The following is a 72,089-nucleotide window of genomic DNA, read 5'->3' on the forward strand; positions in this document are numbered from 1 at the left end:
AGGAGAAGGCGCCTGAGTTACATTATTTATCACCACAGTAATATGATCACATCTTTTCCCCCCAGCCAGGAACAGGACAGGAGCTATTTGCATTGGACAGCTCCATGGTGACGTAGTGAGTGAATAAACACACTAACCCATTCCACAGTGGACTGCAGTCAACTCGGTGAATTCACACTGTGAGCTGTCAGAAGGTGAGACACGCACGCACGCACGCACGCACGCACGCACGCACGCACGCACGCACGCACGCACGCACGCACGCACGCACGCACGCACGCACGCACGCACACACACACACACACACACACACACACACACACACACACACACACACACACACACACACACACACACACAAACAATGGTATTTCTGAGTAATTCAGAACGTTAGGCCATCAAATTGACTATCAATGAGTAGAGGACCCTGAGCTACATTATCACCATTATTAATGTTATTTGACTTCTTTCCTGAGATTTGATCTCAGTATTGTGGCTTTTAATGGCATCTTGTGAATTGTGAGATTAAAATAGTAATTAAAATAGTTTTCAGTGACTTCCTTCCCGTCCAGTGTTCAAGGAATTACACAGCGGTCAACTTTTCAATGCAAACACATTCTTTTAGTTTTCTGTAATACATCCAGGAGCACGATTGTCTTTCTCTTTTGGGTAAGTTTTTTTTTCCCTTTACATTTTCAGGTATTGCTAAACTTAAGCAAGTTTCAAACCGTTTCAAAGTTTTGATTTTGTTAAATGAGAAAAAAAAACTGACACTTTAATATTTTAAGATGCTGTTTAATTTTTGTGATTTATAAGCTCAACTTGTAAAAACATAAAAAAATGTGTCAATGTATGTATAAGTTTAAACTATAAGGAAGTCTCAGTGTGAACCCAATTTTAAAAGACCTTCCGCTATTATTTTGGTTTAGTTGAATGAATTGGTGGATTGACAGGACGTCAGTAGTTGTGTCGGTGTTTGGAACAAGCCTTTGAAGAGATTCAGTACATTTACTCCGAAACAGGTTTTCCTCCTCTTCATCAGTTGAGGGTGGAGCTGTAAGGACTCAGCCTGGTTGATGCAGTCCATCAGCTCTTGGTTATTTGAATACATTCACATCCGTTTCCTCCTTTTGTGTCAGCGTAGCTGAAACTAAGACAAAAGTCTCTCTGCATTGTTTCTTCACATTTAAACAGCATTTTTCAAACGTAGCTCAGATTGTACGAAGACACTGCAAGAAAATTAAGAAAACCCACCAAAAGCTTAATCGCTGCAGACGATGCTAAATATTCCAAACCTCACCAGAACGCTGTACTAGTCTGATGTGAAATAAATCTAAGCTCAACAAGTATTTCCATGTGAAAGACTACAGAGAATGATGGTTGGAGATTGGTCACTTAAGCTTGAGTTTGTTCTCCAATACAGCGACTGGATGAGTCAGCCAGAAGCGTTGTGGTGCTCAACACTGGACTGCACGACCAGAGGAAGATGAACTGGGGCTTTCTGGAGAACGTCCTCAGTGGGGTCAACCAGTACTCCACCGCCGTCGGCCGTGTGTGGCTGTCCGTTGTCTTCCTCTTCAGGATCCTGGTGTACGTGGCGGCGGCCGAGCAGGTGTGGAAGGACGAGCAGAAGGACTTTGTGTGCAACACGCAGCAGCCCGGCTGCGACAATGCCTGCTTCGATCACTTCTTCCCCATCTCGCAGATCCGTCTGTGGGCTCTGCAGCTGATTGCAGTGTCCACACCCTCGCTGCTGGTGGCGCTCCACGTTGCCTACAGGGGGCACCGTGAGGCTAAACACAAGCGCAAGTTGTACCAGGACAAAGGGAGCATCGACGGGGGACTGTTCCTCACCTACACTGTCAGCCTGCTCTTCAAGACGGCCTTTGAGGTGGGCTCCCTGCTCGCCTTCTACTTCTTGTTCAACGGCTTCGACGTTCCCATAATGCTGCGGTGCAGCCAGGATCCCTGCCCCAACACGGTGGACTGTTTCATCTCTAAAGCCACCGAGAAGAAGGTCTTCCTCTACATCATGGGCTGTACCTCCATCCTGTGCACCACCCTCAACCTGGTGGAGCTGCTCTACATTGTGTGGAAGCAGCTATGGAAGTGCTTCAGCAGGAGATACGTGGCCGTGGAGACCAGACGAGTCAGCCACGGCCGGCCTTCTGTTTCTGTTTCTGTTGTCAACGGCTTTCCATCAGCAGATCCCAGAGCAGACTCGGTAAACAGAGCAGACTCTGTAAACAGAGCAGACTCTGTAAACAGAGCAGACATGATAAACAGAGCAGACATGGTAAACAGAGCAGACATGGTAAACAGAGCAGACATGGTAAACAGAGCGGACCCGGTAAACAGAGCAGACTCTATAAACCTGCTGGTCAAGGCCTGAAGGGCTGGAAACACTGCTGCTTTTCTCACCAGTTCACCTGCTGACCAAGAGACATCAGATCCATTTTAAAAAAAACCTGGGGGGGTGGGATTTCCCTTTAAGAACCTCTGGGGCTGGGTCGGGGGTTATGGGCGGAGGGGGGGGGGGGGGGGGGGGCACTTTTGCCCTGTCTCCACCACACCAAAAGTGCAGGAATGGAGTGGTATGGTCCGGTACGATTTGGGTTTCCACTGCAAGAATTTGGGATATTCCGTAAATAAGCATTCCAAAGCTTGAGGCTTTTCTGTCGTTCAGATACTCAGACAACTTAACAGTCTGATGCTGAGGAACCGTCTGCTGATTGGTCAGTGATTTACTACACGCCCTCAATACTTTAATATGTTGGTTGTATGAATCCTCTGTTAAAATATTCAGCTGCACCGAAGCTGATTCATAAGTTCCAGATCAGTCGCCCCCAGCTGAGACTACCGTTACAACATCACATGTCTGTGGAGCTCTAAGCCCTGCCCACATTTTAACCTAGTTTCGGGGGGGGGGGGGGGGGGGGGGGCGGCCTAGGGGGGTCCAGGGTACTCGCAACAGCGGGACCCCCCTCCCTCTAAACCCCGCCTACCTTACTTCACTCTACAATAGGGAACAGTGGGACGATGCCTAGGGTGGGGGGGGGTCCAAGCTACTTTGCACCACCCACAATTTTAACCAAACGCAGGGTCTTGAGGGGGTAAGCTGCTTTCGGGGTTCTGCCGCTTGGCAGCGGTAGAACGCCCCACTACCCCCCAATTTTAAATCGCACCCTCGACACACATATTGCATCCACCTCTTCAAAACACAAAGACGCACCCCTACATACATCCAACGCGCCACAGGGTGGGGGGGCGGGAGATGGGGCTACCCCCAGCACCTCCCACTGTGGTGTCACCCTGGCACGGGGTGAGTGCGGCTGGAATGCTGGGGGTGCGCTACCTCAGGCGTGGCGCTCGTGGGGGGGCACGGGTTTTCCCCCCCATTCGTGGTTGGATTAGTGGAGAATGGGATCTCGAAGTGGCCTGGTGGGAGCCCGGCTGGCGGCCTAGGGGGCCCAAGTGTGTGTGTGTGTGTGTCCATCAAGATCAGGGGGGGAGAAACATGGGGCGAGAAGGTGGGTGGTGGGCCGAGGCTCTTGGGGTTGGTAGGTTGGCAGTACTCCGACCGGACCTGGCCCCGAGCCTTCACTCTCTGGGTGGGTTGGGGGTCTGGTCTGAGTCGCGGCGACAGGGGCCTTCTCTGTCCTGCCGGACATCATGTTACCGTCTAGATAGAGCTGCTCAGGCTGGCTAATCTAGAAAATCATGTTACTGTCTAGATAGAGCTGCTCAGGCTGATTTCATCTGGAAAATCATGTTACTGTCTAGATAGAGCTGCTCAGGCTGGCTAATCTAGAAAATCATGTTACGGTCTAGATAGAGCTGCTCAGGCTGATTTCATCTGGAAAATCATGTTACTGTCTAGATAGAGCTGCTCAGGCTGGCTAATCTAGAAAATCATGTTACTGTCTAGATAGAGCTGCTCAGGCTGGTTTAATCTAATAACAGTTGGAAAGTATTTGGATCAGTGAGATAACTGCAATATATGGAGCACTAAGTCTGTTGTCACTTTAACAACAAAGGGACTTCCCTTTTACAAACAATGGGGTGGGGATTCCGTTTGAGAAGCAATGGGGGTGGTCACTTTTAAAACGACTGGAGGGGTTGACTTAAGAACCACTGGGGGGAAGGGGGGGCCTTTTAGTTTAAGAACTGGGAGGGATTCACTTTAAGAACCAATGGGGGGTCTCCATTCTAAGAGCTCCTGATTAGCAGTGATTTTTATTCCAAATATTTCCAAATGATAATTTGATATTTAATCATATTCGGACATTTCCCCTCAACCAACTTCTTGAAGAATTCTGTACCATTTAATTTGTGTGTGTGTGTGTGTGTGTGTGTGTGCGTGCGTGTGTGTGTATACAACCTTTTTGCAGTAATAAATGAGTTCTTCCAATCAGGTCTGGTTTGCTGCTCTGATCAAATACTGGAAGTTTCTGCTGAAAACTTGATTTCAGTTTCTTCCCTCCATCAACCCAGTGACATAAATCTGTTTTCAGTTTGAGCTTCAACTGTAGAGAACTGAGGTGGTTGACAGAGGGAGGTTTTGTAGCAGAAGGCTCATATTTTACAACATGAACACACTGGTACGTTAATGAATCATAATTCAGTGGTTGATACTTTCTTCTTCAAGACCCTTTTCTGTTCAACAAGCCTCACTTTTATCTTGAGGCCTGATTAATACGAAAATCATCTCAGAATTTCTACATTTCCAGAGAGCGTCCACTTATTCAGACTGATGAGAAAACAGGGTCAGCATTGAAAAACACTGTCAATAGAACATGAAGGCTTTCTGCAGCATGAAAAAGATTTGATGGAAAAACTTCCAGTAGATAATTCTGCATTTGGCTTTGATTAATGGTCGATTTTAAATAAAGTACCAGTCGGGGGTTTTACATATCAGAGCGTGTTGAGCTCATCTAAACAAACCTAATCTTGATAGTGAAAACACAGTAAGCATTTTGGGCGGCACAGAAAAAGAAACAGACACCATTCTTTGAATGGCATGTATGATTTATACATGTTTATTGGTAGGCCATTTGAAAAAAAAAAGTTAAATAATGAGACTGTATCTGGTGGTTTTAAGATAGAAAATCTTACAAATGGAAACACTACAAAATACCAATGAGAATAATTTAAAAAGTTTGCCTTCCAGCTGTGACACCAGGCTAACGATTCCTGAGCTGCGGCGCTGCTGTAAAAAAAGACAAGACAATTGAATAATAGCAGGACTGCTGCTGGCAGTTGGTGATTACTTCTATATACACAACACACACGTCTCCAAACCACAAACTACACACCACTATACAATCGTAGCAATGGGCCTTTCCTCTCCAAGTCCCACAGGGATCATAACAGGCCGTTGTCCTGAACCACTTTTCTTTTGGAGTCAAATGAAAACATGCTTTACTATCAAAATAAACAAATGGTGCAGGCAATGCGACTTTGAAATGTTCTCAACAAGAGGGTGTGGAACAGAGTTCAAAGCAGCAGATTTTGACTCATTGCAGTCCTGAGATTCTGCTTTCACAACAAGCACAAAGGCAGTTAGTCACATTTGGTCAAGCGCACTGCCGGCTGCATGTCCTGCAGCTGCTTCACCATCAGCTCGGAGACTCTGGAAGAGGCCAGATCCAGACTGATTCGCACTTTACTGAGAGATTTCAGGTTGCAGGGGTTGCTGAACCAGATGCAGGAGTCTTTGGTGCTCAGGCTGGAGGGGTTCCTCCAAGTGTCTCCTGGGACGACGCTTCCTTTCAGCAAGGGTTCTGATTTGTTGGACTGCTCAAGGAACTTTAAGAAGGACACTTCGAATCCCATCGGCTTGAATGAGGCCAGAGGGGCGGTCTGCTCGCTCCCCCCCTGGTGCATCACCGCGGGGCACAGCACGTCTTCCTCCACGGTGCGAACTGCATCGCTCTCGTTAGTCACTGCGGCAGCTTGGGGCAGTTGGATCTTCTTACGTTTCACTATTTTGTCCATGAATTTTCTTGGGCGACCTCGTTTCCGTTTGAGGATCACTGTGCCATTGGTGCCTTCACTTGATATTTTGCGGATTAATACTATGGGGTTTATGGCTGTGGCCCTTCTGCGCAGAATGGGCATTGCAGAGTCACTTTGAGCTCGTCCCTCGAGAACGGCCTCTGGCGCCGGCTCGCTGTCTGAAAGGTCCGAGGTGTTGTCGGACCTGGAGTCCTCAGTCCTAATGGAACGATGTCGCTGCCTGGGGAACTTCTTACAGAATATAAAGTGGCTCCTCTGCTGTTCCAGGTACTTTGCTGACAGTCCGTGGCCGATGTAGTGTTTCATTATATGCCGCTCGGATTTCATGACCGAGTCGCAGCCTTTGATCATGCAGGGGTATTGCAGAGGAAACTTCTTTGTGCACATTGCTGATGCTTCTACTTTAGATTTCAATAATGGTTTTCCATATTTCGCCCAATTACTGGCCTTCGACTTTCTAGCTCTTTTTGTGTAACTTGTCCTGGACAAGAGCTTTTTATTGCTCTCAATGTTTTCTTTACCATTACTCGTTTTAGGAATTGGGTAATGCAAGGTCTTGGAGTTCTGTTTCACATCTTCTTCTTTGATGTGTTGGTTTTTCAGTTTTGGCTGGCACAGTTCCTGATGCTTTTTCATGACGTGCCTTAGAAGGTTAGACTTTGTGGCGTAGGAACGATCACACCCCTCAAAGTCACACTTAAATGAAACATTTAATGGTTCAGGTTTAGAGAGCTTTATATCTTTATGCACTTCTCCAATGTGCTTTATGTACTTCCAGACATTAGTAAAGGACTCTGTACATCCTTGGTGGCCACATGTGAACTTGCCAAGTTGTACGAGGGATAAAACGCTTCCGACCTTCTCGAGAGTGAATTTGTGGAGCTGGAGGTAATGCTGAAACAGGTTGGGAACAAACTGGAAAACACAGCAGCAATCTTTGACTTGGCAACGGAATTCTGAAATGTGAGGGTAATTTGTCTCTGGCTCCTCCTCCTGTTCTTCATTGATGGTCTCACACGGTCCTTCACACTGTTCCTGCTCTCTGTTGACCTCCAAGGCTGACAGGGCAGATTGATGTACAGCTCTGTAGTGAAGGATGAGATTATGCTGGATGGTGAAGGCTGCCACGCAACCCTGATGGACACAGCAATATGGTCTATACCGACTCGTGGCGTCATCCGACTTGGGCTTTTTCTTTTTCATCTTCTTGGTGACGTCTACCCCTGGCTGAATGACCACCTGTGCACCGCAAACAGGCTGTTTATGGAGAGGCTGGGGCATGCTCATCATTTGTGGGGCAGATGGAATTTGGTTGGGAGGAACGGCACCTTGAGGCACATAGATTCCAGCCTGTTGACCAACTGGGGACATTTTGTGCAGATTTTCTTGGTGAACATGTGACCACTGAGCTGCTGCTGCCTGAACAGACTGACTGTCTACTGATGAGGTGTGGCCAAGGACTGCTGGGGGCATGGGTTCGTTGTGCATGGGAGCAGTTTGCAGGGAATGAATGACTGTGGAGCGATTCTCCTCTTGAGACTTTTCATTCACTATGTTTGGACAAGCCATCAATCCCTGTGGAATGCAATCCCGTTTTACTACATCGTGGACAAAACAAGGGTGTGTGCGCTCGTCTGTGGAGGGATGAGTAGCTGTTGCTTGGTTGGTGCCAACACTCTGGTTTAAAAGAGTGACAGATTCAGCAGCTTTGGCCGTCCTACGCATCTTATCTAAATCTGCGATCTCGTCGATGGACAATTTGTGGGCAGACTGGTAGTGAATACGAAGGTTTGAATTTCGAGTAAATGCCTTGGTGCATTTCTGACACTTGAAAGGAGCATATAGGCCTAACCTCCTCTTTACTACATTCACCATCTCAAGGGTGTAATTGTGAGTTTTAGAGAGGTGCCTCCAAAGCGTGTCTCCAGTCATGGCACTAAATGTGCAGCCTTCACTCTCACAAGGATACGGCTTGACCAAGGTGGACGGCAGTGATTTATGTGGTTTACTCTTTGCTGGTTCTTTCAGGATAATGTTAGTGATAGTTCCTTGATTGGTAGTCATTTGATCAGCTCTTTCTCTGATCAAGTCAAGCCTTTCGAATGCACACTGAATTTCTGACATGAATTGTTGCTGACTAGCCGATAACTGAGCTGGTTCAGAATCTAGCTCATTTGCCACAGTGCCCATGGGATGTAGTACCTCCTGCTGTTGCGTGGCACCTTCTCTGAAATGTGTAAAGCTTTGTGTTTTAAGCAGCTGTTCGACTTCTGCTGAGGTTCCTGGGAAAATTAAACATTTTTCCTGAAGGATTCTCCCTTGACTTGGTGAGTCATCGTTTGCACTTCTTACCCTTCGATTAAGACCTGAAATGTCAGGAGAGTTGCTAGAGGGTTCAGGAGCAATTGGACCAGCATTTGGATCGGTGCTGCCAGAATGAAAAATGCCATTTCTACGCTGAAAGTCACCTGCCAAAATCTGCTCACGCAACCTCTTTTTAATATCTTGTTCAGTAATCTTATGTTCCACCTTGGTGAAATTGCTACCTGTTGGTGGACAAGGGTGACTATCATGTAACGGTGTTTGTGTGAGATGAGGAGGATCTGTCTCGGGTGTCTGAATGGCTGGCCTGGAGTGATACTCTTTGCCCTGAACTCCCCCGGCAGTACAGTTGGTGAGGGGAGTGGTGCCTGGAACAGCAGTAGAAGGGTTCTCTGTGAGGATTTGAGACAGAAGTGGGTCAGGGAATTTGTTTGTAGCAAATGTACCAATATTCATCTGAGGATACTGGGTACTGTATGGGTTGTCTTCTTGCTTCAGTTGGATGTTTTCTGTGTGCTGTATTACTGAACTACCTGGTAAACTGGCACAAAATGGAGGGAAGCAGTTTTGGAACGATGTCTGAGTGGGAGATGAGTGCAAAAACAGATCAGACGTATTGGATTCAGACATTATTTGGTGGAAAACATCACTCGCTTCATCATTCCCAAATGCTAGCAAGTCCTGTTGTGAGTAATTGGGAGCAGAGTAATCTTTTGATGTAGTTGACAAAGCAGTAGTTTTTGACATATGTGGCTTCTCCTGATAAACAGTTGTAGCAGTAGTGTTGTAAGAAATCTGTGATTGAGGGGCGTTACCCGTCTGCTCTGAATGGAGAAGATCAAGAAATGAGCTTGGCAAGTCTGAGTTCAGTTCCAATTCAGCATACGGTTTGCAAATTGCACGCTTAGACAAATGGCCCCCGAGAGATCTGGGGTTATCGAATTGTCTAAAACACCTACAACAAACAAATTTGCCATCTTTTATAATCGCAGGCCACTTTGACCTTCTGCTTTTGCGAACTGGCTTTCCAGAGTTTTCAGGCACAAGTGGACTATTTGGATAATGGTTGTTGGTATTTTTCTGGTTGTCAGCAGAAGGAAAACTAGGCTGTGAATGATTTTGAATGGTGTGCGCTTCCTCTGGAGTCTTTGAACCGGGTGCTTGACTACTTTGCATTTGCAATGTATATGGAGGAAAGGCTTCTCCCCGCTGTGGCATCTCCTTTGCATTATTGACATGCTGGGGGAGGAGCGGCTGGTTTCTACTATCAACCAGTAGTGACTGGAAGGACCCTGCTGGTCTGCTCATATCTGTTCCTATCATAGAGCAGGATGGGCTGGTCGGAGGTACAGTGACGCACGCTAAAATTTCTTGTGGTATCGCTTGCAAATTGGATGGGTAGACTATGGAAGAGCCACATTTCAGACTTTGTTCACCTCCAGCAACTGATTGCCAATTTTGACTGCCTGACTTTTGTGACTGTGCAGTTTCTGCATTTTCATCACTTCCTAGTTGGGCTAGAACAATAGGATTCAGGACATTTGACATGAGAACTGAACCATTGTGGGCAGATGAAGGTAGCAGATGTTGGCTGTTGAAATTTGAACTTGTGACCATGTTGGTATAAGGTGGTGACTGAATAACATTCTGCCTCTGGACTGCGTGAACTGGTTTTCGGGTGGCCTGCTGGTCCTGAAGCAAGGCAGCCGAGCTCAGATGTGGGGTGATTGGTGGTGGTGCGTAACTGACCTTTATTTTAGTTCGAGCGACTTTCCATTGCTCATAGAAATCTGAGTGAACAGCTTTCATGTGTTTGGTAACACTTCTGTGAGAGCTGTAGTGTCGTATGCATGTTTCCACAGCACAGTGGAATCTCTCTCTTTGCCCTGGAGGGGGACCGGTGATGCTTGAGGAGCTTACACAGTTCTCAGGTTTGGTCCCTGTAAGCTGCTGAGAGTTCACTGTTGGGGGAAGTGGTTGGGACACTGGTTGAGGTACTGTTGAGTTCAGTGCCTGTGAAACGGTTGACAGGTCACTCTTTGTTCTACACGTTGGCCCTTTATGCACCGGCGATGGCAAGTTACAGACATGATTGTAGTTAAGTGCTACATTATTGGGAATCATTTGTGGATGGGTCCGCGAAACATTACCAATACTGGTTTCAAATGGAGGTGCTGGCTGAGTCTGTTGAAATGGTCTCATATAGTCAAAAGAATGACCACCTGAACCATCTCGGAGTTCGTTTGCTTCCGGCAGGTGTGAATTTACAGACTGAATGACAGAATTGTTTATATTCTGGGATTGACCAGTTGGAAAACTTGTATTTTGTGGTTTGTGATTGGCTCCATATTGACCCACTGTTTCCAGGGGCTCTTGTGGAGATTCGGGCAAATCCTCAATGGACCTTGGCTGCGTTGCATGATCTATATTGTCAGCACCTTTAGCATTCCAGTTGCTCTGGGAACTCCCTTCCTTGGGGGCAGAAGCAGGATTGCGCAGCATTTGTTCTATTAGTGATGGACCAGCTTGTTTAACTTGGGAAGGCCTCACCAGACACGAATTCTCCTCTTCAGCAACGTGCTTGTGCTGATGCAAATCTAACTGCTGTTGCGAGTGGAAGACCTTTCCACAGTCTGCAACTTTGCAAGTGAACGTTTTATAATGTTGGGCCTCGTGATCATACAGCCTAAATGCCTCGTTGAAAATTTTCCCACAGTTTGGAAACATGCATTTAGCTTTGAAAAATGAGTGTCTTTTTTTATGTGTGAGGAGTTCGTTGTAGGTCAGGAAACTGGCTTTGCAATTCAGCTGGATACAGATGTAAGGCTTTTCCCCACAATGGACCTGCAAATGGTTGTTGAGGTGGGTGACGCTGATAAAGTGGCGACGACAGTACTGGCAGACCACCTTTTTGCTCTGCATCTCCAGGAATGTCTTTGCTTCCTCGTCATCCCCGTGGGTTTTCACGTGTGCAATCAGGTTTTTTAAGAACTTGAAGCTTCTCCTGCACATTCCTACAGGGCAGATGTTCCCTTCGCAAGCATCTCTGTTGACTTTAGACAGTGTGGCTTTAACGCTAGGAATGGAGACCCTCTTCTGGCCCAAGGAATTGCTGTTTTTGTCATATCCGTTTTGTGTTTGAGCATTGGGAGTTAACGCTGCGCTGACAGGAGCAGCCGTTTTAGGTTCGGACAGTTTTTCATTGGTTTTCATTGCCATCAGCCTTTCCTTGCATGACTGCTTCACGTGTGAGGTGACGTGGGCAATGAATGTGTCTTTTGAACTGAAGGTTTGGGCACATATGGGGCAGGTGTACACACCTCCGCTTTGGTGAATCTGTGCATGACGTATAATCCTGTGGCCGAGAAACTCTTTGTCACATAACATACAGTACTGCATGTAGGCCTGCCAGTTTCTAAACCGGGCAGATATAAAACCTTTTTCCCTCAGTTTCTTCATTTCTCTGTTCTTCTGCCGCTTGTCTGTGGTATCGTTAAGCTCATACGTGCCCTCGACCAACTGGTTGGGGAAATCATTGAACTCCCTCAGACTCTGAAAGTCCTCGTCTTCTTCAGGGCTCTCTGTATCGTTAAGCAAGTCGATAGATGACACAATTGAGGCTTCTTCGCCCATTAGTGCCAAGCAGTGGCGTTTAAGTGTTTTCCAGTCCCAAAACTCCGGGTCAAAGGGCCACTGGGTTTTGAAGACCAGCAGGAGATCACAGCGTAGTGAGTTGGGGATGGGCATGTTCTCCTCCTCCAATTTCTGATCCGGCTGATTGTAAAGAGTCTCTACAGCGTAGTACGAGTCCACTGTGGGCTCCAGGAGGAATTCTGTCAGCTGACAAGCTCGCTTCACTTCCAGATCATTTGGAAACAGACAGGAAAGAGTTTTACATACAGTGGCCTTCATACTGCCATCAACAGTGTCCATCTGCAGAGCCCTGATGCACATTTCAACGCACACAGGCAGGCCCACGTCGTCCATCTATGAGAGAGACAGAAACATCACTCAAAATTGCACTATTGTGGCTAATGCCTTTTATATTTCATCAAATGTAATGACATTTTTACACAAGGATAGTTTTGAGTCCACTGAACCAATATCCAGTTTCCCTTTAGCTCTGAGTACCTTCACAGCTTACATGGTTGTGCAGACATCAGATAATACTAAACATCTTCTACCTCTTCTCTATTTAGAATGAGGACACAGCATTCATTACTGTAAGAGGCCAAATTCATCTTTTCATCCCTGTAATAGAACCTGTGATTTAGGGCCGCTTCAGTTATTCCACTTTCAGAGAATCAACCGCCTACTCAGAGTAAGAATTGTTTCCGTTGCTTGTGAAAAAACATTTTTGTTTGGAGAACTGGCGGTTGAGTTAAATTAGAAATAGACATACCCACACTAAATCAATGAGTTGATGAACAGGTCTCAAGTATAATCTCGGTCTGTATGTGAAAAGAACAAGTCAGATCACGTAATGTTAGTATTGGTTACAATGGCGGAGCCAAATGTGAAAACTAGTTTTTTTGATTTGGAGAGTGTAAAACTTCACAACAAAGCTCTACATGAAAAGAGACTCAGTTCATGCATCAACTCCTGAATGACTTTGGCCCAAAATTTGATGGGAAACACTTATGTGGCTACAGTGTGCCAAATGTGTTTTTCAATTCTTGAAAGGAAATTGGACTTAAAAGTAATATAAAACTACCAAAGACAATTAAAAAGAACACCTGCATGAATGAGGCTGTATGTAGTGTACGTATGTGGCGACACAAAGCGTAGGTCAAAAGTACAGCTACCAGTTTCCATGGATACAATGCTGGACACTGCATAGAAGTGTAGCATAATGTTGAACATTTTAAGAAATAAAGCACACAAGTCACCTCATTTATTCAATAACTTGTGCTGGATGGGTTAATGAGAAACCATTGAGGTGTGGATGATAAAATGCTGAATCTTGCTTCATGGTCGAGTCGTACTTTGTCTTGCTGGTTAGATGACTTTCTACAGTTTCATGTTATCAGACATTTGTTGAAAACAACTTTGAAGAGTTGATTTGGTGGAATAAATCTTTGTATTTGCAGCATTAAAGAGGCACTTTTAGCAGCATTAAAAACAGTTTGAAAGAGTTCACTAAGAGAATGATCGATAAGGCAAATGATTAATCACTCGTTTTTTGTGACCTTTGTCAGGATGATTTATTGTCAAAATGATGGGATAAGATGTGGAATTTCAAATCATTTAGAGAGCTAGCAGAATTTGGCCTCAAGCACCAGCAGTTCTGAGGATAACTCCCAATGCGACGTGTCCTTCCTCAAACCTTTGGTTCCACTTCAACCCCGCCCCCAGCTCGGACACAAGCCACTACGCTTCCAAATATTACTCCTTGTTAATTGAAGTGTCAAGGACTGAAAGAAAACTCCACAGGAACTTAAACTGCAATGGTACAATTGAAAATAATAAAACGGTGTACTGGCCTCCCTCTAGGCTTCACAGGGTGAAACTGAGCTATGGCCCAAACTGTTGGAGGTGTGGGGGACTAATAGTACACTCCTCCATGTGTTGTGGTCCTGCCGACTTTTCAAAAGTTTTTGATCAAACTTTGATGAAAGCAAATTGATCCTCAAGCCGAACATTCCATTGTGCCCAAGGCTGGTGGTCTGAGGCCATGCTCTCCCTCTCAAAACCCACCGTCAGCTCAGGCAGAATGGGTGCAGACATCTCACAATGGAAGACCAGGGCCCAGTTGTTTAAAACTGGGTTATGTTAACCACTGGTTAAGCCCTAACCACGGGTTAAATCCTTAACCTGCCGTTAGCTAACCAACTGTTAAATGTGCGTTGTTTAAAACATGGTTAGTCATCCTGTTAGTTGACGTCGCCGTCAGTTAACCGTGAGGTTAACAACAGTGACGCCGCTCCGCCCAAGGCTCCGCCCAAGGCCACGCCCACTTCCAAGTCTCTGTGCCTCTGCGTTTAGTCTTAAACATTGTGGTGAGGCAGCGCAATGTTTTTATCTGCTCTATTAAACTACCATAAAACATGAGAAACTACGCTGCTGCCAGGATATTAAAGTGGAAGATGAAAACTGAGCTGGAGGATCAGAGGCTTCATGTTGCCCCAACTTTTTTTAATTTGACCAGAGAGAACCATCTAGAGAGTGAACTGAGTGGCCAGAGAGGAAAATAATAAGAACGTGGGAACCAGATAATAAGTCGTTACCTCAAATTAATAAAGCGAGGGAACCAGATCATTTAATCACTGGCCATGAGATTGATGAAGGCAGAGGTCTGCATGAGGCAGAAGGGGGCGCTCCGCTATGAGACGCTCCACAGAACTTCTTTATAATGAAGCCAGACTTTTAGTTCATCAGTAACTACTAAACAAACAACAAACTACTGTAAATGTAAGTTGGAGTTTTTAGAGCTAAAATGAGCCTTTTAATGGCTTCATGTGAAAGAGAACCTTAATCAGAGTGTTTACCTAGGTTACCATGGAAACGGCTGTAGAGCAGCGTTCTATCATTCTACACCTCCATTCCTCCATGTTGAAGCTTTTGATTCAGACACGTCCAGAAATAAAGTGAAAGGAGCAGAAAGTCACTGTGGAATGTTGGAATGGTGAAAAATCAGCCCCAGCCTCATTTATTAATGATAAAGAGGAGAGACATGAGAATGAGCTCTTCTCTTTCTGGACCAAGGTGAGTTTAACACGTCTAGATTTCACATGTTTAGTTAGAAAACATCAATATCTAATGTGCTCCGTGGAAACGAGGCTTTTAAAGCTCCAGAGCAGCAAATATGACGGGATGGAAGCGACATTGGTGAAAAATATAATACGAGGGAAGGAGATAGTAACTCTGTCTCCAGTTATTAATTTGAGGTTATTAATTATTATCTCGTTTCCACGCGTTATATAATATTTATATATTTATATATTTTTTTTCTATGGCCACTTTGGGGCTCCATAGAGCATCATTCCAGTATTGGCTTCTATCAATGTTCAGTCCACGGTCCACCCTGTCCTTCCTTTGTTGAACTGCTAACACGAACGCAGCTCTGCCAGTGAACGCCATGGTGAGAGTTAACCACTGGTAAACAGTTAGTGGAGGTCCGGAGGGGCTTTAACTTTAACGTAAAGATAACACCCGATTAAAATCAACCAAGTTTTGAACAACAAGATAACAGTGCTGTTAAAGTTAACAGTTGGTTATTTAATGGTATTTAACGGCTGGTTAAACGATAACCCAGTTTTGAGTAACCCGGCCCAGTTTGGTTTGGTTCTCGCAGCAGTCAGGGTTTGGGTCGAGCACAATCTTATTACTTTTTTTTCTTACATTTGTTTATTTATTTAGACATCCCAATATATTTTTATTCAAGTTTTTATTTTTGAACATTTTGTTTAGGTATGTGTGTGCATATATAACCGTGTGTGTGTACATACACACATATATATATATATATACATATACATATATATTAGGGACGTCCCGATCACACTTTTTTGCCCCCGATACCAATCCGATTTTTCAGAATTGAGTATCGGCCGATACCGATACTTTCCCGATCCGATACTTACATTACTATTGCGAATATACTCAATAGTGTATTTTTGTCGCAACTAAGATGTCTGAAGCTAAAAGCACTATTGGCAGAAGCTTTGTTTACCTAGAAATTATTGTAAAACTTGAACCAAAATTCTTCTCAGAATGACTTAAGAACTTATTTAACCTTTATTCAGTCAGAACAACAAAAACCCAGTTACACTCTGCAGTCTTGTTTCTCTTATTTATCTTAATTTAAACAACTTCACCTGGATTTTGTGGTAAATACATTTTTTTAAAATGAAACCCAGTGAGTCAGTTTGACTAACATATAAACTATAAAAACTACAACATAAACAGTATTCAGTAAAACCAATCAGAAGAACCCAGTTCCCAATTGCCTTTAGGGGCGCTGTGACTCACCAAACACAACAAGAACGCAGAAGAAGACAGACCACATAGAAATTTAGAAGTAGACTATTGCACATAAACACATAACCCACTATATATCACTCTAGGTTTATAGGTCTATGGCCCCGCTCCGCCTGCTTCTAGCTTCTGCAGCTCCACCGGAGCTTGTAGTCCCCGATTGTTGCGGTTATTAGGTGACGTAGCGGATCGCGGTGGGGGGAGGAGGGGGGCCATTACGTCATCTATGGTCCACGGATGATGGTCTTTGCTGAGCGTACTCCGCCGCATGTTTACTTTTTAAATGTCTTATCAGATGAGTTGTGTTAAACGAAGCTCTGGTGCTCCACCTCTCGGGACTGTGGTGAAGCAAATTGTACAACTGGACTGGTTTGGTTATCCACCTTAAAATCCCTCCAGACTGCTGGTTTATCCTCTCAATGGCTTCAGGCTGCTAACCTCAGTTTACGGCAGGTCGCACACGGGGCTCGCTTTACGGCAGCTGACGGCAAAAAGTTGTTTTGTTTTTTTTGTTTTAGATCGGCGGGGTGATCGGCTGGAATGCCGATTCCGGCCCTGATATCGGCCCCGATCCGATATCTACCGATCTGATTGGGACATCCCTAATATATAAATATATATATATGTGCATGTACTTCATGCATGTAGGTGTCATTTCAGTGTTGGTTGTTTGGATGTATTTAAATGTTCTTTTCTTGAAAGCTTGTAATCACAACTAAAAATAAACCAGGATGGATTTAGCAAAAAAAAAGGAGAAATTGAGATGGGATGACAGAAAGCAGATGTTTTACTGACCTCTGACTGGATGACCTTTATGAGGAAGAGGATATGGTAAACAGTTTTGGAGATCAATGACATCTGGCGGCATCTGTTGAGGAAGGTGTGCTGTGAAGGCTCCAGTCGCTTCAGTAGTTTGCTCCAGAAGAGAGTGAGTTCCCTGGTTCAGAGGACAACATGCAAACACATCAGATCAGTCCTTCAGTTCACTTTAGAAAATATCTATATTAAAAAATATTTTGGTATAAGCTATTTCCAGTTTATCTGCTGGTGCCCTCCTTTTTATTATTAATAGATAAATAACACATTTATTCAAATAAATATTTTTTTATAAAAAAATATTTGATAATTTATTAACTAAGTAATTACTCAATTACTTTAGGAGTTGTTAATGAATAAATGACAGTTTACTTCCATTAATAATTAAAATTTTTCATAAATTACTTCCAGTGATTTATACTTTCAGTAATCTATTACTTACAGTAATTTAATGCTAATAACCAACCATGAATCCCAACACCTGTAAACAAGTGTTAAAATGTGTTTGCTGACATTAAGTCCTCAGTTTCCTGAGCAGGTGGAGGCGCTGTTGTGCCTTTTGGTAGAGGTCAGGATGTTGTGTAAAGCCCTATTTCCACCACACAAAAAGTGCAGGAATGGAGTGGTATGGTCCGGTACGGTTCGGGTTTCCACTTCAAGAATTTTCGACGGTACCGAAATAACCGCTCCAAAGGTTGAGGCTTTTCTGTCGCCCTTCTGTTGAAGTACTCAGGACAACTGAACAGTCTGATGCTGAGGAGCAGTCTGCTGATTGGTCAGAGATTTACTACACGCCCTCAATATTTTAATATGTTGGCTGTATGAATCCTCTGTTGGTAACATATTCAACTTTGCACACTGGTTATTCTTTTTATTTTTTGCGGCGCAACTTTCACGTTGGTCACGAAAGAGCAGAAATAAGGACCATGACTCGGGAGGAGATGCTACGGCCGTAACCGAACTGGGATGGGAGCTCGGTCTTTTTTATTGGATTTTTTTAAACATTTTAACGGTTTTACTTTTTTTTTTTTTTAAACTGCCTTGATCCTATCTGCTTTTATTTATTTTTCTGTTCTGACATTTCCCTATGTCACATGCTATTTCCTGACTGATCAAAGATTGAAGAATGAATGCGGGTATGTATGTAAATGTACACACTCAAAAACTACAAATGAATTGCTCCTTGTGTCGTCGGAATCTGAATCAAAACTTAAAAACAAGAAAAAGCTCCCAAAACAAGATAGTGGCCGGCTGGCTATAGCGGCCGGCTGGCTATAGCGGCCGGCTGGCTATAGCGGCCATAGTGGCTGGCCGGCCGTAGTGGCCGGCCGTAGGCCACAAGACAAGTGAACTCTCATTATTGAACAGGTGAATTGTAGTATATGACAATTGTAGGAAGTTGTTTGTTTTACCAAGCACAGTACGTGTCTCCTTGCAGAAGCTGGCGGGTCAGGAAGGCTGAGCACAGGCTTAAGGCTGCCCGGTCGTCTCCTTCAGACTCCAGGTTACAGATCATCTCCAACACCTCTCTGCAGTCCTCCTTCGCAAGCTGAACAGATCAATACCGCACCGACACAAGAGCTTGTTTTATTGGTGACAGCAGGTATCACACAATCCAGCATACAGCAGAAGGAAGAAATGCTTGAAAAGCTGACATGTTTTCACTTTATGCCACCTGGTGGATCAAGTATGTATGAGAAGAAAAATAAAACTGAAGCTCATAAAATCTTATCCAGTTTTCAGTGTAATAACGTACAAAATAAAATATCCTGACAGAAATATTCATCTGTAAATAGGTAATTTTATATTTTCAGTCCCTCTGAAAAGCTGCACTTTGTGAGCAGACGAGATGCGATGCTTCTAGGACTTGTACTATTAGCAGGTTTGTGTGTGTTGCGCAACAAACCACCAGAATAGTTTGGGCAATTCTCCAGTCAATTGAAATAAAAGTATTTTTCTTATCTTCGTGTTATTCTGACCACCGTTGGAGGGCAGGCATGAACTCCCATGACAACATGACATGGTGGAACCACGGTCAGATCAGAAGTGCTCACCTGGTCCATGAGCTGGTTCTGCTCTGAAGTAGCACAGAGGCAGACCAGATACATCTGCCTGAAGGAGCTGCTGCCCTGGAGGCTGGGGGCGTCTGCACAGGTCTTAGCCAGCAGTGCAGCCTTCAGCAGCTGCTGTTCCTTTATCAGCTGCTTCACTCTCATCTGCAGCAGCACCGGCCCCTCGCGCTGCAGGAACCGCGCAACTGAAATAGTAAAACACAGCAACACTCAACACTGGTGTGTAGGACGCACAGACACCAAACCAACAGATAAACAACCCCATGATTATCTTAGATATATGCCCAGTGTGAAAGATTAACGTGAACATAAATGGGAATAGCAATATTTGTGCAAGGCTGCAGGCTGGATGTGATGAAAGCGCCGAAAAATTTGTGTCTGGGAGTCGTGCGTGTTTATGTACATTTTTGTTGGACGTGAACTATCTTTTAGTTACTCAAAATGCCTGAGCGATGTGTGGCTGGGTTTGGTTCAATCAGTTTCCTGAACACTTGATGACACGCTGCTGCCACTCTGAAGATCATTTCAACAGGAGAATTCAAACAGACAAACTTTCAACTATACATTTTAATTGTAGGAGCTTATATTCAAACTTCAGGCAAATTAAACATTTTCTAGGCCAGTTCAAACAACTATTCAGTATTATCAGCATCTCTGAAACATGGATCAGCTCTGAGAAGGGAGCTGACTTTGAACTGGATAGATACGAATTCAACTACTTGAACAGAGAGGGGAAAGTTGGTGGAGGGAAATCTATATGTGTGGGTTTCCACTTGAAATATAAAGTGGTCAAGAAAAAGACAACTGCACTGAAAGATGCATTTGAATGTATAACAGTTGAACTCTGTATGAAAAGGAAAAAAAAGAGTAATTGTAAGCTGCATTTATAGAACACCAGGTTCCAACTCGGAAATCTTCAGGGATTGGGTTGAGGAAACATTTACAGCTTCGACTCAGGAGGTCTTGTTTATCTGTGGGGACTTTAACACTGATCTACTGAACCCAAATAATCACAAAACCACAATAGGAGTTTATTGATACACTGTACAGCCGGAGTCTTTGTCCTGGATTCAGATCACAAAGATCCATGTCAATGGCATCATTTGAAACAACTGAAGAAATGACCAGGGGCCCCATGTAAAAAACATTCCTAGGATTCCTACTAAAAATGTTTCTACTTCCAAAAGCTGAAAATGCCGTGTGCCACAAAAAGTTTGATCTATAAAACGGTGCATATGCACATCTGCAGGAACTTTCCTTTTCTAGAGCCAGTCCACCTGGAAGGTGACAGTTCAGGCCCCGCCCTCAACACGCCCACTGTCTACCATAAATGGTCAATGCAAAGTGCCTCGTCAATATTTTTGCATTTCATTCAACTTGTTGATCGCCAGCATTTGACACTAAATCCTGGAAGAAAAGACAAAGAAAAGGAATTTTACGGAGACAGAAATAGTCATGAGGAGGTGGAGATCAGGAGATGGTATTATCTGGTGTCAAAGTAGTGGAATCACTAATGAAAGAAAAAAACCATCGTCAGCGCCTCGTCACTGTTGGAAATAGTGTGAGAGTCCGAGAGAGACCAGTGACTGCAGAGGTGGAGGAGAAGAGTCTGATCTGAAGGTGGAGGCCAGAGGAGAGTGACATCATGGAGGTCAGAGAAGAGTGACATCATAGGGGCCAGAGGAGAGTGACATCATGTGGGGCAGAGGAGAGTGACATCACGGAGGAGAGTGACATCATGGGGGACAGAGGAGAGTGACTTCATGGAGGGCATACGAGAGTGACATCATGAAGGGCAGATGAGAGTCACATCATGGAGAGTGACATCATGGGGGGCAGAGGAGAGTGACATCATGGGGGCAGAGGAGAGTGACCTCATGGAGGTCAGATGAGAGTGACTTCATGGGGGGCAGAGGAGAGTGAAATAATGGGGGCCAGAGGAGAGTGACATCACAGAGGAGAGTGACCTCATGGAGGAGAGTGACATCATGGGGGGCAGAGGAGAGTAACATCATGGAGGGCATATGAGAGTGACATCATGAAGGGCAGATGAGAGTCACATCATGGAGGAGAGTGATATCATGGGGGGCGGAGGAGAGTGACATCCCGGAGGAGAGTGACATCATGGGGGGCAGAGGAGAGTGACATCATGTAGGCCAGAGGACAGCAACATAATGGAGGCCAGAGGAGAGTGACATCATGGGGGAGAGTGACATCACGGAGGCCAGAGGAGAGTGACATCATGGAGGAAAGTGACATCATGGAGGAGAGTGACATCATGGAGGAGAGTGACCTCATGGAGGAGAGTGACATCATGGAGGCCAGAGGAGAGTGACATCAGTGGACCGATAAAGTTCAGTTGTATCTGTTTATTAAATGTTTAAATAAATATTTGAACAGGAACTTGTAAAAAGGCTCAGGGGACTTTGTGTTTTATCCTCAGTCAATTGGCTGAGTGAGAGTTGCAGGCGGAGGGTGACGAGGAGGACGTCTGTCTCCAGCTCCAGAGTGTCCAGAGCTCATGGCGGTCCAGAGCATCTGCAGTGCAGCTTCATTCACGACTGTCACCATGCTATTTTTATGCTGACTCTGAAATTAGACTGATTATTACACACCTTGTCACAATTCATAATCCGTTCAATCCACCGCTCTGTATCATTGATAACACTGGTCAACAGCCAAAAACTTGTCTGGGTTACAGCTGAATAGAACGGCTTCGACCAGAAGATCTTGCAAAAATAAGCCCGACATTTTCGACTACTTCTGCGCCGAATACACTGTTGTCCCTAACAGAAATCCAGTCACAAGTTTCATAAAGCGTGCTGACGATGCTTATTTTGGTATGTGAGGTGGCATAGCTCGGTTGGTAGAGCGGTTGTCTTCCATGCTGAAGAGTCCTTGGGCAGGATACTGAACCCCAAACTGCCCCCATTGGAGTGACAATGCCTTGCATGGTGCATGGTGTGTGAATGTGTGTGTGAATGGGTGAATGTGATGAACCATGTAAAGCACTGGGGTTGCTGTCAGCGAAAAGGCGCTTCACAAGTGAGTCCATTTAACATTCAGTATTAAGCTTGGGATGCCACACCTGGTATGCAAGGCACCGACTGCCTGCGCCAAGACAAGAAGAGTTTGGGACTCCTATGGTTTCTCCTAAAAAGAGCTAAATGCTAAAGCTTTATCAATGTCTATTAATTTACAGAAATCAAAGTTTGTAACATATAATACAAAAAAAACTATTTCTGGCGAGAAATATTAACAAAAATCAACCGATAATGACATAAAATATAATCGATGCAATCAGAAGATCGGACTTTCTTCACAACAACTTGCATATCATTGATAACCAGTTCTACCCTCTGTATTACTGGTAACCAATCAGTTCTATCTGATCGATTATCAATAGCCCCGTTTCCACAGTGCCCCTTGGTGCAGGTCAGGTGGGGGTTGACTATCCGTAACCAGACCCGTATCAGTGCCGCGTTTCCATTACACGGGGAATGGTTTGAAATGTAGGCGGGGTTATGAACGGTTGTGTAATCATGCAGGATGTGACGCCATAATGGGAGGACATTTTCAAAAAAGTTTCCTGATTGCTGCAGAAGAACTGATTGGAAATGGCTGCTTGCTGGGAGAACAGCGGTTGTCACGGACCAATGAGCAGACGGCAGTGTTGAAGCTCCTCCAACTCATATCCGGCACATTGTGCCTGGTACCCCAAGTGGAGGGGTAGCGAGAAATGGTTACCAATGGTACCGGTTGGTAACGGTTCTGAGTCAGTAAAAACGCACAACAACCGGTTCCGACCTGACCCGTACCGGCACCAAGGGGCACTGTGGAAACGGGGTTATTGGTCACCAATCAGTTCTATCCTCTGTATCATTGGTAACCAATCAGTTCTATCCTCTGTATCATTGGTAACCAATCAGTTCTATCCTCTGTATTACTGGTAACCAATCAGTTCTATCCACTGTATCATTGATAATCAATCAGTTTTATCGGTGATAACCAATCAGTTCTACCCTCTGTATCATTGATAATCAATCAGTTCTATCATTGATAATCGATCAGTTCTATCCACTGTATCATTGATAACCAATCAGTTCTATCCTCTGTATCATTGATAATCAATCAGTTCTATCATTGATAATCGATCGGTTCTATCCACTGTATCATTGATAACCAATCAGTTCTATCCTCTGGATCATTAGAAGATGAAAGTTTGACATATGAACATGGTTCTACTGATTCAGTAGTACCGTCTCACTAAAGAAACATCTAGAACACTGCAGCTTGGCTGTTTATGATCACATGGATCAATAATTCTGATATGTGAAGACATTAAATGTTTGAGATGAATCTGGTTAAATTATCCACGTCAGCATCAGTACCGCCAGTTTCCTTGTCTCCACAATGTGCTGCTCAAGGTTCAAAGCTGGCATACCGGTACCAACATCCTTCAGCCAAGTTTATTTCTTTAAATCACAACCTTGAGTCACGTGACGCGGTTGGCAAGATGGCTGCCTCGGTAAAACGCTCCGTCAAGCAGTGTTTAATTTATCCTGAAAATTTTGTCCACGACCACGAACCAACGGACGTAGCGTGCCAGAAGACTGCATAACTGCACAAGGATGTCGAAACCAAAGAAGAGAGCGACCAGTGGCGATATTAAAAAGCATTTGCAGGCTCAAACAACATCCCAAGATGGCGACGATGTCGGGGCCACGTGTCCCGAACCGCTTCAATTTGACGTGGAGAAGAGGGTGGAGTGGCTGGAGGACGCGGACAAGATGATGAAAGCATCCTTGGAAGCTAACCCAGTAGCTACCAGGGCTGAGGTGGATGATCTTCGCGACAAACTTTGAGGATTTGGAAAACTGCAGCAGGCGTAATAATCTCCGGTTTGTGGGAATACCAGAAGGCAGCGAATCTGGAGACCTGACGGAGTTTGTTGGCAGGCTGTTACAATCGGTTCTCGACTGGGAAAACACCGTGAAGCTACCGGAGTTTGAACGGGCCCATCCAGCCCCCGCACCGCGGCCAAACCCCGGGGAGAGACCACGCACGATCCTGGTCCGGTTCCTGAGATCGGGGGACAGGGAGCTGGTTCTGCGAGCAGCACGGAGTAAAGGAGAGCTGCGGTGGGAAGGCAAGCGGATCATGATTTTTCCTGATTTTGCGAGAGCCACTCAGGCGAATTGGGAGCAATTCAGAGAGGCAAGAAGGTCCTTCATACTCGGAATGTAAAGTTTGCTCTGCTGTACCCGGCCACCCTGTGGATCGAGTGCAGCGGGGGCCACAAGAGCTTTAAAGACCCGAAACCAGTGATGGGCTTCGTTGAAAAAATGGAAGCTCAGTGACATTTGAACTTCACGCGAGTCTAACTGTGCAGAAATTACTTGGTTAATAGCGCCGGGCGCTACAGAGTTTCACATGATAATATATGATAAATTTGGTTGGTGGTGGACGGTTCCAAAGTATAATGTTGGTGGAGGTGATGGGTGAGTCACTCAATCGACGGATCACGGTCCAACAGGTGTGCTGTGTTGTTCTATTAGGCGCAGTGTTCAGGTTAATGCACCTTGTTTTGTTTTTTTTTTGGGGGGGGGGGGGAGACCAATGTTACAGTTTTGAAATAGGATAGAAAATATGGCTTTGTGTATGTGTACCGGGTTCTTTTCTTTTGTAATCTGTCTATATGTCATCTAGAATAAATAACGTGCATTTCACATCCTGGAGTGTGTAGGGACTCGGGCATTTAAATAAGCGGAAGAAAATGATGTCGGTACTGAAGTCCAAACAGTATGATATAGTATTTATGCAGGAAACACATTTATCCGGGTCAGAGTCGGATACATTATGCAGAGATCAGGTTGGTCATGTGTATAGTAGTGGGGACTCGGGTCAGAGTAGGGGAGTTATAGTTCTAATTAATAAAAAACTGTAGTTTAAATGTATTAAGGTATTTAAGAATACAGAAGGTAAGGTAATTATAATTTTGGCAGGAATACAGTTTCAACTGGTTACATTTAGTTAATATTTAAGCTCCAAATGGGGATGAGACAGATTTCTTTGGAGAGCTGGAGGCTAAAATTCAACATATGGGAAATGATCAAATTGTAATTGGAGGAGATTTTAAACTTAGTGATGGATCCAGTTCTGGACCGAAGGAGCTCCGTCAGGTGTAGCAGCAAGAAAGCTGCACAGACGGTCAAAAGTCTGGGTGAGAATTTGGGATTAATTGATGTGTGGAGAACTTTAAACCCAACCAACAGAGAGTACACCTTCTTCTCTGCTCCTCATAAGACCTTCTCTCCTATAGATTTCTATCTGATTTCCAAATCTCTTTTGAAGTCGGACATTACATGCTCAGTTGGGAGTATCTTGATATCAGATCATGCCCCAGTACTACTCGAGTTGCTTCCTGTTATTGAGAAGATTTGAATGCCAAGATGGAGGTTCAATTCTTCTTTACTGCAAGAAGTTGAATTCAGGTGAGGAGTCAAATTAACTCTTACATTGCTGTAAATGTTCCCACTGCGCCCTCTGCTGGAGTAGCTTGGGAGGCTCTCAAGGCAGTGGTAAGAGGGTTTGTCATACAATATGCATCACATAAGAAAAAGAAAAGTATTATGAAGCAGACGGAACTTGAAAGTAAAATTAAGAAATTGGAAACTGATTTGAAAAGGTGCTTAAATACTAATGGTCTCAGAGAATTAACTCAACTAAAATATGAATATAACTGTATCCTGTCTCAGAAAGTAGTTTTATCTTTTTAGGATGAGACAAAAATACTTTGAATCTGGGGACAAAATGAGGAAAGTATTGCCTCACGGCTTAAACCAGAGGGAAGTATCTTCACTGATCCCTGCAATCCGAGCCCCAGGAGGAGACCTCCTCACTAAATCTATTGATATTAATAATGCGTTTAAAGACTTCTATAGGTAGCTGTATACGTGGGACTGTAGTAATGATGATGAGAATATGAAAGAATTTTTTGAAAAATTAGACCGACCAAAATTATCCGAAGAACAAAAGAAAGATCTTGATTCCCCAATAACTCAGGAGGAAATTGTGAGAGTTATTAAAGGCTTACCAAATGATAAAGCTCCAGGCCCTGATGGGTATACGGCAGAATCTTTAAATGTTATGTGACCGAGTTAACTCCTCTACTATATGATATGTACATGGAATCATTTGAGAGCGGGGAACTACCTCAAACATTATCTCAAGCTCTGATTACACTCATTGTGATAAAAGACAGACCCAAATGAGTGCAAAAATTATCGGCCTATTTTTCTGATGTCTCTGGTCGCAAAGATATTCTCAAAAATTTTAGCCAATGGATTGGACAAAGTTATCCCCTCTCTAATACATAAAGACCAGGTGGGGATCATTACTAAATGAATCTGAACCGACAATATAAGAAGGTTTATTGATGTGATGTGGGCAGTTTCAGACTTGGACTCTCCAATGGTTGCTATTTCGCTTGATGCTGAAAAAGCTTTTGATCGGGTCCAGTGAGGGTATATGTTTACATTATTGGAAATTTTGGGATTTGGCAGGATATTTATCAGGTGGATACAATTATTATACTATCAACCAGAGGCCGCGGTTCAAACAAAGGGGTACATTTCTCCTTACTTTAGACTAAGCAGGGGAACCCGCCAAGGCTCACCACTCAGCCCGGGTTTGTTTTGCTTAGTATTAGAACCACTAGCAGCAGCAATACGACAGGAGGAGAACTTTTGCGGAATTGACGTCGAGGGATCTATTCATACATTGATGTTATACACGGACGATATTTTGCTGTTTGTATCGGATCCTCGGGTATCTATTCCTTCGATGTTTAATATAATTAACTCATTCTCCAAATGTTCAGGGTATAAAGTTAACTGGGCAAAATCAGAGGCCCTGCCATTGACAAAGGTTTGTCCCATAGCATTATTTGTTCCACAGCATTATTTGTTCCACAGCATTGTTTCAGGAGTGTAATTTCGCCTGGCCTAGGCGGGGTTTACAATATCTTGGCATTCTGTTTCCTCCTCATCTGGGTGACCTTATTAAAGTGAACTTTGACCCACTGATGCAAAAAATCTATGTCGATGTGAAACGCTGGTCATCATTGTCCTCATCTCGCTGGGGTCAGGTTAATGCACTTAAAATGAATTCAATTCCAAAACTCAACTATCTGCTACATTCTCTCCCCCTACAGATTCCTCTAAGTTATTTCAAAAAATTTGATATTATTTGCAAAGATTTTCTCTGGAATGGTACGCGCCCACAAATGCATCTTGGGAAACTTCAACAGCCTGTAGAAGCCTGGGACTCCCAAGACTACGCTTTTATTACTACACATACAGCTTGAGACACCTTGCACATTGAGCATTGCCTCCAGAAAGGGCCCCACCATGGCACTCCATAGAGCGATTGCTCTATGGAGTGCCATGGTGGGGATTTGCAGATTTGCAGCAGCACCTTTAGCATTAAGAAACTGTCTGTCAAGTAAAATTAGGAAGGGTGACAAATGCCACCCTATTATATCACATCTTCAGGAGATGTGGAAAAAAATTCTAAAGATTGTAGATGTTGACCCTTATCTAAATTGTACATCCAGTATTTGGCTGAATCCAAACGTTTGTATTAATAAAGTTTCCTTCTTGTGGACCGAATGGTTGGATAAAGGGATTGGCACTATGGGGGACTTGTACAGTGGGAATATAATTAAATCATTCGAGGATCTATCACAACACAATGGGCTGGGCAGGAACCACATGTTGAAGTATTTCAGATTTGTCATGCTTTGAAAAGAGTGTTTAGTTAACAGTATCAGGCCCCACAGACTGCAGATCAAGTAAATGCAATTTTCAAGATATTTGGGGGGGGGGGGGGGGGTTTGCAAGGATTACTATTGCAACAACACATCATCAGTAGGGTAAAACTAACCTGTCTCACGAATACAAATACTCGACAAATATTACAAGCGGTTGTTCAGCCTCGGTGAAAATAAAAACATGGCCTCTCTGAAATGAGTATGGGAAAACGATTTAGGGATTTATTTTGATGACCAGGATTGGGCAAAAATACGTGCCAATGGTCGTACTTTATCCAGAGACCTAAGAGTGAGACTAATGCAGTTTAAAATAGTACACCGCTTTTATTGGACACCAAGTAGATCATTTAGAATGGGGTTGCTAGATTCAACATTATGTTGGAAATGTAAACACTGTGATGGTACTTTAATACATACATGTGCTGTGGTCTTGTCCACAAATCCAATTGTTTTGAATGAGAATACATTATTTTATACAAAATGTATCAGGTGTACACTTGGATTTCTGTTCATCATTGTATGTTCTTGGATACTCAAAGGTTTTGCTGAACTTGCCCAATGCACTGAAGGACTGGACACACACTGTGATCAGGATTGGAAAACAAATTCTGCTCTCAGACACTGGAAATCTCCAGGAACTCCCCCATTTGATGAACGGACTGCTGAACTGTCAAAGGTTGCTGCTTATGAAAACATGTCTTACAGGATCACAAATAAGGTGCACAAAAATAAACAGGAATGGGGAAGATGCATTGCAATGATGATTGCATGAGGAAGGGATGAAGGTATGTCCACAACTATAAAACAGAACCTCAGGTTTTTTTTTTCCTGTTTTGCTTTATTTTTTGTTTATTTTATTTTATTTTATTTAGTACCAAAGCCATACAGAATGAGTCAATGGTCTCCCTCTTTTTGTTCTGTTGGGTGGGTGGGTGGGGGGGGGGGGGGGGGGGATTGTTTGTAGAGTTGTATACAAGCATTGATATGTATATATAATTGTGCATTGTTTGTGGGAAAAAAAAAAATCAAAAATGTAAATCAAAAAAAAAAAAAAATCACAACCTTTGCATGGGAAGTGACGTATGCATCTTTCAGTAGGGAAGCACCGATCAATGTTTTTTCAATTCTGATCCCGATACCTGAATTTGGATATCTGCCGATACTGATACTATTCCGATACCAGAGCTCTGTTTGCTTTAACATTACCATTATCATTATTGTTGATTTTATATGAGGCTGTAATAAACTCCTCTCTACAATAAAGTATGAAATGTACTAATGTATACATGTATTCTCTCAAAAGACAACTTGAGGTTAGTATCAGGACAGAAAAAGAAGCAGTACAAAGTATTTTTGTGGACAATGTGGGGGTCTGCGTGACGTCATCATCTCATAATAAACTAGTTCTATCTTTAAAAGCTCAGAATGACTATTAATCCCTGGGGAAATTCTTTAGCAAGGCAGCACCAACACAATGATGTCAGTGCTGTTCTCCTCGGAGAGCTGGTGTTTGAAAACGCTGACGTCTGGCTGCAGAGCGCCGCCCTGCTGGACTGTTGCTCTGCAAACATCGCACGTTGCCGTCTTGCTTTGCAATCGTCGCACGTTGCTGTTGCGTTGCAAACATCGCACGTTGCTGTGTTGCGTTGCAAACATCGCACGTTGCCGTGTTGCATTGCAAACATCGCACGTTGCCGTGTTGCTTTGCAAACATCGCACATTGCCGTGTTGCTTTGCAAACATCGCACATTGCCGTGTTGCGTTGCGAACATCCATGTGTGTCCATCCGTGTTGCTTTGTGGTGTTTTGAGTGTAAAATGCGTCCAAACAGCAACATGTTGCCATGAAAAGTTGGATAGCACAGTGCTACTTCCCTAGCCTGCTCGCTGGCTGCAAACTGTGGAATGGATTTCCTGACTCATTCCTCCTGGTCTCATTGAGACCCGCCTCCCTTCAGGAAATCCAGTCCACAGTTTGCTGGCAGCGAGCAGAGCAGCAGCAGGGAAACACTGTGGATCATTTCAGCAACAGTGAAGCAGACCAGGATCATGGAGCAGAAATCTCTGCAGGTTGGATCACAAATTTCTGATCCGTGAAATATGTTGATATCGGAGCCCGATCCCGATACTGGATGGGATCGGACCCATCGCTAGTTATAACTACATTTTAGTGGTAAAGAGGGGTTATAACTACATTTTACTGATAGGAGGGTTCAATTTCAATTCAACTTTATTTACATAGCACCAATTAAAACACAGTCATTTGTAGGAGCTTTTAACAGAGAAAGGAGAGAAAAAACCAACAAATCCACATGAGCAGCAGATTTATTTGCGACTGAGGAAAGAAAAACTCCTCTAACAGGAAGAAACCAGAGTCAGAGGTGGAAGCCTTCTGCTGGCTGGTTGGGGTGAGTGGACAGAGGAGAGGAAGGGATAGAATAGACAGAGAGATACATTGATGGGGATACAAACCTGAAAGCTCTGCCTCCATTCTACTTTTAGAAAAGCTAGGAACCTCCAGTAAGCCAGCACTCTGAGAACCAATTGTTCTTCTGGGGAGATCTGGGACTAGCAGTTCTTTAAGATATGATGGAGCCTGGTTGTTAAGAGCTTTCTAAGTTAGAAGGAGGATTTTAAATTCTCTTCTAGATTGAACAGGGAGCCAATGAAGCGAGGTTAGTATTGGAGTGAGCTGATCTCTGATGCTGGTTCTTGCCAGGACTCTGGCTGCAGCATTTTGAATCAGTGGAAGACTTTTGAAGCAGTTATTGTTTCACCCTGATAATAGGGAGTTACAATAGTTACTCTGGAAGTAACTAATGATGGATTACTTTTTCACCATCACTGAGTCAGCATGTTTCTAATGTTGGAAATATTCCGGAGGTGAAAAAAGGCAGTCCTGCAGATTTGTTTAATGTGGGAGTTGAGGGACAAATCCTGGTCCATAAGAACTCCCAGGTTCCTCACAGTGGTACTGGAGGACAAAGTAATACCATCTAGTGGTAGTAGATCTTTAGATCATTTCTCTCTCACATGTTTTGGGACAAATATAATAATTTCAGTTTTATCAGAGTTCAGAAGCAGAAAATTATGGCTCATCCAACCTTTATGTCTTCAAGACAAGCTTCTAGTTTAGAACGTTGGTTATTATCCTCTGGTTCCACAGATAAATAGATTTGTGTGTCATCAGCATAACAATGGAAGTTCATGGAGTGTTTTTTAATAATATTCCCTACAGGAAGCATGTATAAAGTAAAAAGTATAGGACCTAAGACAGAACCCTGTGGAACTCCACGTTTAACTTCAGTCTGGACTAAAGAGTTATCGTGAACATGAACGAAGTGGAACCTGTCTGATAAATATGATGGGAACCAATTTAGTGCTGTACCTTTAAGCCCGATGATGTGTTCTAGTCTCTGTAGTAGGATGTTCTGATCAATAGTATCAAATGCAGCACTGAGATCTAATAGGACCAGAACAGAGACCAGTCCTTTGTCTGAGGCTACGAGAAGATCATTAGTAACTTTGACCAGAGAGTCTCTGTGCTATGATGAGCTCTAAAAGCTGATTGGAAAGTCTCAAGAAGGTCCTTTTTGTTTAAGTGGTCACATAACTGATTTGTAATCACTTTTTCTAGGATTTTAGAAATAAAAGAAGGTTGGATATTGGCCTGTAACTTGCTAAGACATCTGGGTCAAGGTTAGGGTTTTTAAGAAGAAGTTTAACAACAGCAACCTTAAAGGCTTGTGGTACATAACCTGTTATTAGAGATATGTTGAGCTGATCTAGTATTGATGTACTAATCAGGTTAATCTGATCTAGTATTGATGTACTAATCACAGGGGAAAATATCTTTAAACAGTTTAGTGGGGATTGGATCTAGTGGGCAAGTTGTTGGTTTAAATGAATCCCCGATTGAGGAGAACTAAAGGACTGCTATATAGGGAGGAAGCTCAATAAGTCGAAATCAGGCTCCACTATCAAGTCTGAAGATATGGTTGATCGATCTGAGACTGCAGTGGGCAGTGAGTCTTTAATTTGATCCCTAATAGTTAGGATTCTGTCATTAAAGAAGTTTACAAAGTCATTACTGCTCAAAGTTAAAAGGATATGAAGTTCTACAGAGCTGTGACATTTTGTCAGCCTGGCTTTAGTACTGAAGAGAAATCTAGGATTGTTCTTGTTTTCTTACTATTGAGGAGGAATAGGAGGTATTTTGAGTTTTGAGCAAATATTTTTTATAGATTAACAAACTCTCTTTCCAGGCTGTTCAAAATACTTCCAACTTCTGTAGGGGTTATAACTACATTTAACTGATAGAGAGGAGGGTTATAACTACATTTAACTGATAGGAGGATTATAACTACATTTTACTGCTAGGGAGGAGGGTTAGAACTACATTTTACTGATAGAGGCGGGTGATAACTACATTTTACTGATAGAGTCGGGTGATAACTACATTTTACTGATAGACAGGAGGGTTATAACTACATTTTACTGATAGGAGGATTATAACTACATTTTACTGCTAGGGAGGAGGGTTAGAACTACATTTTACTGCTAGGGAGGAGGGTTAGAACTACATTTTACAGATAGAGGCGGGTGATAACTACATTTTACTGATAGGATTATAACTACATTTTACTGATAGGAGGATTATAACTACATTTTACTGATAGACAGGAGGGTTATAACTACATTTTACTGATAGGAGGATTATAACTACATTTTACTGATAGAGAGGAGGGTTATAACTACAGTTTACTGATAGAGAGGAGGGTTAGAACTACATTTTACTGATAGAGAGGAGGGTTAGAACTACATTTTACTGCTAGGGAGGAGGGTTAGAACTACATTTTACTGATAGAGGCTGGTGATAACTACATTTTACTGATAGAGGCGGGTGATAACTACATTTTACTGATAGAGAGGAGGGTTAGAACTACATTTTACTGATAGACAGGAGGGTTATTACTACATTTTACTGATAGAGAGGAGGGTTATAACTACATTTTACTGCTAGGGAGGAGGGTTAGAACTACATTTTACTGTTAGGAGGGTTAGAACTACATTTTACTGTTAGGAGGAGGGTTAGAACTACATTTTACTGTTAGGAGGATTATAACTACATTTTACTGATAGGAGGATTATAACTACATTTTACTGCTAGGGAGGAGGGTTAGAACTACATTTTACTGCTAGGGAGGAGGGTTAGAACTACATTTTACAGATAGAGGCGGGTGATAACTACATTTTACTGATAGGATTATAACTACATTTTACTGATAGGAGGATTATAACTACATTTTACTGATAGGAGGATTATAACTACATTTTACTGATAGAGAGGAGGGTTATAACTACATTTTACTGATAGAGAGGAGGGTTATAACTACAGTTTACTGATAGAGAGGAGGGTTAGAACTACATTTTACTGATAGAGAGGAGGGTTAGAACTACATTTTACTGCTAGGGAGGAGGGTTAGAACTACATTTTACTGATAGAGGCTGGTGATAACTACATTTTACTGATAGAGAGGAGGGTTAGAACTACATTTTACTGATAGACAGGAGGGTTAGAACTACATTTTACTGATAGAGAGGAGGGTTAGAACTACATTTTACTGCTAGGGAGGAGGGTTAGAACTACATTTTACTGCTAGGGAGGAGGGTTATAACTACATTTTACTGATAGAGAGGAGGGTTATAACTACATTTTACTGCTAGGGAGGAGGGTTAGAACTACATTTTACTGTTAGGAGGGTTAGAACTACATTTTACTGTTAGGAGGGTTAGAACTACATTTTACTGTTAGGAGGGTTAGAACTACATTTTACTGATAGAGGCGGGTTAGAACTACATTTCACAGATAGAGGCGGGTGATAACTACATTTTACTGATAGGATTATAACTACATTTTACTGATAGGAGGATTATAACTACATTTTACTGATAGGAGGATTATAACTACATTTTACTGATAGGATTATAACTACATTTTACTGATAGGAGGATTATAACTACATTTTACTGATAGGAGGATTATAACTACATTTTACTGATAGAGAGGAGGGTGATAACTACATTTTACTGATAGGGAGGAGGGTGATAACTACATTTTACTGATAGGAGGATTATAACTACATTTTACTGATAGACAGGAGGGTTATAACTACATTTTACTGATAGACAGGAGGATTATAACTACATTTTACTGATAGAGAGGAGGGTTATAACTACATTTTACTGCTAGAGAGGAGGGTTATAACTACATTTTACTGCTAGGGAGGCGGGTTAGAACTACATTTTACTGATAGAGGCGGGTGATAACTACATTTTACTGATAGAGGCGGGTGATAACTACATTTTACTGATAGAGAGGAGGGTTAGAACTACATTTTACTGATAGACAGGAGGGTTATAACTACATTTTACTGATAGGAGGATTATAACTACATTTTACTGATAGAGAGGAGGGTTATAACTACATTTTACTGCTAGGGAGGAGGGTTAGAACTACATTTTACTGTTAGGAGGGTTAGAACTACATTTTACTGATAGAGGCGGGTTAGAACTACATTTCACAGATAGAGGCGGGTGATAACTACATTTTACTGATGGGAGGATTATAACTACATTTTACTGATGGGAGGATTATAACTACATTTTACTGATAGGATTATAACTACATTTTACTGATAGAGAGGAGGGTTATAACTACATTTTACGGCTAGGGAGGAGGGTGATAACTACATTTTACTGATAGGATTATAACTACATTTTACTGATAGGAGGATTATAACTACATTTTACTGATAGGAGGATTATAACTACATTTTACTGATAGAGAGGAGGGTTATAACTACATTTTACTGATAGAGAGGAGGGTTATAACTACATTTTACGGCTAGGGAGGAGGGTGATAACTACATTTTACTGATAGGAGGATTAGAACTACATTTTACTGATAGGAGGATTAGAACTACATTTTACTGATAGAGAGGATTATAACTACATTTTACGGCTAGGGAGGAGGGTGATAACTACATTTTACTGATAGGAGGATTATAACTACATTTTACTGATAGAGAGGAGGGTTAGAACTACATTTTACTGATAGAGGCGGGTGATAACTACATTTTACTGATGGAGGGTTTATATATTTATATTATATTATATATACATACATATATATTTAGATATATTTTTATTCCATATAGGGTTTGGGTGTGAACAGGCATATTGGGAAGGGGAGCCGTGTGTGTGTGTGTGTGTGTGTGTGTGTGTGTGTGTGTGTGTGTGTGTGTGTGTGTGTGTGTGTGTGTGTGTGTGTGTGTGTGTGTGTGTGTGTAAAGGGATTTTGGATATGTATGTGATTGCACAAAATGTAACATGCCTGAAATGAACTAAAAAATTTTTTCGGAGTGCAGGAAACTGGACTTGTGGATCATTTGGAATTATTTTCAAGCAGTGGCGAGAAGTGAAGAAGCTGCAGCCATTTCCACACAAATGCTTTTCAGATGTTTTCAGAACTCACCTTGATCTGTCTGCAGGCTCTGGTTGGACAGCAGGCCCTGCAGGACATTGCTGGTCCAAACACCGTCATACTGGCCTAACGTGGACAGCAGTGCCAGCTGAGCGAGCCCATTCTCCTCGAGCTTATTATGAGCAAACTGCACACAATAGACCACAGAATAACAATGTTTAGTCTGCCGTTTGTCTGGGTTTTTCAGGCAAATGCGAATCAACTTAGTGAAAATAGCCAAGAATCAAATGCATGGTATGAAGTAAATACAGTATACTGAAAAAAACTGAAATCTGAGCACTATGTTAGCGACAATAGTGACATATATGTATGATAACAGGATTTTGCATTAAGAAAACCAAGCAGCGAGTTTAAGTAGTGGCAATCCAGATGCTTACCTGCACAGACTGCTTGAATTGTTGCCAGACGCCATCTGGGATGTCCTTCAGGGAGAGCAAGAGCTCCAGAAAGCTCCTGCAGAATGAACCACCAACAAATCCTTAAACTTCTGCTCAACGGAGTGACTTGTAAATGAAGCTGGGAGTTACTTCTCCAGCAGTGCCGTCTAAGGCCCCGTTTACATGACAGCGTTTCACCTAATCCGTTAAAAAAAAAGGAGTGCGTTTCCACTGCAGCAGTGGACACAGAGACAAGGATGTAGTTAGTATGCCGGGCCACAGTTGCTTGATTTTGTAATGAAATTACACAGACGTGTGCAGAGAATAATACACTATAAACGTCAAGAAAATGGAGAGAACCCGACATCTGCATCGACTGATGACACATCAGACGCTATCTGGGAGAGTCTGAACTATAAAACTACTGATCTGGAGGATAAAACTAGAATACTGACCGAGTAATACCACTACGGGTCGGCCATGTTTGTTTACAACTGGATGAGCAGGAGGGAGGGGGAGATGAGCAGTAACAGGCTCTGTAGCCTCCATCAGTCTCTGCAGGAGGGAATAGCAGCCATGAAAGAATCCCTCCACCTTGGGAGCCGGGATAAACACTTTGCAGATAGAGTGGATCAGAACACCGGTGTCGTGGAAACGGACCCCCCAAAAGGGAAGGAAGTTTAGCGGTATTCATTGTTGTGTGAACGGGGCCTATATAATAAGCATTAGAGATTTTATCTAGTGTGTGATAGTGGGTGATGTACTCACAGTGAGAGCCTCTCCACCACCAGAGGGACGTTTTCACACTGCAGGGACAGGTACTGAGAGGCCTGGGCATAACTCAGCAGGGCCACGATGTACACTTCTACCAGTGGCAAAGGCTGTTCCTCCATCTTCCAACGACCGGCATACTCCAGCAGCGTCTGCAGGTGGAGAGGCAGTCTGTCACCAACAACTTCAAGTCAAGTCAAATTTATTCATATAGCACTTTAAAACAGCTGTGGTTGAAGCCAAAGTGCTTCACATAAAAGACAAAGTTAAAACAAATTACAATAGAAGAGTAAAAACAGTAAAAACAAACAATAAGATTGGCAACAATACAACCAGGCAGACATGGTTAAAAGCCAAGGAATAAAATCGGGTCTTAAGATTAGTTTTAAAAGTGGGGGGCGGGGGGGGGGGGGGGGTTGTCTGACAGGCAGTGGAGCTCATTCCGCAACAGAGGGGCTGCAACAGAAAAGGCTCTATCCCTTCTGAGCTTTGGTTTGGACCTCGATACCTCCAGAAGAAGCTGATCAGCTGACCGGAGGAACCAAGCAGGGGTGTAGGGGTGGAGCAGCTCAGAGAGGGAGGGCGGGGCCAGACCATTCAGAGATTTAAAAACAAAGTAAAATGAATTCTAAAATCCACAGGCAGCAAGTGGAGAGAAGCCAGAATGGAGTTCTGTGCTCCATCTTACCTGCTCCAGATAGAAGGTGTCCTGCAGCGTTCTGGACTAACTGGAGACGAGCGAGGGAGGACTGGCTGACTCCAACATAAAGTGCGTTACAGTAATCCAGCCAGGGTGGAATAAAAACCTGGATTACCGTGTCAAAGTGCTGCTGTGCCAGAATGGTCTTCACCTTTACCGGCTGAGGTGGAAGAAGCTGGACTGAACCACTGTCCTCATCTGAGTCCAGTTTAAAATCACTGTCCATTCTAAAACCTAGCTTTAAAACCACTGGCTCCACATGTGGAGCCAGGGGACCCAGGTCAAAAAGAGGGGCTTCACAGGAGTCACTGGGCCCGAACACCATCACCTCAGTTTTCATTAAAACTTAGAAAGTTAAAAGACATCCAGGCTTTAATGTCCTCAAGGCCTGACAGAAGAGGAGACAGTGAGGAGGCATTTTTCTTATTAAGCGGGACATAAATCTGGCTGTCATCCACAGAGCAGTGAAAAGAGATGCCGTGTCTCCTGAGCACTGAACCCAGTGGAAGAAGGTACTGGGGCAAAAGCAGGGGCCCTAAAATGGATCCTTGTGGAACCCCATATGTGAGAGGAACAGAGGAGGATTCAGAGCCTGCAAGGCTAACACATGGTTCTGTCTGCGAGATAGGACTTATACCAGGCCAGAGCAGTACCACGGATGCCCACCAGGTGCTGCAGCCGGGACATCAAGATGTCATGGTCCACAGTGTGGAATGCAGCAGTCAGGTCCAGCAGAACCACCACCATCATTAGCCTGGAGGATGTCATTTTTTATTTTTTTTTCTTCTCTCTAGAAGTTGGCATGGCTGCCGTACACGACCGGGGGGGAATGCACAAAGAGAGAGAGAAGAGAAGACAGAGGAGAAAGTTGAGGGGGGAGGGGGGAAGGGGATAACATACAATATCCTTGTTGTGCTACATATATTATTTGCAGTTATCACACTGATCCAAATACTTACCAACTGTTTTTGGATTAAACCAGCCTGAGCAGCTCTATCTAGACAGTAAAATGATTTCTTAGATTAACCAGCCTGAGCAGCCCTATCTTGGCAGTCAGATGATTTCTTAGATTAACCAGCCTGAGCAGCTCTATCTAGACAGTAACGTGAAGCAGGAACATGAATTAACAAAGAGGCAACAACAAAAGAGGAACATGATTTTTAAAGTTTGAGCAAATGATGACAGAGAACAAGCAACTTCAGAAGCACCTTCCGTGAGGAGTGGAAGTGTGTGTGGCTTGTCCACTGGGTGTGTCCGGAACTGTTGTGGGGGGACCCGTGGCGACACCCCGGGGTCCGAGGCCATCGGGCCCGGACACCGCCACCCCGGCAGACGGCAGCCCCCCAGGCCAGGGGAGACCCCAGCGAACCACCCCAGAGAGCCACGCCCCCGCCCAAAAAGCACCCGACGGAGAATGCAGAGAGGAATCCCCCCCAGGCAAGAGGGGCCCACAAGAGAAGGATAAAGGGCACAGGGCCCCAGGCCCCGACCCAAGCCGCCAAGCCGAGAAAAGGCCGGAGCAGGGCCCCCGGGCCGAGCGGGCCGAGAGCCCCCCCAACCCCGGCGGCGAGTTCCGTCGCACCCTCGGGGCAGGGAGGGTTCTGACGGGTTCTGACAGGTCCCCCCGTCGCTAGGACCTTGGCCCAGCTGGACTCCCCGCGCTGCCCCACCCCACCCCCGAGCGGCCGGCCTAGGACCCGGGGAGCCACACCCCCCCCCCCCCCCCCCCAACAAGGCGCCGTAAGGGGACCCGGGTAGGGAGCCCCCACCCCACCCAACGGCCAGACAGCAGAGTCTGAGACCCGCAGAGCCCAGCCGGAGGCCAGTGGCCAGGGCACCCCCCCTCATTCGCCCACACACACACAGCCCCACACCCCCACGGATGCCCACCAGGTGCTGCAGCCGGGACATCAAGATGTCATGGTCCACAGTGTGGAATGCAGCAGTCAGGTCCAGCAGAACCACCACCATCATTAGCCTGGAGGATGTCATTAAAAACCCTGAGCAATTCTGACTGTGTGCTGCGCAAGGGTTTAAAACCAGACTGGAAAACTTCTAGAACATTGTGCTCCCCCATGTAGTCCTTAAGCTGTGCGTGGACAATCTTCACTAGAATGTTTGAGATAAAAGGCAGCTGGAGAACGGCCTAAAATCAGCCAAGACAGCCTGGTTCAGCCCTGGTTCTTTAAGAAGGGGCTGAACCACTGCATATTTAAAGGGGACATATCATGCTAAATCCACTTTTTTAGCCCTTAAATGCATTTTGTTGTATATTTAGAGTGTTTAGAAGTACAGAAAAGTTCAAAGTAGTCTCTTCAGGTGCTCCGTTGATATCTTTATATTCTGTTTTGGTCATATTTTGCGATCGGTTTCGATTTTTCTATTCTCTATTACGTTTTTTGAACTATTACGTCACAGTATTAGCAGCGGAACTGCCAAATTAGGACATCGACACTTCGAGCAATCCGCCATTTTTGTTTCTCGCTGCGATTTTGTAGTCCAACCGAAGTTACGAGAGGATAAGTCGAACTGTTCGGTTGTTGGATGTAGTAACCCACAAGCTTCGTTACACTGTCTCCCAGCATCAGAACCTTTTCGAAGTGCCTGGTTGAGTTTTATTTTTCACAGAAATGTACCCACATTTGTGGGTAAGGTCATTTTTGTGTGCGCGAATCACTTCAAGAATGACTGCTTCAGCAACCTCCGCCAGTATAAAGAAGGATTTGCCGAAAGACTTGGTCTGATTGAGCGGTCAGTTCCTTCTATCTATGGAGACGACGAACAGAGCACTTCGGTAAGCTGTATATAACGCTAAAAAGTGTGATGATAAGACGTCCCTGTCATTGTTTTGTTAGCATTAGCAGTTGCAACGTCTTCATATGTTAGCGCTGTGTGCTCGTTTTAGATTATAATGTAACTTCTGTGTTAAATAGTCGTTGTAATACAGGCAGTATTGTAGTAGTGGGCATGGATGGAGAAGTTAGTGTAAATATAGTAACACACCATTGCGTTACATCCATATGAAGACGTTGTTCTTCAGGTGCATCATGGTCATTTTCATCTTGCTCCGCCGGGTCCGACTCTGGCTCCAACATGTATGGCTGGATGGACAAATCTTCCGTTGTTGACATTTTGTAAATAATGTGTGAATATAAAGTTTCTGCGCCGCTAGATAATTGTATCTGTTCTATCAAACTACAAAGATGGCCGAACAGGGTGGAGTTGAACCAAGTGTCACCTCTGCAACCTGGAGAGGAGGCGGGGTATGAAGAGACCGCCCCAAAACGAGTTGCTCTCAGGAGCACATCAGAAAAGGGGCCTGTGGAGCTCTAATAATGAGGAATTCAGACCCAAGCATTGCAGTTCCGCTTTATATAGACCACAACTGTGTGACTTATATGTAAAAAGGAAGGATTTAAAAGCATGATATGTCTCCTTTAAAAAGAACAGGAACACCAGACGAAAGACTGCAGTTAATAATAGTGAGGATGAGCTGCCCTGTGCTGTGGAAGGTTTCTTTAAAAAAAATGAGGAGGGACACCATCTCGGGGGAACCTGAGGGCTTCATATGTGCAACCACATCCTCTAAAAGTGACAATGTCACTGAAGTCACTGGCTCCAACTTGTCAATGCATCCAGACAAGGAGCAGAACCAGAGAGATCAGAGCCAGGAGCTGGAACCAGGGCCCTGATGGAAAGAACCTGCTCAATGAAATAATGCAGGAAGTTCTCACACGTTTCAGGGGAGGATTCCAGGAAAACAGACTGTGGGCCATTTAAAACAGAATCAATGGTCCTGAAAAGCAGGTGTGAGTCGTGGCAGTTTTCCAGATTCATTGTGCTCCCTTTTAGCATCTTTTACAGTGTTCTGATATTTGATCCAGCTCTCCTTTAAGATTTGTAAGGAAACATGCAGCTTGTCCTTCTTCCAGCTGCGCTCAGCTCTGCGACACGCCTGTCTGACTTCCCGGGTTCTACCATTGAACCAGGGCTCAGGTTTGGCTTGAGGCTGCCTCGTTTTTAATGGAACCACAGAGTGCAGAATGGTTGTGCAGGAGGAGTGAAACCAAGAACTGAGCTCCTCTGCATCAGTAAATTCAGGAAGAACACAGAGCTGGTTGAACGCAACAGAGAAAAGACCAGCAGTGGAAGGGTTAAAAGTAGGACAGAGTTGAGCAAGAGCACGGTTTCTAACTGCAGCGCGGGACAAGCTAATATCAAATAAGACAGGCAGAGGAACAGACAGAACATTGTCACATATTACCAGGTTCCTCACAGACAGACCATGACAGCGTACCAGATCTAAAGTATGCCCACGTTCCTGTGTGGAGCCAGACTCACACTGAACAAGGTTCAAAGTGTCAGTAAGATTTAAAAAGTCCTTCACAAGAGGTTTATCAGGACAACAAACATGTATGTTAAAATCTCCAACGACAAGAACACGATGGTATCTGGGCATGAGTCCAGCCAGAAAATCAGAGAAGTCCTTCATAAAATCCTTAGGGTGTTTGGGTCGTCGGTAGATGACTGCGTACAGAACCGGGTCGAAGCGGCCCACTTCAAATAAAGTCAGCTCGAAGCTGGAGAAGGACGATACAGCGCACTGCTTCCATTAGAAACAGTCGCCGCACCACCTCCACGACCCGATGTCCGCGGGGAGCTGAGGTAGGAGCAACCAGCCGGTACCAGGTCGTTAAAGGAGCTGCACTCACCGGCACCGATCCAGGTCTCCGTCAGGCAGAGGAAGTCCATAGCCCTGGAGTTGAAGAAGTCCCTCAGGATCAAGGTTCTGTTTGCCAGCGATCTGGCATTCACCAGTCCTGTAGACCGGCAGATCGGGGAACCCGGCGCAGCGTCCTCGGGTTGCAGGGATTCACCCCACACTGGCGGAGGAGTCGAGGATAGGGGGGGCCACGGGGAGAGTGTCCATCATCCAGGCCAGCAACGGGTACCACAGATGTGCCGATGGGATCCAGGAAACGCCGGGGCAAAAAGAAGGAGCGGAATAATCCATTACTTGTCCGGGAGATGGAAAAAGACATTCAGGAGGGCTTTCAGCTTTGCCAGCCGGCCGCTGCGTTTGACATGGCGGTGGGGATGCTTTTGCCGGGGGAGTAATGCCGAGGTCCTGCACAGGTGAGCCGGGACTCCCGATAAAGGCGGGGGCAAGGTTTTGTGCCCGCCGTGGTTGAATACAGCAAGATCACCGACATTGTTTCAGAGATCTACAAGAAATTAGCAGTCATAGACCAGTAGAGACTCGCCCTGGAGAGTGCCAAATATTAAAAACACAAAAAATACAAGAAAAACTGAACGCAGCAGACGGCGAGCCACATACACCGGCGCCATCTTGGAGGTCAGGTTAAGAGGCAACTTCAGACACAGTCACCAGAGGTGAGCAGGTAAATCCAGCAGGAGCAAAGGCCAACAAGACTTTTTGTGAAAAGTTGGGTAGGAGCTACAGCACTTTCTGATGAATAAAGGCAAAAAACTGGTACCAAGCATGTTTTAGTTTCATGAAAAAAAAAAAGCCTGAGGTGCGGAGCGGCAGGTGAACGAACAATCCAGCCCCCTGCAGTAAATCAGTTCCACTAAAATCACCTGCTGATACACCTCTGAAAATTAAAAAAGCCAGTAACTAACCACAATGCTCACCGGATCCTCAGCACAATGACAGATCATCTGATGACACAATCTCGTGCAGCATGGAATTGAATCGTGTAACCGTGAAGATGCACAGCCTTAGTGTTTTATCAATGTACACGATGCAGTTTCTCCATCATGCACCTGGGTCACTCAACTGTTAACCAGATCACCCAACTGGCACGCTGTGGGTGTGTTTTGTGTATTTGAAGCCACAAAAATATGATATAGTAATGAAATAATAATGGTGGTAGTAATAATGATAATAATAATTATGGATGTCCCGATCAGATCGGTAGATATCGAATCGGGGCCGCCATTTGTGAGTGATCTGGAATCGGCAAATCCAGCCCATCACCCCGCCGATCTAAAAAACAAACAAAAAAAATAAATCTTTTTCACGTCAGGAGCGGTAAAGCGAGCCCCGTGTGCGACCTGCCGTAAACTGAGGTGAGCAGCCTAAAGCCATTGAGAGGATAAACCAGCAGTCTGGAGGGATTTTAAGGTTGACAACCAAACCAGTCCAGAGGCCAGTTGTACTATTTGCTTCACCTCAGTCCTGAGAGGTGGAGCACCAGACCTCACAGAGATGTGTGGACATCAGAGCAGAAAATATGAATTAATAATGTATTCTGTGAATAGAGCTGTTTCTGAGCCTAATGCAACACACAATGCATGTTGAAAAAATCCGATTTTTTTTTCCTCAATGAACTGAAAAATGACTGCAGACATCATATAAATCACATTTGTCAAACTCAAGGCCCGCGGGCCAAATGTGGCCCGCCACGTTATTTTATGTGGCCCGTGAGGGCTTAAAGGTCTGATTGTCTAAAAGTAAATACCGTACTGTTTTCTATAGATGCACAGCCTTGGGGTGCATGTCTATTGGAAACAATACGGCAATTACATATGCCTTTTTGACATGGGAGTAGTTCTGCACTTGCGCATGTCCAGATTAAGATGTTCCTGGGAAAACTGGGGGCGGGGGTGGGGAGGACTCGAATGTGCACAATGACAATCGATTTTAGCTACAAATTCAATAAATCGATTAAATCAACTTTTTGCCCAGCCCTACATCACGCAGACCCCCCCAGTGTCTAAATGAAACAAAAATAGTTTGTACTGCTTCCTTTTCTGACCTGATACCAACCTCTTGTAGCCTTTTAGAAGAATACATGCAAACATTCCTACATTTCATACTTTCATGTAGAGAGGAGTTTATTACAGCCCCATATAAAATCAACAATAATGACGGTAATATAATAAAATTAAAGCAAACAGAGCTGTGGTATAAAAATAGTATAGGTAGATATCGGGATCGGATTGGAGGTGAAAAAATGTAGATCGGGCATCCATATGTAGCTGAAGTGAAGGTTTGCATCAGATGACTGGGTTATATACTCATTTAAACCATTTACTGCATCAACAGCAGAGATCCAGTTAACATTGTCAAAATACGCGCACACACACCTCAGCCTATCTATCAAGAATGCAGCAATCACTCTTCGCTGGGGGTTGCAGATGTTTTAGTGGAAATGTTAATGTTTCTCCAGCAGGCGCGCACGTAACGTTCTGCACGTACACAGCAGGGAGTCCCCGCAGGAGAAAACTCTCCTTTCCTCGGTAGTTTCTCTTCTCTTATATGATGTAGTGGACACACCATGCTGTCTTAACAGGAAACACGGACCGACTCGCTCCAACAAATTAAAGATTAATTTGTGAAGCTTGAGGTGGGGGGGGTGGTTACGTTACCACCCATCAGATAACTATAACCTCGCGTGAACGCGCATCTCCCAAAACACGAAGCAAAGCACAACGCGAGGATAATTCCAGGCCAACACGTCCCATGTTGAAGTGAAAACACTCCAACATGGGACGTGAAAACACTCATGTTGAGACTCTAATGAAACATAAGCGACGCAAAACAGCGAGCTGCACCAGAACTCGCAGTGTTGGCATCGCTGGGTGGAGTACAGCGAGGATTCCCCCTTTAACGCAGAACTGAAACACGGACGTATCGTGGAGTTCAAGACAAACAACATCGAGTGAACACATCGAGCACAAACAGGCCTTTGGAGGCTGGGATTGATGTGGGATCCCCACGAGCTGGTGGAAGTTACGCGCTGGGGGGCTGTGAGCTGGTGGAAGCTACATGCTAAGTGGCTGTGAGCTGGTGGAAGCTACATGCTAAGAGCTGGTGGAAGCTACACGCTAAGTGGCTGTGAGCTGGTGGAAGCTACATGCTGGGGGCTGTGAGCTGGTGGAAGCTACATGCTAAGAGCTGGTGGAAGCTACATGCCGGGGGGCTGTGAGCTGGTGGAAGCTACATGCTAAGAGCTGGTGGAAGCTACATGCTAAGAGGCTGTGAGCTGGTGGAAGCTACATGCTAAGTGGCTGTGAGCTGGTGGAAGCTACATGCTAAGAGGCTGTGAGCTGGTGGAAGCTACATGCTAAGTGGCTGTGAGCTGGTGGAAGCTACATGCTAAGAGGCTGTGCGCTGGTGGAAGCTACATGCTAAGAGGCTCAGTCCGGGAAATGCTCACCCTGCAGAACTCCTGGCAGTACTCGGCGGACGACTGTGCTGGACAGCCGGCGGCGTCCGTCGCGACGCCTTCCTGCAGCTGCTGGAGCCGGTCCGTGAGCTCCCGGATGGTTTGGTTGATCTCTGCAGCAGGACTCCGGTCCTGCTCGGCCTCCTCGTCCGCCATCTTCACATCCAGCTCCGGCGCGTACCACCCCAACGTCATCACGTAAAAGTGACGCAACGTCGTCGACGCAGTTGACGCAAAGCCCGTGTATGGTTTCAGTTTTTTATGTTAGGGCGTGTTCACATTCTCATTTGGTCCAGACCAGTCTCCACAGGGAAAAACCGTTTCGTTTGGGCAACGTGAACACTCTATAGCAAACAAGAGCTCTGGCCCCATTGAAAACATTGCGATGGGGGCGCAAGTTAGTGACGTCTGCCATGGTGGGGAAAGAACTACAAGTTTCAGAAAATGGACTACAAAAAGTTCATTTGGGTTCTAGATGATTTCAAGTTGTTCTAGGCAAATTATTGCTTTGGTAACTTACATGATCTGCTCCTTTTTCAGTCATCCTGTGTTTCCCTGAACGCTCCGATGAGCGGGTTCCTTTAAATGTTGTCACCGCAAGGAATTATGAGGAACATGACCTGGTCTGCTTTGGTACAGAACGCATCAGTGGTTCCTAGGCTAAAGGAGGTTCTAAAGGAAGCATCAGTGGTTCCTAGGCTAAAGGAGGTTCTAACGGAAGCCTCAGTGGTTCCTAGGCTAAAGGAGGTTCTAAAGGAAGCATCAGTGGTTCCTAGGCTAAAGGATGTTCTAAAGGAAGCCTCAGTGGTTCCTAGGCTAAAGGAGGTTCTAAAGGAAGCATCAGTGTTTCCTATGCTAAAGGAGGTTCTAAAGGAAGCATCAGTGGTTCCTAAGCTAAAGGAGGTTCTAAAGGAAGCATCAGTGGTTCCTAGGCTAAAGGAGGTTCTAAAGGAAGCATCAGTGGTTCCTAAGCTAAAGGTGGTTCTAAAGGAAGCATCAGTGGTTCCTAGGCTAAAGGAGGTTCTAAAGGAAGCATCAGTGTTTCCTATGCTAAAGGAGGTTCTAAATGAAGCATCAGTGGTTCCTAAGCTAAAGGAGGTTCTAAAGGAAGCATCAGTGGTTCCTAGGCTAAAGGAGGTTCTAAAGGAAGCATCAGTGGTTCCTAACCAAAAGGTGGTTCTAAAGGACGCAACGAGCCTCCTTTCCTTTGCTTATTGAGAATTCAGACGGTCCTCATCATGGCCGCCACACAAAACACTTCTGGGATGAAGGAGGAGTGGACAGAGAAGGAGACAGGAGGGACAATTCGGATGTACCCATAGAGAATATATCTCAGACATGGAGTAGTGAGGAAGAAATGGAGAGGAAGAAGTAGAGATGAGGAACAGGTTAGGAGGAAAAGAGGAGGAAGTAGAGAGGAAGAACAGCGGAGGAAGATAGGAAGAAGTAGAGAAGAGGAACGGGAGGAATAGAGGATGGAGATAGGAAGAAGAGGGAAAGAAGTACAGAGGAGGAAGAGAGTAAGAAGTAGAGAGAAGGAAGATAGGAAAAAGAAGAGAGGAGGAAGAGATGGATGTTTAGGTGATGTAATGGCAGTGTAGATGGTGGGATGGAGGTGTAGGTTTGTGACTAACTAATGGAGGTTTAGGTGGTGTGATGGGGTTTAGGTGGTGTCATGGAGGTGGAGGTGGTGTGGCTCAGCGATGGAGTTTTAGGTGGTCTAGCTCAGTGATCAAGGTTTAGGTGGTGTAGATTGTGTGATGGAGGTGTAGATGGTGTGGCTCAGCAATGGAGGTTTAGGTGGTGTAGCTTTGTGATTGAGGTTTAGGTGTAGCTCAGTGATTGAGGTTTAGGTGGTGTCATGGAGCTTTAGGTGGTGTAGATTGTGTGATGGAGGTGTAGGTGGTGTGATGGAGGTTTAGGTGGTTTATATCAGTGATTGAGGTGTAGGTGGTGTAGCTCAATGATGGAGGTCTGGGTGTCGCGTAGCTCAGTGATGGATGTTTAGGTGGTGTGGCGGAGGTTTAGGTGGTGCCATGGAAGTTTAGGTGGTGTAGCTCAGTGATGGAGGTTTAGGTGGTGCCATGGAAGATTAGGTGGTGAAGCTCAGTGATAGAGGTTTAGATGGATATCTACAACACAAGATAAGCTCTACACCAGATAATATACACCACCAGATAACATCTACACCACCAGATAACATTTACACCATCAGATAATCCACACCACCAGATAACATCAACACCACCAGATAATCTACACCAGCAGATTACATTTAAACCACAAGGTAACATCCACACCACCAGATAACATTTACACCATCAGGTAACATTTAAACCACCAGATAACATCTACACCACCAGATAATCTACACCACCAGGTAATCTACACCACCAGATAACATTTACACCAACAGATAACATCTACACCACCAGTTAATCTACACCACCAGGTAATCTACACCAGGAGATAACATTTACACCACCAGATAACATCTACACCACCAGGTAATCTACACCACCAGATAACATTTACACCAACAGATAACATCTACACCACCAGGTAATCTACACCACCAAGTAATCTACACCACCCGATAACATCTACACCACCAGATAACTTTTACACCACCAGATAATCTACACCAACAGATAACATCTACACCACCAGATAATCTACGCGACCAGGTAATCTACACCACTAGATAACATCTACACCACCAGATAATATTTACACCACCAGATAGCATCTACACCACCAGATAATCTACACCACCAGGTAATCTACACCACCTGGTAACATCGACACCACCAGATAATCTATAACACAAGGTACTGTAACATCTACACCGCCAGGTAATCTACACCACCAGGTAATCTACAACACCAGGTAACATCTACCACCAGATAACATCTACAACAACAGATAATCTACACCACCATGTAACATCTACACCAACAGGTAATCTACACCTCTAGATAATCTATGCCACCAGATAATCTACGCCACCAGATAATCTACATACCAGATAACATCTACTTTTTATTTATCTATTAGTTTATTAGAATTTTATTAGGCTGAGCTGCTTGGTGTTGTGGAGTTACTAGGCCGAGCTACTTGGTGTCGGGGAGTTACTAGGCCGAGCTACTTGGCGTTGTGGAGTTACTAGGTAGAGCTGTTTGATGCCATGGAGTTACTTGGCCGAGCTGCTTGGGGTCGTGACGTTATGAGGTCGAGCTACTTGGTGTCATGCTGTTATTAGGCCAAGCTACTTGGCGTTGTGGAGTTACTAGGTAGTGCTGCTTGGTGTCGTGGAGTTACTAGGCCAAGATACTTGATGTCATGAAGTTACTAGGCCGAGTTGCTTGGGGTCGTGGAGTTATGAGGTCAAGCTGCTTGGTGTCTTAGAGTTACTAGGCCGAGCTACTTGATGTCATGGAGTTACTAAGCCGAGCTACTTGCCGTTGTGGAGTTACTAGGTATAGCTGCTTGGTGTCGTGGAGTTACTAGGCCGAGCTAGCTGGCGTTGTGGAGTTACTAGGTAGAGCTGCTTGGTGTCGTGGAGTTACTGGGCCGAGCTACTTGGTGTCGTGGAGTTACTAGGCCAAGCTGCTTTGGGTCGTGGAGTTACGAGGCCGAGTTCTTTAGCATGGTGGAGTTACTAGGCCGAGCTGATTGGGGTTGTGGAGTTATTAGGTCAAGCTCTTTGGCATCGTGGAGTTACTAGGCCGAGCTACTTGGTGTCGTGGAGTTACTAGGCCAAGCTGCTTGGGGTCGTGGAGTTACTAGGCCAAGCTGCTTGGGGTCGTGGAGTTCCTAGGCCGAGCTGCTTGGGGTCGTGGAGTTATTAGGCCAAGCTCTTTGGCATCGTGGAGTTACAAGGCCGAGCTGCTTGGTGTTGTGGAGGTCAACAGAGAGCTGTTTCCAGATAAGCCATGTGGAACAACCTCAACCTTCTCTCTGCTGTGGCTGCTGTTGGGCTTAAGATTCCATTGAACTCCTCCAAAAGTTTCTGTGACAGAGGAGAGACACTGGGGACAATGAACAGGACATAACACAGCAGGGAAGAGGCCAAAGAGCCCAGGAAGTCTCCAACCCCCCAGGTTGGCAACCAATGGTAATGGTCGAACCCGACCCGAACACCACAGGGGTCCAAAAGTCAACTTGGTGAGACTCCTTTCCTACCAACTGTCCTCTGCTTCTCATCCCAGCCATCAAGAGGGACACACGTCTCTGCTGCCTCGGGACGGTAAAGAGAGCACCAAGTAGGTCCAAGGGACAGAATCAACGCCAGCCCGCTGGACGAGCAGGACACAGTTTGGACTACTTCTTCTCTTTTCCTTTTGGGGGATTCTGGATGCCAGCGTCCTCCCCCAATCACTGAATTCAGACCCGGAAACAACCAGTTACCACAGTCTCACAGAACCGCGCAGCAGCACGGACGGTCCTGTCCAGCACCGGACAGTAAGAGCTTTGTCTGGGCAGCAACTGTTAGATTAGCGTGAAGCTAACATGCAATGTGTTTCAATGTGCCGCTGATAAAGCCGACGCGGCCCAGATGTTTGTGTACACGCGTTCACGCGCACCAACCAAGTCCAGGACTCGGGATTTCCACATCAGATCCAGAGGTCCAAATGAGCTCCAGGCCCACTGGGATCTCTACGTGGAGAACCATGTTGCTGAACCGAACCTTGCCAGAATTCTCTGTCTTTCTCTTCTCTTCCCCCTCCCCCCTCTCTCATCTCCCCCTCTTTCACTAACCCGAGTCTGTGCTTCCCCTGCGCTCCTGTTATCTGATCAAGATAAGATCACACACACACACACACACACACACACACACACACACTGCAACGGACGTCTTGTTTATCTGGCCCTGAAGCAACCGCTGCGTCCCCAGAGCAACCCCTCTTGACGTCCACCTGGTGGACGCATCAAGTCATTGTGCTCTCCCTCTGCACACCGCCCCCAGTGGTCGTCACGTTCACCACACTGACCCGTCAACGTTTGCCTCCACCTGGTGGACGTTCGAGGTCATTACACCCATTCACCCTCATCACTCCAGACCACACACACACACACACACACACACACACACACACACACACACACACACACACACACACACACACACACACACTCTTTGTACATAGTGTTTCTGTTTAATAGATTAGATCTCCGTGTTAGATGTTGTTTGCTACTTGAATGTGTTGATTTATGAGATGATTCCAGAATTATTTATGAATTAATACATTTTTATTAATAAACGCCTGTTAGCTGAACTGAACACTTCTTAGTGATTATTGTGTATTTATTGTTGACAATTCACTGGTTTGTAACAGTCTGTGCTCGGATCTCACACCTTCCCTTTTATTTAAGATTGTTTTATTTTACACAGAAATATTAACTAACTTAAACAAACCTTTTACAAAGAGACTGATATTTTGGTATTAGCTATTTCCAGTTTATCTGGTGGTGCCCCGATTTATTATTAATATATAAATGACACATTAATGCAAATTAATAATTTTTCATTATTAAATTATTTTTGATAATTTATTAACTTTCAAGTAATTACTCAATTACTTTAGGAGTTGTTACTGGGTAAATGACCGTTTACTTCCATTAATAATTGCAATTTTTCATAAATTACTTCCAGTGATTTATTACTTTCAGTAATCTATTACTTACAGTAATTTAATGCTAATAACCAACCATGAATCCCAACACTGCTCAGTGTCTTGAAAGGAGTTTTCATCACAGCTTCCAACCACAACGTCAACATCCTCAACTTAAAGATAACACGCGACAAATTGAATTTTGATCTTTTATTATGACACACGTGAGGTAGAAACAACGTTAACACACAATAATACAGACACTGAACACACATCACAGTGGAGCAGCCTGATCTATATGTGGGTGCTCGGTTCGATTCCCTGCTTCACACTAAAGAACATCCAGCGGCAGGTTTCATTTCCACACGATGTTGATCTCATATCATTGAGGTCATGATCTTTGGTTCAGTTTGGTTGATCATTAACTGCAACCTCTTTGTGCCATCTGATGATGGTAAAGTTCCTGTTCTGAGTAATGCGAGTACTCTAGGGTGTCGACCACCTCAGATGAGGATCATGGAAACACCAGATTTGAACTTTCAGCAGAAACATACATTACCATTACGTTTTAACCAAAAAACATTTCAGAATACAGAACGGGTGTAAAAGCGGGCAGCCTGTCCTCCATTACTGCGACAACATTCAGCTTCAGTGGAGAAACAACAAAGCCTGAACATGTTTGGTTACCGACATCAGGATATGCTGGGCTTTTAACAAATGCTTTTTTAAATACAAATGTTTTTCATCATGGGAAAGAAAGAAAAATGCCTGAACTCTGGATTAACTGTATTAACTGTATTAACTCTGGATTAACTGGATCAATTCTGGATTAACTCTGGATTAACTGGATCAACTCTGGGTTAACTGGATTAACTCTGGATTAACTCTGAAATTAACTCTGAATTAACTGGATCAACTCTGGATTAACTGGATTAACTGAATCAACTCTGGATTAACTGGATCAATTCTCGATTAACTGTGGATTAACTGGCTCGACCCTGTATTAACTCTGGATTAACTCTGAATTAACTGGATTAGCTGTGTTAACTGTGGATCAACTGGATCAAGTCTGAATTATTCTGGATTAACTAGATTGACTGGATTAACTGTGGATTAACCCTTGATTAACAGAATTAACTCTGGATTTACTCAGACCAATCAGGTTCCGTGCTGACATCACAGGGCTGGCTGTGTGATTCTATTGGTCCTCTTCTGCTGACATCACAGGGCTGTGTGATCCTATTGGTCCTCTTCTGCTGACATCACAGCACTGTCCGGCCTGTTGACACAGAGAGGGTTTTAGGGCATCAGAGGATTATGGCGGACAGCAGGTCTGGAAGCTCCTCAAACAGAAGGGGGAGGGGATCTGGATTAGGTCAGGTACCTTTGGATCATTGCTGTGTGTGTGTGTGTGTGTGTGTGTGTGTGTGTGTGTGTGTGTGTGTGTGTGTGTGTGTGTGTGTGTGTGTGTGTGTGTGTGTGTTTGTAGAGTGTAGAGTGAAGAGCCATCTGGCTGCAGTCCAAGGTGACACAACAAGTTTACATCACAACCCTCATAACGCTAATAACCCTCTTAATGCTAACAACACACACTGTTAACAACCCTTACAACGCTAATGACCCTCAGAAAGCAAACAACCCTCACAATGCTAACAACACTTACAATGCTAACAACACTCACAATACTAACAAAACTTACAACGCTAACAACACTGACAATGCTTACAACCCTCACAACACTAACAACACTTACAATGCTAACAACACTCACAAGGCTAACAACACTTACAATGCTAACAACACTTACAATGCTAACAACACTCACAAGGCTAACAACACTTACAATGCTAACAACACTTACAATGCTAACAACACTCACAATACTAACAAAACTTACAACGCTAACAACACTGACAATGCTTACAACCCTCACAACATTAACAACACTTACAATGCTAACAACACTCACAAGGCTAACAACACTCACAATACTAACAAAACTTACAACGCTAACAACACTGACAATGCTTACAACCCTCACAACATTAACAACACTTACAATGCTAACAACACTCACAAGGCTAACAACACTTACAATGCTAACAACACTTACAATGCTAACAACACTCACAAGGCTAACAACACTTACAATGCTAACAACACTTACAATGCTAACAACACTGACAATGCTAACAACCATTTACAACGTTAACAACACTGACAATGCTTACAACCCTCACAACATTAACAACAATTACAATGCTAACAACACTCACAAGGCTAACAACACTCACAAGGCTAACAACACTCACAATGCTAACAAAACTTACAATGCAAACAACACTCACAACGCTAACAACACTGACAATGCTAACAACCATTTACAACGTTAACAACACTGACAATGCTAACAACGCTGACAACCATCACAACGCTAAGATGCAGATACTTGGAGAACGGGGTGAATATTCACTTTGTACTCGGATTCTGTCATTGTACTACAAAGAACAGTAGCGTCTCCCAGCTGACATGCAAACTACCATCAACTAACAAGCCCAGAGTCACCAGGTGTCTCTTTCCTGTGTACACGGGGACTAGACCAGGACCCAGGCCTGGTCCACACACACACACACACACACGCACGCGCACGCACACACACACACACACACACACACACACACACACACACACACACACACACACACACACACACGAGTGGCACAGTGATACTGGAGAAAAAGTTGTTTTACAAAACAATAAATGTAATTTAAGTTAAAAAAACAGGTCCCGTATTCAGAAAGCCTCCTGAGGCTCAAAGTCGCTCTTAGTGATGTCACTCGTAAAAACAAATCGTAGAATTCCTTGAAATTTAAGATTTTTCTTAGAATTTTCTCTTACTAAGATAAAAGTAATTCACAAAGCATCGTAAGCCCTAAGATAGCTCCTAAGGTGGAAAATCACTACGAGTAGTGAGGAGGACTTTTAAGAAGCCTGAGAGTTTCCTAAACAGACAAGATGGTGGAAAGACGAAGAGACAGGAGAGATGTCCTTCGTTTGTTTAACGACAATGATTTAATGACGCTACAGGAAGAATGATTGTGGTGGACCTCATCAGGGAGGAGCTCCCAGCACTGCTCTTCTGTCCAGATAGACTTTCTACTGCTTTCTTTGGTTCCCATTCCATTTGTTGTTTTCATCATTCTGCCAAAACAAATGTCTTTTTATCAGAGCTCCACCAATCACAGGAATTGGTGACGCTGCGTCCTCGTCCACCATTAATATCATATACAGTAAGAGGTCAAAATAACCAGCGTGGACAGAAAAGAGAACAAAAATCAATTAACATAACAATCAGCACGTGAAGGAGGTAAGTTCAATCGTTTTTTAAGCTGTGTACAAATTAATTAAAGTTTTTGGAGTTTCATCATGATGACATAAAATAATTTTAATGATTACACATTTTTAATATTTGATAGGTTATTTTACTCTCCATTCATTACGAGGAGCACAGAGGCTCTTTCCCGTCTTCCTTTCTCTAACAACCAATCAGCTTTCAGCAGACTGCATCATGGAGCAATGGGGTCGACCACTCCTCCTCATTAAGATAAAAGTTGCTGTCAATTCCTGGATCACAGTTGCTCTTAGAAACTTCCTCAGTCTCTTTGAAGCTGAGATTCCTGGCTGGGAGTTGGTAGGCTTAGTTAGGAGCTCTGACTGCCAAATGTGAATCTGATGACTTTATCAGCTCAATAAATAAATGAGTTGAAGGAACTTTTTATCCTTCTTAAGTAAGCATTTCATGGCAGCTGAATTATGATGACTCAGTTTCTTTATCCTCATTATGGCATCACTGATAGAGCAGCCCCAGAGTACTTTACATCCTTCATCACATTCACACAACAAAGGAGGCTGAAGCTGTGCAAGGCGCTGTCACTCCAATGTGAGCAGTTTAGGGTTCACTGTCTTGCCAAAGGACACTTCGGCATGTGGACTGGTGGAGAAGGGAATCAAACCTGCAACCTTTCGATTGGGAGACGACCGCTCTACCAACCGAGCCATGCCACCCCATAATAATGCTCTGAAAGAAGAATTGGAAACTACTTAATGTTCTGGTTAACGTGTTAACCACTGAACCAACCGCTTAAACACTGGCTCGTAGACAGACTTGTAGACTCGTAGACTCGTAGACTCGTAGACTCATAGACTCATAGACTTGTAGACTCGTAGACAGACTTGTAGACTTATAGACTCGTAGTTTTCGTAGATGGAGCAGCTGGAAGGGATCAGGCTTGTTTTACAGATGGCAGACGTGCTTACGTCATTCTCAACAGGACACACAGATAATTAAGTCTAAAACCATCTGTGTGGATTCAAAGCGCACCATTGCTCAACGTCAAAGTCACCTGACTGGATGTTTTAATTACACCACAATTTCCCAAATGCAAGGACCCACTCTCTCTTGTTCATGGAAAAGTTATCACACCTTCAGCCAAATAGAGCCAGCGGATTACAAGGTTGTCCATAATATTGAGCATTAATATTCTGAATGGCTGACAGGTCAGCCAGGAACATCTTAAAGTTGCTGTATTTGGGTTGATAAGAGACATAAGGATGTTTGTTGTGTTTTAATTCCTGGCAGTCAAGCATCCATCAATATGTATCAGGATTCCTTGGACCACAGGGTCTGAGCATTAATTACCTGTGATTCCCGCTACCGCCCTGAGCAGAGGCCGAACCGCCTTGTCTGGAGAGCTGGCTGGTCACACCAGGCCTTTGTTCTGATTGAGTTCTCCGGTTGGAGCTGTCTGCCTCCCTGGTGGCCAATCGACCTCGGGAGCCGTCTCTCCGTCGTCGAGGAAGCACAGAGCTTCCAGGGGCCAGAAGGGTTTGCGAATCATTTTGGCAGAACACTGAGCGAGCATCTCGAAAGGACACGGAGGGAATGATCTCTTCCTGGACCTTGTCCGTGACTCGTGTCACTGTTTGAGGGGAACTGGGCCGAGAGAACACGACGGAGGTGGACGGAGGCCGGCACACTGGGGGACTGGGAAATCTGTGGCGCACAGAAGGACAAGATGGAGGGAGGCGAACTCTTGATACAGGTGGCGCTGTCACGGGCAGGATGCACAAGGCTGTCTCACTGTCGTAGAACTCACCGCTTGGGATCACAATATTTTTCTTGCCAGAAGATTCCACTGAATTGCGCAAATGAATAATTTTACGTGCTTGTTGATATAGGCAGTTAGCTTTCTCAATGTCTGGATCTAGATCTGGTAACGACTGTTGATCTGACTCTTGTGCAGCCATAACAGCATCCTGCCGAACAGGGTGGGCGGACGAGACGGCACTCGATCTGGGCTTCATGCTGACTCGTTTTGGCAGCAGATCTACATTCTGAACCGATGCTTTCAGGCGGTGGGAGACTCCAGACTTTTGCTTTATCATTGGGAGACTCTGAGCTACATTTTGCTGCAATGCGTCTTCAGGTCCCGTCAGGCCCTCCGTTCTTTGGAAAGAATTGTCCATCAGGACCTCTGGGGGTGGAGGAGGAAGGCTGTCCACATCCAGGTCATCTCTGCTGTCAGACCAGCTGTTGTTGTTGTTGTTGCCATTAATGATGAAACCACGGTCATTGCTGTCAGAGAAAAGAATTCCTCTCTCTTTTCTGGATTTTCTGATATGAGGTGGAATATTTGCAAGGCTCTGTCCTGGTCTACCATCGACCCCTTGGCTAAAGGTATTGATCAACCTCCTGACAGAAGTGCAATTTGGTGGTTGGGGAAGCAACATGGGTAAGTGACCAGGAGGTTGAGCTCTTCTCAACTGGCCTCTGTAGGCAGCTGTTGGTACGTTCAGTGAATGTCTTCTCAGTCCAGTTTTGGCGGAATTGTATTGACGCCCTGCCAGCTCTTTGTTTCCTGGAATTCTAGACATATTTTTTATTCTCTGATCCCAGTTACTTTGATTGTTTTGAAGTTCCAGCAGTAGGTTGACACACCTGGTGGGTGAAGACTGGCCTGGCTTGGTGAATGAGGTTAGAGGTCGTTTAACATGCTGGTCCTTCAAATAGTTTGCTTGCATGAAACAAAGAGCCTGACTGGGATCTGGTGGAGATGAGTTGGACCTCTGTCTTCCAACTCTTTCACTTTCATCATCCTCATAGTCATCATCCTCATCACCATCACCATCCTCATCATCTTCCTCTTCCTCATCCTCATCCTCATCCTCATCCTCTTCCTCTTCCTCTTCCTCTTCCTCTTCCTCATTATGGTTTACTAAATTGGGTAAATGAGGAAAGGGATTGTCAGTGACACCCCTAAAGTTTCCCCCAGACCCAGAACTCCCTGACCCAGCACTTCCTCGGTGGCGGCGGTGCCTTTCAGACCCAGTTAAACTCTCGTTCTCGCCCCCGATACCACTGTCCTCACTGTGCAGAGCCGAGTCCTCGGGGTTGGACTTTCTCATGGCCACATATTCTACATGTGCAAGAACCAGAGTCAACCTCTGTTCTGCTGCCTGCTTGGCCTGCAGCTTTTCAACCAGTAGTTTAGAGAGAGAAGAGAAGCACTTCACTGCTTCCTCCAGCGTGGCGTCTCCCAGGGCCTGGACCGAGCCCCCAACATGCCTCATCTTCTCTGTGGACTGCTGAAGCATTTGCTGTAGAAGGTCTGGAGGAGGATCAGGGGTGTGGACTGGATCTATGCTGGACTTGGCAGGCCTCCCAGCAGAGGCCATCATCCCAGAAGGTAAGGCCATGAAGTTCCCTTGTCCCTTCAGCATCAGCTCCCCCTCCTCAGCCATCTCCTCCAGGGCCTGATTGATCTCTTCGAAGTGCAGCAGCAGTGCAGACATCCTGGGCTGCAGGGACAGGTGGGTCTGGGCGGCCTGGTCCAGAAGGCCCAGCAGGGTTTCATATTTACAGATATTTGGATTCAGAAAGGTGTAGGCTGCTTGGTGAGCCCTGACCATGTGTGGAGGAAAGTCGACCTTTGTGTGGACAATCCAGGACTTTCTCTTCTTTTCAGCCAACCTTTTCTTTCCTTTGTTTTTCTTGCGTTTCTCTATCTTTTTGAGTTGGTCTGTGTGTAGCAAATCAACCTTCATTTCTTGTGGCAAAGCATTATTTTCTGTTATTTGAATATCCCCTGGAATTTGGGCGGCAGTAATTTCTTGTGGAAGCTCTTCAGTTGGCAGTGGAGGTTCCTTTTCTTTCTCGTCACATTGCAGACATTTCTTCTGCTCTTCTGAGGGTTTGCAGTGGTCATGGTGGAATCCTCCAGCCTCCACAGCGGGTGCTCCCTCTGGCTTTGAGAACAGTTTACCTTTGGACGGAGCGCAGCCCATTTTGTCCTTTCAGCAATCAACAAAACCTCAAATCAAGAAATGGAACACAAATTGAAAAGCCAAAGGTACAAGGTCTCCTAGCATCCCAAAGAAATGGATCTGTATTCTGTATTTGAAGTAGTCAAGTAGTCAGGTCTCCATGCATTGATCGCAGGCCTGAGGCGAAGGTACGATGGCCCACCGAGCGAATCTGCAACTGAGTGAATCCAAGTTGAGAAGATAAGATGGATAGAGGAGATTCTCTCTCTCTCTCTCTCTCTCTCTCTCTCCTTCAGCATGCACAGATGGTGAGTGGACACACACACACACACACACACACACACACACACACACACACACACACACACACACACACGCACACACACGCACACACACACACACACACACACCCACACACACACCCACCCACACACACATACACACACACACACACAGCCTTTCCAGAATTTCACTGTAAGACTTTAAGCTCATCAGGTTAATCAGCACCAGCCGGTCAGGTGGTCAGGTGTTCTTAGCTTCACTCACTAGTGAGGTGAACTCATCAACAACCCATCGTCTTTATCTAGTAGATAAACAAGATTTAAAAAGAAAAAACAACCCTCAAAATCGATCAAAATTCAAACATTTACATATGTTTTAGACATGTGGGGTTAAGTCTTCATCAACGAATGTTATCTAATGAGGAAGTAATCAGAAAGCTCTGACACGATGAAAATAAATCATTTATATAGGATAAAATATTGTGATAATAGAATAGAATAGAACTTTATTTATATCGCACCATTCACAGACATGAGACGAAAACCGAAAAAATAAAACAGAGATAAGATCAGTAAAAATACAGACGAAGAAAAGCATACATAGAAAGTAAAATTGAGCAGGTGCAGGTCAAAGGCCTGTCAAAATAAAAATGCTTCTAACTGCTTCAAAAAAGTACTGCAGGGGTCAACAGGTCTCAGCTGAAGGCGAAGACTTTCAATTCCACAGTCAACTCGGGTTCTGAGCTTCGTCTGGGAAACTGCAAGCAGCTTCTGTTGTTCAGAGTCGTTTCAGCTCTTTGGGGAAAACGGCTGAAGGAGGTCGGAAATAAGACAAGATATTTGACCATTTAGTGCATTCAAACTTAGAACTTTGTCTAAAATCAACAGGAAAGGCATTGGAGGGATGGAGGTTCTCCAGGTTGTTAATGTTAAAAGACGAGGAGCTGCATTTTGGATGGTGTGAAGGCGGTTTAAAGAAGAACTGATTTAAAATGGTAAAAGTAAAAAGGTAAAAAGTCTAAAGGAGCGATAGAAGGATGTTACAGTAGTCTAAAAGAGATATAGAGGGATGTTAGAGTAGTCTAAAGGAGAGATAGAAGGATGTTACAGTAGTCTAAAAGAGATATAGAAGGATGTTACAGTAGTCTAAAGGAGAAGGGATAGAAGGACGTTACAGTAGTCTAAAGGAGATATAGAAGGATGTTCCAGTCGTCTAAAGGAGATATAGAAGGATGTTACAGTAGTCTAAAGGAGAAGGGATAGAAGGACGTTACACTAGTATAAAAGAGAAGAGATAGAAGGATGTTACACAGTTCTAATGGAGAGATAGAGGGATTTTACATTAGTATAAAGGAGAGATGGAAGGCTGTTACAGTAGTATAAAAGAGAAGAGACAGAAGGATGTTCCAGTCGTCTAAAAGAGAGATAGAGGGATGTTACATTAGTCTAAAGGAGAGATAGAGGGATGTTACAGTTGTCTAAAGGAGAGGTGGAAGGATGTTACAGTAGTCTAAAGGAGAAGAGATAGAAGGATGTTACATTAGTCTAAAGGAGAGATAAAAGGTTGTTGCAGTAGTCTAAAGGAGAAGAGATAGAGAGATGTTACAGTAGTCTAAAGCAGACAGAATAGAAGGATGTTACAGTGGTCTAAAAGAGAGATAGAAGGATGTTACAGTAGTATAAAGGAGAAGAGATAGAAGGATGTTACAGTAGTCTAAAGGAGAGATAGAAGGATGTTACTGTAATCTAAAGGAGAGATAGAAGGATGTTCCAGTAGTCTAAAAGAGAGATAGAGGGATGTTACAGTAGTCTAAAGGAGATACAGAAGGATGTTACAGTAATCTAAAGGAGAGATAAAAGGATGTTACACTAGTATAAAAGAGAAGAGATAGAAGGATGTTACACAGTTCTAAAGGAGAGATAGAGGGATTTTAAATTAGTCTAAAGGAGAGATGGAAGGATGTTACAGTAGTCTAAAGGAGAGATAGAATGATGTTACAGTAATCTAAAGGAGAGATAGAAGGATGTTCCAGTAGTCTAAAAGAGAGATAGAGGGATGTTACAGTTGTCTAAAGGAGAGGTGGAAGGATGTTACAGTAGTCTAAAGGAGAAGAGATAGAAGGATGTTACATTAGTCTAAAGGAGAGATAAAAGGTTGTTGCAGTAGTCTAAAGGAGAAGAGATAGAGAGATGTTACAGTAGTCTAAAGCAGACAGAATAGAAGGATGTTACAGTGGTCTAAAAGAGAGATAGAAGGATGTTACAGTAGTATAAAGGAGAAGAGATAGAAGGATGTTACAGTAGTCTAAAGGAGAGATAGAAGGATGTTACTGTAATCTAAAGGAGAGATAGAAGGATGTTCCAGTAGTCTAAAAGAGAGATAGAGGGATGTTACAGTAGTCTAAAGGAGATATAGAAGGATGTTACAGTAATCTAAAGGAGAGATAAAAGGATGTTACACTAGTATAAAAGAGAAGAGATAGAAGGATGTTACACAGTTCTAAAGGAGAGATAGAGGGATTTTAAATTAGTCTAAAGGAGAGATGGAAGGATGTTACAGTAGTCTAAAGGAGAGATAGAAGTATGTTACATTAATCTAAACGAGAAGAGATGGAAGGATGTTACAGTAGTCTAAAGGAGAAGAGATAGAAGGATGTTACAGTAGTCTAAAGGAGAGATAGAGGGATGTTACAGTAGTCTAAAGGAGAGATAGAAGGATGTTACAGTAGTCTAAAGGAGAGATAGAAGGATGTTTCAGTAGTCTACAAGAGAGATAGAGGGATGTTACAGTAGTCTAAAGGAGATATAGAAGGATGTTACAGTTATCTGAAGGAGAGATAGAGGGATGTTCCAGTAGTCTAAAGGAGGAGAGATAGAAGGATGTTACAGTAATCTAAAGGAGAGAAAGAAGGATGTTACAGTAGTCTAAAGGAGAAAAGATAGAAGGATGTTCCAGTAGTCTAAAAGAGAGATAGAGGGATGTTACAGTCGTCTAAACGAGATATAGAAGGATGTTACAGTAATCTAAAGGAGAAAAGATAGAAGGACGTTACAGTAGTCTAAAGGAGAAGAGATAGAAGGATGTTACAGTAGTCTAAAGGAGAGAAAGAAGGATGTTACAGTAATCTAAAGGAGAGATAGAAGGATGTTACAGTAGTCTAAAGGAGAGATAGAAGGATGTTACTGTAATCTAAAGGAGAGATAGAAGGATGTTCCAGTAGTCTAAAAGAGAGATAGAGGGATGTTACAGTAGTCAAAAGGAGATATAGAAGGATGTTACAGTAATCTAAAGGAGAGATAGAAGGATGTTACAGTAGTCTAAAGGAGAAATAGAAGGATGTTACAGTAATCTAAAGGAGAGATAAAAGGATGTTACACAGTTCTAAAGGAGAGATAGAGGGATTTTACATTAGTCTAAAGGAGAGATGGAAGTATGTTCCAGTAGTCTAAAGGAGAGAAAGAAGGATGTTACAGTAATCTAAAGGAGAGATAGAAGGATGTTCCAGTAGTCTAAAAGAGAGATAGAGGGATGTTACAGTAGTCAAAAGGAGATATAGAAGGATGTTACAGTAATCTAAAGGAGAGATAGAAGGATGTTACAGTAGTCTAAAGGAGAAATAGAAGGATGTTACAGTAATCTAAAGGAGAGATAAAAGGATGTTACACTAGTATAAAAGAGAAGAGATAGAAGGATGTTACACAGTTCTAAAGGAGAGATAGAGGGATTTTACATTAGTCTAAAGGAGAGATGGAAGTATGTTCCAGTAGTCTAAAGGAGAGAAAGAAGGATGTTACAGTAATCTAAAGGAGAGATAGAAGGAAGTTACAGTCGTCTAAAGGAGAAAAGACAGAAGGATGTTACAGTAGTCTAAAGGAGAGATAGAAGGATGTTACAGTAGTCTAAAGGAGAGAAAGAAGGATGTTACAGTAGTCTAAAGGAGAGATAGAAGGATGTTTCAGTAGTCTCAAGGATAGATAGAAGGATGTTACAGTCATCTAAAGGAGAGATAGAAGGATGTTCCAGTAGTCTAAAAGAGAGATAGAGGGATGTTACAGTAGTCTAAAGGAGATATAGAAGGATGTTACAGTAATCTAAAGGAGAGATAGAAGGATGTTCCAGTAGTCTAAATTAGATATAGAAGGATGTTACAGTAATCTAAAGGAGAGATAGAGGGATTTTACATTAGTCTAAAGGAGAAATGGAAGGATGTTACAGTAGTCTAAAGGAGAGATAGAAGTATGTTACAGTATTCTAAAGGAGAAGAGATGGAAGGATGTTGCAGTAATCTAAAGGAGAAGTGATAGACGTTTGTTACAGTAGTCTAAAGGAGAGATAGAAAGATGTTACAGTAGTCTAAAGGAGAGATATAGGGATGTTACAGTAGTCTAAAGGAGAGATAGAAGGACATTACAGTAGTCTAAAGGAGAGATAGAATGATGTTACAGTAGTCTAAAGGAGAAGAGATGGAAGGATGTTACAGTAGTCTAAAGGAGAGATAGAGGGATGTTACAGTAGTCTAAAGGGGAGATAGAAGGATGTTATAGTAGTCTAAAGGAGAAGGGATAGAGGGATGTTAAAGTAGTCTAAAAGAGAGATAGAGGGATTTTACAGTAGTCTAAAGGAGAGATGGGATGATGTTACAGTTGTCTAAAGGAGAAGAGATAGAAGGAAGTTACAGTAATCTAAAGGAGAAGAGATTGAAGGATGTTACAGTAGTCTAAAAGAGAGATAGAGGGATGTTACAGTAGTCTAAAAGAGAGATAGAGGGATTTTACAGTGGTCTAAAAGAGAGATAGAGGGATGTTACAGTAGTCTAAAGGAGAGATGGGATGATGTTACAGTAGTCTAAAGGAGAGATAAAAGGATGTTACAGTAGTCTAAAGGAGAAGCGATAGAGGGATGTTACAGTAATCTAAAGGAGAAGAGATTGAGGGATGTTACAGTAATCTAAAGGAGAAGTGATAGACGGATGTTACAGTAGTCTAAAGGAGAGATAGAAGGATGTTACAGTAGTCTAAAGGAGAGATAGAAGGACGTTACAGTAGTCTAAAGGAGAATTAGAATGATGGTACAGTAGTCTAAAGGAGAGATAGAAGGATGTTACAGTTGTCTAAAGGAGAAGAGATAGAAGGATGTTACAGTAATCTAAAGGAGAAGAGAATGAAGGATGTTACAGTAGTCTAAAAGAGAGATAGAGGGATGTTACAGTAGTCTAAAAGAGAGATAGAGGGATTTTACAGTAATCTAAAGGAGAGATGGAAGGATGTTACAGTTGTCTAAAGGAGAAGAGATAGAAGGATGTTACAGTAATCTAAAGGAGAGATAGAGGGATGTTACAGTAGTCTAAAGGAGAGATAGAAGGATGTTACAGTAATCTAAAGGAGAGAAAGAAGGATGTTACAGTAATCTAAAGGAGAGATAGAAGGATGTTGCAGTAGCCAAAAGGAGAAAAGATAGAAGGATGTTACAGTAGTCTAAAGGAGAGATAAAAGGATGTTACAGTAGTCTAAAGGAGAGATAGAAGGATGTTGCAGTAGCCAAAAGGAGAAAAGATAGAAGGATGTTACAGTAGTCTAAAGGAGAGATAGAAGGATGTTCCAGTAGTCTAAAAGAGAGATAGAGGGATGTTATAGTAGTCTAAAGGAGAGATAGAAGGACGTTACAGTAGTCTAAAGGAGAGATAGAATGATGTTACAGTAGTCTAAAGGAGAAGAGATGGAAGGATGTTACAGTAGTCTAAAGGAGAAGAGATGGAAGGATGTTACAGTAGTCTAAAGGAGAGATAGAGGGATGTTACAGTAGTCTAAAGGAGAAGAGATGGAAGGATGTTACAGTAGTCTAAAGGAGAAGCGATAGAGGGATGTTACAGTAATCTAAAGGAGAAGTGATTGAGGGATGTTACAGTAATCTAAAGGAGAAGTGATAGACGGATGTTACAGTAGTCTAAAGGAGAGATAGAAGGATGTTACAGTAGTCTAAAGGAGAGATAGAAGGACGTTACAGTAGTCTAAAGGAGAATTAGAATGATGGTACAGTAGTCTAAAGGAGAGATAGAAGGATGTTACAATTGTCTAAAGGAGAAGAGATAGAAGGATGTTACAGTAATCTAAAGGAGAAGAGAATGAAGGATGTTACAGTAGTCTAAAAGAGAGATAGAGGGATGTTACAGTAGTCTAAAAGAGAGATAGAGGGATTTTACAGTAATCTAAAGGAGAGATGGAAGGATGTTACAGTTGTCTAAAGGAGAAGAGATAGAAGGATGTTACAGTAATCTAAAGGAGAGATAGAGGGATGTTACAGTAGTCTAAAGGAGAGATAGAAGGACGTTACAGTAGTCTAAAGGAGAGATAGAAGGATGTTACAGTAATCTAAAGGAGAGAAAGAAGGATGTTACAGTAATCTAAAGGAGAGATAGAAGGATGTTGCAGTAGCCAAAAGGAGAAAAGATAGAAGGATGTTACAGTAGTCTAAAGGAGAGATAGAAGGATGTTGCAGTAGCCAAAAGGAGAAAAGATAGAAGGATGTTACAGTAGTCTAAAGGAGAGATAGAAGGATGTTCCAGTAGTCTAAAAGAGAGATAGAGGGATGTTATAGTAGTCTAAAGGAGAGATAGAAGGACGTTACAGTAGTCTAAAGGAGAGATAGAATGATGTTACAGTAGTCTAAAGGAGAAGAGATGGAAGGATGTTACAGTAGTCTAAAGGAGAAGAGATGGAAGGATGTTACAGTAGTCTAAAGGAGAGATAGAGGGATGTTACAGTAGTCTAAAGGAGAGATAGAAGGATGTCACAGTAATCTAAAGGAGAGAAAGAAGGATGTTACAGTAATCTAAAGGAGAGATAGAAGGATGTTGCAGTAGCCAAAAGGAGAAAAGATAGAAGGATGTTACAGTAGTCTAAAGGAGAGATAGAAGGATGTTACAGTAGTCTAAAGGAGAGATAGAAGGATGTTGCAGTAGCCAAAAGGAGAAAAGATAGAAGGATGTTACAGTAGTCTAAAGGAGAGATAGAAGGATGTTCCAGTAGTCTAAAAGAGAGATAGAGGGATGTTATAGTAGTCTAAAGGAGAGATAGAAGGACGTTACAGTAGTCTAAAGGAGAGATAGAGGGATATTAAAGTAGTCTAAAGGAGAGATGGAAGGATGTTAGAGTTGTCTAAAGGAGAAGAGATCGAAGGATGTTACAGTAGTCTAAAGGAGAGATGGGATGATGTTACAGTAGTCTAAAGGAGAGATAAAAGGATGTTACAGTAGTCTAAAGGAGAAGAGATTGAGGGATGTTACATTAATCTAAAGGAGAAGAGATGAAAGGATGTTACAGTAGTGTAAAGGAGAGATAGAGGGATGTTACAGTATTCTAAAGGAGAGATGGAAGGATGTTACAGTAGTCTAAAAGAGAGATAGAGGGATATTACAGTAATCTAAAGGAGAGATGGAAGGATGTTACAGTTGTCTAAAGGAGAAGAGATAGAAGGATGTTACAGTAATCTAAAGGAGAAGAGATTGAAGGATGTTACAGTAGTCTAAAGGAGAGATGGGATGATGTTACAGTCGTCTAAAGGGGAGATAGAAGGATGTTATAGTAGTCTAAAGGAGAAGGGATAGAGGGATGTTACAGTAGTCTAAAAGAGAGATAGAGGGATTTTACAGTAGTCTAAAGGAGAGATAGAAGCATGTTACAGTAGTCTAAAGGAGAGATGGGATGATGTTACAGTTTTCTAAAGGAGAAGAGATAGAAGGATGTTACAGTAGTCTAAAGGAGAGATAGAAGGATGTTACAGTAGTCTAAAAGAGAGATAGAGGGATATTACAGTAGTCTAAAGGAGAGATGGAAGGATGTTACAGTAGTCTAAAAGAGAGATAGAGGGATATTACAGTAGTCTAAAGGAGAGATGGAAGGATGTTACAGTGGTCTAAAGGAGAAGAGATAGAAGGATGTTACAGTAGTCTAAAGGAGAGATAGAAGGATGTTACAGTAATCTAAAGGAGCGATAGAGGGATGTTACAGTAGTCTAAAAGAGAGATAGAGGAATATTACAGTAGTCTAAAGGAGAGATGGAAGGATGTTACAGTGGTCTAAAGGAGAAGAGATAGAAGGATGTTACAGTAATCTAAAGGAGAGATAGAGGGATGTTACAGTAGTCTAAAAGAGAGATAGAGGAATATTACAGTAGTCTAAAGGAGAGATGGAAGGATGTTACAGTTGTCTAAAGGAGAAGAGATAGAAGGATGTTACAGTAGTCTAAAGGAGAGATTTAAGGATGTTACAGTAGTCTAAAGGAGAGATGAAAGGATGTTACAGTAGTCTAAAGGAGAAGAGATTGAGGGATGTTACATTACTCTAAAGGAGAAGAGATGGAAGGATGTTACAGTAATCTAAAGGAGAAGAGATTGATGGATGTTACATAAATTTAAAGGAGAAGAGATGAAAGGATGTTACAGTGGTCTAAATATTAAGACGTGTTTGCTGAGTAGTTCAGTCACCCCTTCCCCTCCTTTTGTTCTCCGTCTTCTTTCTTATCCTTTTGAAACAGCTCAGCTGTCTTGTTTTGGGTGGAGTCCCTTGCCACCTTTTATCTATTAAAATACTCCTGAGAGAACTCCTGGTGCCGTGTCTCTGTCCGCACCTGAGTCTCAATCGTGACAGTCAGACTCCCTCCCTCCATTGTGAGACTCCCTCCGTCCACTGTGAGACTCCGTCCACTGTGAGACTCCCTCCTCTGTGAGACTCCCTCCCTCCACTGTGAGACTCCCTCCTCTGTGAGACTCCCTCCCTCCACTGTGAGACTCCCTCCGTCCACTGTGAGACTCCGTCCGTCCACTGTGAGACTCCCTCCTCTGTGAGACTCCCTCCCTCCACTGTGAGACTCCCTCCTCTGTGAGACTCCCTCCCTCCACTGTGAGGCTCCCTCCTCTGTGAGACTCCCCCCCTCCACTGTGAGACCCCCTCCTCTGTGAGACTCCCTCCGTCCACTGTGAGACTCCCTCTGTCCACTGTGAGACTCCCTCTCTCCTCTGTGAGACTCCCTCCATTGTGAGACTCCCTCCTCTGTGAGACTCCCTCCGTCCACTGTGAGACTCCCTCTCTCCACTGTGAGACTCCCTCTCTCCACTGTGAGACTCCCTCCCTCTACTGTGAGACTTCCTCCTCTGTGAGACTCCCTCCCTCCACTGTGAGACCCCCTCCTCTGTGAGACTCCCTCCCTCCACTGTGAGACCCCCTCCACTGTGAGACCCCCTCCTCTGTGAGACTCCCTCCCTCCACTGTGAGACCCCCTCCTCTGTGAGACCCCCTCCGTCCTCTGTGAGGCTCCCTCCTCTGTGAGACTCCCTCCCTCCACTGTGAGACTCCCTTCCTCCACTTTAGGCTCCCTCTCTCAATTACATAGTGCCCTATGAACCTTGGGGCGAGTTTTTGTGACTTGACCTGAAGGGGAAGGTCCTTGGTGGAAAGCCACACCCTTTGACCTGGTTGGTAATCTGGTGCGTCGAATCTGTGTCTGTCTGCCAACCTTTTATTTCGGGCTGAGGAGCGAAGAAGCGCTGCGCGAGCTTCGCGCCACACTCTGCGATTACAACCCAAGTGATCTTGGACAGAGGGGACAGCACTTTGTAAATCTTGCTCGGGGAAGAAGGGAGGTTGGAAACCATGATCCACCATAAAAGGGGACATACCTGTGGAGGAGCAAACTAGCAAGTTGTGTGCATATTCAACCCAGGGCAGATTCTAGGACCAGGAGGCAGGGTGCTGAGCGGTGACACAGCGGAGGGTCGATTCCAAGTCCTGATTTGTTCGCTCCATCTAGCCATTAGTTTGTGGATGGTAACCTGAGGACAAACTAGCAGAGACACCCAGAGTCAATAGAACAACATACAATACCCTTGTTGTGATACATATATTATTTGCAGTTATCACACTGATCAAAATACTTTACAACTGTTATTAGATTAAACCAGGCTGAGCAGCTCTATCTAGGCCGTAACGTGAAGCAGGAACATGAATTAACGAAGAGGCAACAACAAAAGAGGAACTTTCTCTCTTTTCTCTTCTCTCTCTCTTTGTGCGTTCCCCCCCCCCCCCCGGTCGTGTACGGCAGCCATGCCAACTTCTGACGGAGAAGGCAACAGGAGGTGTTGGCCCAAGCTGCCGAACAGGACAAGGGCAAGAGAAAAAAAATAAATAAAAAAATCTTTCAACTACCGACGCTTTCAAATCACTGGCTGTGGCAAAATGAGTAATGTTGTGCTTCCTCATCAGAGCCCGGAAATGCTTGTTAAAAAATTCCTTTCCAGAATCTGTTTGCAGCTTTTTGAGGATTTGACTGTCTTTAAAGACGGATTCAAAAGCTCAGACGACCTCCCCGGCCGTCTTTTTCTTCAGAACGCGTGCGTATGCCTTTCTAGAAAACAAGTCGATCAGCGTCAGTCTATATTAGAACCCGTGGTTATGTTCGGCTCAGGCCGGCACGGGGGAAATGTGCTCTGGCTGGTTTGTGCTCATCCTCCCCCGATATATTTCGGTTTGCACTTTCTCCGCCTCTGCTCTCTTTCCCGTTTCCTTTTGCAGCGCTTGCCTCAACCTTTCCACACCCACAAAACTACCGGGGCTGGCGGGTGCGTAATAGATGTTTTTCATTCTGCATGCCTCGGCCATCCTGCAACCTCCGTTTCCACAAAACAGAATGAATTGAAAACTCTGAAAGATCCTTTTTAAGTCAGTTTTATTTCATTTTTTTTCCCAATACACGTCATGCATAATGATATCAAACGTTAAAAAAGCACACAAGTCATGCATAAAAGATGTTGATCAATATGTGTGAATAAAAAAAACACTAAACATGCTAAAGTTTCATCTTTAAAATATGTAAGATTTGGTATAAAATCGAGCGGTCGAGGTGGCAGTAAATAACAGAGTGTAAACTTTTAAATTCGCTCAGTATATTTACGTTGGCGTTGTTTTTCAAACGATACCTCATCACATCAACAAACAAAGCCTATATACTCAACAGATGGTAAACTCCTTCATCCAGGTTATTTTCACTCCATTCTGCAATTATTTTCTGAGGTGGTCGGGCCACACAGGTTCACGGAGCACCGTACAATCCTTTCCCAGGACATAGTTGTAGGACTGGTTCTCACTCTGTCCAACATGTTTTCCACTCGTACTTCAAAGCTGTCATCGCCCGTAACATCCAGTCTGTTTTCTATAACTCTGTCCATAAGCCCAATCAGTTCGCAGATGAGCATGTGATCCGACAAATGTCCAAAGTAGTTCCCCATCCCAGCTTTTCTTTTCTTTTTTTAAAATCGATCATTGCCGTTCCAGTACTGCTTAATTTTTCGCAGATGTCTCAGTTTCACCTCATCGTCCGCCACCATGGTCTCGTACATGTCGTCGATGGTTTTCATGATCTGCTCTTCAGCTCTCAGCTCGTGCAGCAGGGCCGTCGCAGCGGTGTGGACTCTGGCGTTGTCCACATGGATGTTGCGCAGGGTCAGCAGGCGTTGAATGGCTGGAATGAACCGCGGGGTGCAGAGCTTTCTTTTCAGCGTGAAGACGTGCGTTTCGTTGAATGAGTCGGGTGATTGGTCAGACAACTGTTGCACAAATCTTTTTGAAACTTTACAATCACGCTGTTGAGCAGATGGAGGACCCCCGCTTTCACGCTGTTGAAGAAAATCGAAGTCAGCCCTCCATCCACTTCGTCCCCGGGGTCCCTCTCAAGAGCTCCGGAAGTCTGTTCCAGTGACTGTGGACAGTCGCACGTCAGCATGACAGGCAGGTCATCCAAAAGAATCATCGTTGGTTTAAGACGATGCAAAAAGTACTCAGGCTGGAACTTGGTCGCACCGACTCCATAATTGATGGTAGGATGATCTAATTTCATCAACGGATCCGGAGAAGGCGGGGGTGTGGGTGGAAGAGTCTGCAGGTCCAGGTCTTGGATCAGTGCCCCGGCGGACTGCGATGTGTCCAAATCTCTCTTCTGCAGCCTGAAGGAAAAACAGTTAATATTGTGTTCTTTGAATTGATGAGGAAACAATAGTGGAATTAATCACACAGTTTTATTGATAATTACCTTCAGCAGAATACATGAAATAAAAGCGAGATCTCGGGCTCAAACAACAGACTGTCCGGGAGGATCAGGCATCAGAGGAGAAGAGCCCAGAGTGCACAAAAACATTTGTTTATAAGCATTTCTTTCACCTCTCCCTGCACATATGGTGTGGATATCACATGTTGTTTTTACCGAAACTGAACACATACCTATTGTTCTGTCCTGGGAAGTTTTAGATATTACAATCGTACATTCTTCAGATAAGCAGGATGTCAGCTCAATATCTGCAGCAAGCTGAGGTGCCGACACCAGGAGCATCCTTCCATATATGGTCATGTTATTAACAGTTCTGAGCAGAAGCAATAAAAGCAGATTATACTGGTGTTGTGGATATTTTGTCGTTGTTGTCGGTGCTGTTTGGAATAAAGTGTTAAAACAAGGTTTTTCTGTCAGGAGAAGTTTATTGGGGTCCCCAAGGCACAGGATCATGCAGAGTGCATTCAGCTCTCTGCGGGATCGAGTGTGCATCTCACAAGTTGCGCCTGTGAGTCTTAACTGGTGGGTAAGAAAAGGAGGGGTTTGAAGCAGAACGATTGAAATGTTGAGTTTTAGCAATAGCAGAGCGTTGACCTTGGTTCCCAGGCAGAGAAGGCCTTGCTGGAGAAGGGAGTGAGGGAATGTTTGCTAGTTGAAAGCCAGCTGGAAAAGGGAGTGAACCAAGAGTTGCTGGCTTAAAGCCAGGAAGGTAGGAAGCCTCTGATGATCAAATATAATGAGTATAAGGCTGGTACATCTGGTACATCACTAAAGGGGTTTCGCTGATTGTGCACTCCGGAATTGACTGTGCACTCTCCTCGGACGTGTCGCTCGCCATCAATTTTTTTTCCTCGACTGATGTGGCCTTACAAACTCCAACTGTAACTGCGTCTGTAGTACAACGGTCTGGGGAAGGCTTCTCTGACTCTGCCTATGAGGGTGGAGGTCGATGGGCGGGGTAAAAAGAGAAAAAAAAAAAGAATGGGGGGGCATGGGAAAAGGTGGAGGTGGAGTGTGGAAAGGGGGTGTGGGGGGATGGTAGGGTGTGAAAAAAAATTGGTGGTGGGTCGGGCGGGACTTCCTGTTGACCGAGTTCAAGAGAGACTTCCGGTTGACCTAGATCTGTCAAATTTGATGATTAAAGGTGGGT

The 72,089-nt window shown here is 44.0% G+C and overlaps 3 protein-coding genes across 4 annotated transcripts; 1 reads left to right on the plus strand and 2 right to left on the minus strand.

The window, feature by feature from the left end:
• Positions 1-791: 791 nt before the first annotated feature.
• gjb7 (gap junction protein beta 7) lies at positions 792-2,392 on the plus strand (the record flags this gene model as incomplete). Its single annotated transcript, XM_080491054.1, has 1 exon — positions 792-2,392. Exon 1 carries the CDS (start codon positions 1,487-1,489, stop codon positions 2,390-2,392), a length of 906 nt encoding a protein of 301 aa, XP_080347180.1. The 5' UTR covers positions 792-1,486.
• A 2,627-nt stretch (positions 2,393-5,019) lies between these two features.
• On the minus strand, positions 5,020-45,816 carry znf292b (zinc finger protein 292b). Of its 2 annotated transcripts, XM_080490599.1 has the most exons (8): positions 45,618-45,816; positions 36,729-36,883; positions 35,961-36,036; positions 35,575-35,710; positions 19,188-19,390; positions 18,546-18,682; positions 17,113-17,254; positions 5,020-12,327 (listed from the first exon to the last, which is right to left on the minus strand). In XM_080490599.1, the coding sequence occupies exons 1-8, from the start codon at positions 45,780-45,782 to the stop codon at positions 5,563-5,565; spliced, it is 7,779 nt and encodes a 2,592-aa protein (XP_080346725.1). In that variant the 5' UTR covers positions 45,783-45,816; the 3' UTR covers positions 5,020-5,562. The 2 variants fall into 2 exon arrangements, with proteins under 2 accessions (XP_080346725.1, XP_080346726.1); XM_080490600.1 differs by lacking the exons at positions 5,020-12,327; positions 17,113-17,254 and having other exon boundaries at positions 18,014-18,682.
• Positions 45,817-51,438: 5,622 nt separating this feature from the next.
• pcare2 (photoreceptor cilium actin regulator 2) lies at positions 51,439-58,787 on the minus strand. The gene is made up of 2 exons (XM_080490257.1): positions 55,941-58,787; positions 51,439-52,520 (listed from the first exon to the last, which is right to left on the minus strand). Exons 1-2 carry the CDS (start codon positions 58,583-58,585, stop codon positions 52,481-52,483), a joined length of 2,685 nt encoding a protein of 894 aa, XP_080346383.1. The 5' UTR covers positions 58,586-58,787; the 3' UTR covers positions 51,439-52,480.
• Between the last annotated feature and the right edge of the window lie 13,302 nt (positions 58,788-72,089).

The sequence above is a fragment of the Lipophrys pholis genome (assembly GCF_963383615.2).
Source record: "Lipophrys pholis genome assembly, chromosome: 21".
In the NCBI taxonomy this organism is placed as follows: Eukaryota; Metazoa; Chordata; class Actinopteri; order Blenniiformes; family Blenniidae; genus Lipophrys; species Lipophrys pholis.

What these genes read in the sequence shown, in the direction of transcription:
- znf292b (XM_080490599.1), bottom strand. Translation starts at nt 45,782, where the DNA reads ATGGCGGACGAGGAGGCCGAGCAGGACCGGAGTCCTGCTGCAGAGATC. An exon ending in GTGGTGGAGAGGCTCTCACT is followed by an intron (nt 36,037 to 36,728) that starts GTGAGTACATCA and finishes TTCATTCTGCAG; the next exon opens with GAGCTTTCTGGAGCTCTTGC. An exon ending in AGAACCAGCTCATGGACCAG is followed by an intron (nt 18,683 to 19,187) that starts GTGAGCACTTCT and finishes TGATCTGTTCAG; the next exon opens with CTTGCGAAGGAGGACTGCAG.
- pcare2 (XM_080490257.1), bottom strand. Translation starts at nt 58,585, where the DNA reads ATGGGCTGCGCTCCGTCCAAAGGTAAACTGTTCTCAAAGCCAGAGGGA. An exon ending in GGCGGTAGCGGGAATCACAG is followed by an intron (nt 52,521 to 55,940) that starts GTAATTAATGCT and finishes CTGTGTCAACAG; the next exon opens with GCCGGACAGTGCTGTGATGT.